We start from the raw sequence: 72,089 nt of genomic DNA, 5'->3' as shown, positions 1-72,089 counted from the left end.
TCGCTTGGGGTATGTCTCTATCAGTTTTGCACATCGAGAGACTGACATTTTTTCCCATTCCTCCTTGCAAAACAGCTCGAGCTCAGTGAGGTTGGATGGAGAGCATTTGTGAACAGCAGTTTTCAGTTCTTTCCACAGATTCTCGATTGGATTCAGGTCTGGACTTTGACTTGGCCATTCTAACACCTGGATATGTTTATTTTTGAACCATTCCATTGTAGATTTTGCTTTATGTTTTGGATCATTGTCTTGTTGGAAGACAAATCTCCGTCCCAGTCTCAGGTCTTTTGCAGACTCCATCAGGTTTTCTTCCAGAATGGTCCTGTATTTGGCTCCATCCATCTTCCCATCAATTTTAACCATCTTCCCTGTCCCTGCTGAAGAAAAGCAGGCCCAAACCATGATGCTGCCACCACCATGTTTGACAGTGGGGATGGTGTGTTCAGCTGTGTTGCTTTTACGCCAAACATAACGTTTTGCATCGTTGCCAAAACGTTCAATTTTGGTTTCATCTGACCAGAACACCTTCTTCCACATGTTTGGTGTGTCTCCCAGGTGGCTTGTGGAAAACTTTAAACAACACTTTTTATGGATATCTTTAAGAAATGGCTTTCTTCTTGCCACTCTTCCATAAAGGCCAGATTTGTGCAATATACGACTGATTGTTGTCCTATGGACAGTCTCCCACCTCAGCTGTAGATCTCTGCAGTTCATCCAGAGTGATCATGGGCCTCTTGGCTGCATCTCTGATCAGTCTTCTCCTTGTATGAGCTGAAAGTTTAGAGGGACGGCCGGTCATGGTAGATTTGCAGTGGTCTGATACTCCTTCCATTTCAATATTATCGCTTGCACAGTGCTCCTTGGGATGTTTAAAGCTTGGGAAATCTTTTTGTATCCAAATCCGGCTTTAAACTTCTTCACAACTGTATCTCGGACCTGCCTGGTGTGTTCCTTGTTCTTCATGATGCTCTCTGCGCTTTTAACGGACCTCTGAGACTATCACAGTGCAGGTGCATTTATACGGAGACTTGATTACACACAGGTGGATTGTATTTATCATCATTAGTCATTTAGGTCAACATTGGATCATTCAGAGATCCTCACTGAACTTCTGGAGAGAGTTTGCTGCACTGAAAGTAAAGGGGCTGAATAATTTTGCACGCCCAATTTTTCAGTTTTTGATTTGTTAAAAAAGTTTGAAATATTTGAGTGGTCTTCAGGGACCTCCACCCCCTCTATATTATATGTAAACTTACTGGAATCCTTGTGCTGCTGAATACGTTCATTACACTTTTTTATTTAATGGACCCCTTGCCATTACACCAGGGACCCCTAGGGGTCCACCTACCCTGTTTGAAAACCTGGTGTATAGTATGATATTTGTTATTTTGTTTAGTAGTTTAGTACATGACAGTCCACTTACTAATTATTATTATAATTTTTTTTAAATTGCATACTTTGTGTGACATATTTGTCCATAGCTGTTGTTTGAAGAGTTGAGACACTGACTGAACAATAACTAAGTATTTCTGAAGGATATTTTGGTTGATTTGTTTGGGCTTTTCATTGAAGTAGTTATCTTGCTTTTAGAACTGTACTTACTCTGAGCGTGTTGTTCATGTAAAGATGTTGTAATAGACTCAAACCAGTGGCACATATTTAATGACTATATAAATGAATCAGAAAAAGTTCAATAAAAAGGTCAGTTCAGTGCGTAGACCAACTTTGTGATGGTTCTCAATGGAGATTCTTTGAGATGAGATCTCACCATGTTCATTGTATTTATGAAACCTGCACCCATACAGTGTACAGTACCATTACCACCTACTGGCCTTGCTTGGTATTGCTGGTTGTAAATACAAATACCTGTATACATACTGGACTGGTAAGGAACACTGCTATAACTATTATTAGTAGTAGTATTATAATGATTTGAACAAGTTGGGACAACCCTTCATTTAACTACTGTACCTATCAATTATCCAGTAGTAGTGATTATGGTTCCTCAATATACATTTAACATATTACAACGTAGGCTATGTGTTACAGCACTACTTTTGGTGTCCCCCTCAGGAATTGCTCTTGAGAATATTTCATGTAATTGTCCCCTCCAAAGTTGATATCAGATTTTCGCCCCTGTTCAATGGTCGAGGCAAAACTTTACCAAAGCAACGAGGGAGAAGTAAAGTTGAGGACACTGTTACCACAGTCAAAACAGCAGAGTGTGAGGGAATTGAAAAAGCCCCTTGCGAAACACGTCCTGTGTACGCCCTCTCCACTTTTTGCAAGTGACATCCCCCAGCCATTATTTTTAGGCAGTGCCCGACAGTATTATAAAACATTTTTGTTGCAAAAACACCACAGTGATTCAGTCCCTGAGTATGAGCATTTCTACTCTGAGTTCTACCCTGTAATGGAGGTGTCAGTCCAAAGCAAGGAGGAGCTGGTGTCCATCTTTTCTTGCGGCCGTTCAGCCAACAAGAATCTCCAGTTCCTAGAGGCCTACGATAATTTATTCTCATCTGTCTCATCTGCGGACTGAGATGAGGAAGATAACCAAGTCCCCAGTCCGATCCGGGTGTTCACACAGTTTAACCGTAAGTCAAGTGAGACCGAAGGTGCCATAGTGGATCCGGACATATGTGAGGACTTTTTCACAGATTAGGGTCTGAGTGAGAACTTCTTCTGGAAAAAAACGATTTCTCCCTTAGGAAAGTCTGGCTTAGGGGCTCCACCGGAAAAAGGCAGAGATCGGACTCCTGGTCTCTGGTTCCTGTGGACCAGATCAAGCGGTCATTTCTCAGAACCATCAGACTTATATACACGCTGGGCATCCATGACAAGCCTTTTCCTGATCAACTGCTGTACAACCTACAGGGCAGGATCTTCAAATAACTAGCAGAGCAGAGGAAGATATATCAGGATCTGCAGATGGCTGTTGCTAATCCCCTGTACGGCCATTTTCTTAATTATTATCTCGTACACATTATCATGCACATTCACCGTTGAGAGTCTTCGAGTAGGCTATTTACATTTTTTAAAGGCATAACCCAACTGGGAAAACTGAAATATTTTCTTGACATCATGGCCAAGTTGTATACTGTTTTTTCCCCCCTCGATCATGAGACATCTTTAACTGGTTGCAATCTGGTTTCCTTATGTCAACCAGAAAACCAGGTAAAAATCTGAAATTATGTCTTCATGAAGTACCATGCCAACAAAATCTTAATTAAGCAATGATCCATTACTCACTATCGTGATCTTAGTTGACACCCTAAGTCCAGCTGTCCATGAACACTGACTAGACACACATAGTAGTGCTAAGCCAAATACCAAAGGAATGACTGTACGTGATAACCCATCTTCACTAACAGTGGGTTACTCATGTTTGCCTTCGAGGGCAAGTATATGCCTTTGAATAGGCCCACATTGGTGGACAAAAGAGCACCACTCCATCCAGCAAGCAGCTCTAAGAAGGAACAGTGACTTTGTCCATACATGTGATAAGCAACGTGTCTTTAACAAGCTAGTCAACAATGATTCAGATAGGCCTGAAGGTGAAGTTCAGAACCAAATATCTCAATAAGCAAAAAACATCCACAAACTGTCTTTGGGAGTCGACTACAGCCAAAGTAAGTGGAAAAGTCATGCTAGGTTGTGTATGGAGTGGAACATCGCTTAAAGCCTCACAGAAATACTTGGGTGCCACAGAGCTGTCTCAGTGTCACAATGTAGATTGTTTGGAATCAGCCCAGGTATGTAACCACAGTAGCTGGAACCTGATCTGGGCACAGTGTGAAAGAACAGGAAGTCCCCTACCTAATGTAATGAGAACTGCTCTGTCTGCAGCTGTTATGGGAGGGGAGGTCAATGATAATCCCACTAATCTCCCCCTGGACATGTTCCCTGTGTGAAGGTGTATTATAAGCCCATTTTCTCTGTGCCCTGTGGGGACAATTGTACTCCTAAAACAGCTGAACAATGCCATATCCCCAATGATCTTTTTAATATTGGAGGAAAAGAGCATACAAAACATTCTCAGACCAGTTTCACCAGTGTTTACCATTTCATAGGTCCTCTCGATGTATCTATATTCTTATATTTACGTATCCACCATAGCTGCTGGAACCGCGCTGACGGTGTGAAAAATATATAGTCAAGCCGGCACAGTACGGTTCCTGTTGGCACGATAATGTGAAAAGTAGCGAATGTTCAAACTTGAAGGGATACATTTCTTTTGACTGTTTACACAGTAACTTACAGTCTCCTCTGTAGGATTAGATGCCTCCCTTTTACCCCTCAGTCAGTCAGACGTGTTGACGTCAGCTGACCCACAAGCTGGAGATGCCTGTAAGGCTGGTATGTACTGTACATTTGAGGAAATGATAGAGACCCGTTGTTTAAAGGCAATGTTATTAATACATTTTTAAGATTATTATTATGTTCTAGCCTAGTGTGTGTAATATGTTTGTGAACAGCCTATTTGTTCATCTTAGTTTATTATATGATTACATTATATAATATGTCTCAAATAAGAAGAAGATGTCATTCAATAAGAAGAAGATATCATTGGCATTGGCTCATGTGATATTTTTTACCACACAATGTTACACAGTTTTCCTGGCCAACATAAATGCACTTTCTGCCATCCGATACCTGCAGAGGAGAGGCAGGGAAAAAGCAACTTGAGAGAAGCCGTTACGTCAAACACCCTCCGTTTGATACAAAGACAGTGAGTCAGCCTGCACAGCTATGACAGTGAATCAGCCTGCACAGCTATGACAGTGAGTCAGCCTGCACAGCTACGACAGTGAGTCAGCCTGCACAGCTACGACAGTGAGTCAGCCTGCACAGCTACGACAGTGAGTCAACCTGCACAGCTACGACAGTGAGTCAACCTGCACTGCTACGACAGTGAGTCAGCCTGCACAGCTACGACAGTGAGTCAACCTGCACAGCTACGACAGTGAGTCAACCTGCACAGCTACGACAGTGAGTCAACCTGCACAGCTACGACAGTGAGTCAGCCTGCACAGCTACGACAGTGAGTCAACCTGCACAGCTACGACAGTGAGTCAACCTGCACAGCTACGACAGTGAGTCAACCTGCACAGCTACGACAGTGAGTCAACCTGCACAGCTACGACAGTGAGTCAACCTGCACAGCTACGACAGTGAGTCAACCTGCACTGCTACGGCAGTGAGTCAACCTGCACAGCTACGACACTCCAAACCTGCTTTTTCCATGGAAATGCTGACAAGGGATACTGAATACTGTATGTTTCGGACCCTCTTACATCATGTATCTGACATTTACCCCCCAGGGTGAAATCTGTGGTGTCCTCTTGTAAAAATGTAAAGGACCAAAATCAATGTTTTGCTGTAACTGAAATGTTTGCACTATGAGGTATGAATATGATCATCTTGAAGTTAGAAATTCATTTTATGGTCCATTGCATTGAAATGGTTGAGCTAGTGTGTACGATAAAAGTATTTCTGTGTGTATGTCATTTGATTAGTGTTTTGAGGTCAGTTGATGTCATTTGGCTACAAACTTAATTTTTTATAGATAATTATAGCCCGTAACAAGGGTTTAAATGACCAAATCCTTAGCCAAGAGACGTATGACTAGTTTTCATGCACATGTTTTCACTTGAGAAATGCTGCACCAAACATCATAATTAGATGTACATTTACGCATCTAAGACTTGCTCTGCAAAAAAAATCCAAATTAATGATTTCTTGATTTATGTGTTTGGACTATGATGTTGCGACAGTGGCTCAAGAGGGACAAACAACAATAATATTGCCGCTTTTTTCTAGCTTCGCCTAGCTGAGTTCTGCTAGGAGCAAAACAAACCTATGTATGCGGAATATTCTGAGGCAATATAATTGAGAATAATTTAGATGTTTGAATATTCAATCAACTTCATAGTATTTTTCTATATGAATTCATCAAATACCCTCTTGCAAAACAAATGTGTATAAAGCACTCATTCAAACCAGATTTCTGTGGCTAGGAGACTAGGACTGTGCCAGTGTATATTTTTACACATTATGAAGGCTGATTACCTCTATTACACGACGCTGTCATTGTATGGTTTATTCTGCGGATGTATTACGTTTCAAATATGTTTCTGAGTTGACGGCTGTTTGTCTAATGTATTCTGTCCGGTTTTATACACCAGGGGGCAATATAGTATCATGTATAAACTACTTCCAAAATAATATCAATACTACCAGATTATAAATCACTATGATGTTAAAACAACACTTAAAAATTGCAATCCCAAACAACACAAAGAACACCTTTAACTCCTACTCCTAAGTTTTAGTCACGTGCACAAGTACAGTGAAATGCCTTTCTTGCTTGCTCTTTCCCAACAATGCAGTACTACTATAATTATTTTTGTTAAGTCAAGTAGATCAAAAACACATGAGAAATCGAAAGAAGAAGAACACGAGAAAGTAAGTGAGGGTCAGTTCCAGGGTCAGTGCCAATACCTTATTTACAATGTGCAGGGATGCTGGAGTGGTAGGGTTAGATATTTACACTGAACAAAAATAAAAATGCAACATGCAACAATTTCAACAATTTCACTGATTTACAGTTCATAAGGAAATCAGTCCATTTAAATAAATTCATTAGGCCCATATCTATGGATTTCACATGACTGGGAATACAGATATGCATCTGTTGGTCACAGATAAAAATGTAGGGGGCGTGGATCAGAAAACCAGTCAGTCTCTGGTGTGACAGTTTGCCTCATCTCCTTCGCATTGAGTTGATCAGGCTGTTGATTGTGGCCTGTGGAATGTTGTCCCACTCCTCTTTAATGACTGTGCTAAGTTGCTGGATATTGACGGGAACTGGAACACGCTGTTGTACACGTCGATCCAGAGCATCCCAGTGGCCATCAAAGGTGAATATTTGGCCACTGAAGTCGATTACGACACCGAACTGCTGTCATCAAGACCCTGGTGAGGACAACGAGCACGCAGATGAGCTTCCCTGAGACCTTTTTTCTGACTGTTTGTGCAGAGACTTTCGGTTATGCAAGTGCAATTTCATCATCTGTCTGGGTGGCTAGTCTCAGACGATCCCACAGGTGAAGAAGCTGGATGTGGAGGTCCTGGGTTGGTGTGGTTACACATGGTCTGCGGTTGTGAGGCTGGTTGGACATATTGCCAAATTCTCTGAAACAATGCTCGAGGTGGCTTATGGTAGAGAAATTAACATTAAATTATCTGGCAACAGCTCTGGTGGACATTTCTGCAGTCAGCATGCCAATTGCATGCTCTCTCAGAACTTGAGACATCTGTGGCATTGTATTGTGTGACAAAATTGCACATTTTAGAGTGACCTTTTATTGTCCCCAGCGTAAGGTGCACCTGTGTAATGATCATACTGTTGAATCAGCTTCTTGATAAACCACACCTGTCAGGTGGATGGATTATATTAGCAAAGGAGAAATGCTCACTAACAGGAATGTAAACAAATTTGTGCACAAAATTTGAGAGAATTTCTGTGATCTTTTATTTCAGCTTATGGAACATGGGACCAACACTTTACATGTGGCATTTATATTTTTGTTCAGCATAGTTGATACAACTTACCATGTGTTACTTTGTTCACTGGTCTCCCTTACTAATTACAGTTTTTTATAATTGCTAGGACCCATTTCTCAATACTTAGGTCACTTTTTCAAAACTCTTCACACAGTTCTCCTAACCAACTTTCAGCTTGGCACAGCAGTTCATTTCACATCCAAAATGCACTAAAACTACCAAAACACTTCATACATGTCTCAAATCAACTCAAATTCCGCCATAACACTAGCAAAGGTCGTCACCCGACAAGCACACTTTGTCACTCAGAAAACAATCACCTAAACAACACTAACAACAGCATTACACAATGTTTTCTTTTGTAACATTTCTTTACAAAACAAGAATGACACCTCTCTACTGTTTAGAATTCCCTGCAGTATATGTTACAGGAATTAATCAGACATTATGCATTATGCTTCAATATGTTTTATGTCATTTTTTGGCATTGAGGGATTCCAAAATACAAGAATTTGTATATACACCATCTACCGATAGAGATACAGTAGCAATGCTAGTCAACCCTATCTGCTGCATTTGGCCACAGGTTCTCATTCAGATCACATCTTATGTCATCTTGGGCAATGCACATAGGAAAGAATCTCCAGGCATCCAGCATTCATTGCGTCCAGGAGGGACATTTGATCATGTGGATGATGGTCATAAACCTTCCACCTCCATGAGGAAAATAATTCCTCTATGGGGTTGAGGAATGGAGGGTAAGGTGGGAGGAAAAGTGACACCATCCTAGGATGGGCTGCAAACCACTCTGTGACTGCATTGGAGTGGTGAAATGCCACATTGTCCCATACAATAACAAACGTGGGCCGATTTCGCCTCTACTGCAACCCTTTCCTCACCTTCCATAGAGGTCACCCAGGAATGTAATGAGACGCTCGGCCCAATTAGCGGTTTGTGTAACAGCAATCCATCAGAGGATATTGCTACAGAGATTGTGATGTTGGCACCCCTCTGGCCCGGGACATCCACTGTGGCTCTTTTCCCAATCACATTCCTTCCTCGCTGCCAAATTTAGGCCAGGGTGAAACCAGCCTTATCCACAAAGATGATTATGTGGGGTGTTTGCCTGGCTTCAATCTCCATGACTCTCTAAAATAAATCCACAAGGCAACATAAGAGTTAGGCTATTACGGTAGTTTACATTATACCTAAACATGCCATTGTGTGCCTCTGCCCTGTTTTGCTCAAAACCAGTTCTGTATTTTATAGTCATCTTACATGGACATATTGGTTCCTGAGTTGCTTGACTCCATCATAGTTCCTCTCAAAGGGGACAGTGTACAACTGCTTCATCCTGACTTGATGTTGTTTCAGGATTCTAGAAATAGTTGTTATGCTTACATTGGGAATATTTCCAAATGTAATGTTGTCTGCCAACAATCTCTGTGAGTTTTATGTCATTGTTTCTGATGACCATATCAAGAATTGCAGTTTCCTGCACAGCAGTGAAAATCCTACCTCTCCCGCCTGTAGGAGGTAACCGTTGGGTCCTAAGCAGAAATACAAAAACAATTACACAAGTGTGGGGCTTTGCTCAATTTACTTCTGTAATGTGCAGTTCAGTCAGATGCCCTTGCAGAATGCACATCTTACCTGTTGTTTTGCGGGAAATTTCTCACAATAGATGCCACTGTTGAGTGTTGCAGATTAGGCTGCACTCTCAGACCAGCCTCTCTCCTTGATACACCATGATTTATTACATGATCAATTATAGTAGCCCTAATCTCATCTGGGACTACAGCTCTTGATCTTCCTCTCAGTCTTCTTCCACCACGCATATGTACCTCTCTCCATCTCCCAGCCACTCTTCTTCCTCTGTCAGCCACTTCTCTATCTCTGGCTGGGTCCATGTTTACATTACAGTACAGCATTATTCCTAAAATGTCCCATTTTGTATAGATGGTAATGTAATTGAAAGACTAACACCTGGGTAGGTGTTCAGCGACAATGGGAATCAGCTGTGGTTGGTCTAATTGTTTTGATAGTATTTCATTTTTTAGATTTGGAATATATTTCAATACGGTATTACTGTAGAAATGTAGTAAATTGCTGTCTTATTCAAGTTTGTATTATTTTATGTTTTGAATTCAAGTTTAACAGTTTTGAAAAGAGTATGTAAACATGTGCAAATTGGCCGTAGGTGCATAAGGTTTTGGTGGTGGTCGTGTCTGAGTGAGAAAAGAATTCAGGAAATTTGAAAGATGTAGTCATTGAATGCATTTTGTGCCAAAACAATGAAAAATTATCCACAGCTTAGCCCACATAGACTGCTGTTGTGCTCACTGTGTGAAGAGTTTTGAAAAAGAGACCTAAGTATTGAGAAATGGGTCCTAGCGATTGTTAAAAACTGTAAAACACAATCCATATAACCATACCCAACATTAAATGTCATACTGTCCGATTTGTGTGTGTTATGATCAATATTAGTTGAAAAGTTGAACATATTAATTCTGATGTTAAAGTCACTATCCTGACATTGTATTTCAGCCAAATTGCTGCCACCACAACTATTTCTATAACACTGTTCAGTGTATATGGGTAAGGTGACTAGGCATCAGAATGTATGATAAACAGTGTAGCAGCAGCGTATATGATGATTGTGTGTGTGTGTGTGTGTGTGTGTGTGTTGTGTGTGTGTGTGTGTGTGTGTGTGTGTGTGTGTGTGTGTGTGTGTGTGTGTGTGTGTGTGTGTGTGTGTGTGTGTGTGTGTGTAAAGTGTGTAAAGTGTGTAAAGTGTGTGTGTAAAGTGTGCATAGATGAGCACACCATAAAACGTGATTCCATTTCCAATACAATTAAGTTTTTCACCAGCAGACGGCGACGTTGGGCTATGAACGAGAACGAGAGAAAAGCGTCACAGATTTAAGGTCCTTGTTGAAATATCACGTCTACTGGAATGTGCTCTTTTTGCAAAATGTATTCATTTAATTTTATGAAAAAGAGCCTGACTAGTAAACATTTCTTGAAATGGCATTCCTCAGTACGGTTGAAAATATCAGATTTGAAGTCAATCTTCCTTATACATCTATCTGATCCATTGTCTTCTTTTCGTTCAAAGGAGCTTGTCTGTTGTACATAGGAACTCTACTATCATCGTAACCCGTATTCAAATGTAATTCTTTGACTTTTTATTAACAATTTTTATAAATGTTCATAAATGTTTAAAATGCTTTATTGATTATTATACATACTAGATAACATGCTAATGAATTGTAATGCTTAAACACATTTATAAATAGTTTTCTAATGCTTGTTCATGAAAGTGTTAACTATTTACATAAGGTCTTAGTTTGTTTCAGGTCATAACTATACTGAACAAAAATATAAACGCAACATGTGAAGTGCTGAAATAAAATATCCCAGAAATGTTACATACGCAGCTTATTTCTTTAAAATTTGGTGCACTAATGTGTTTACATCCCTGTCAGTGAGCATTCCCCTTTGATAAAATAATCCAGCCACCTGACAGGTGTGGCATATCAAGAAGCTGATTAAACAGCATGATCATTACACAGGTGCACCTCATGCTGGGGGCAATAAAAGGCCACTCTAAAATGTGCAGTTTTGTCACACAACACACCACAGATGTCTGATGTTTTGAGGGAGTGTGCAAATGGCATGCTGACTGAATGACTCTCCACCATAACAGTTGCCAGATGTTCATTTCTCTACCATAAGCCACCTCCAGCATTGTTTTAGAGTTTGGCAGCACGTCCAACTAGCCTCACAACCGCAGACCACGTGTAACCACGCCAGCCCAGGACCTTCACATCTGGCTTCTTTACCTGCGGGATTGTCTGAGACCAGCCACCGGGCCAGCTGGTGAAACTGAGGAATATTTCTGTCTGTAATAAAGCCCTTTTGTGGGCAAAAACTAATTCCGATTGGCTGGGCCTGGCTCCCCAGTGGGTGGGCTTATGCTCTCCCAGGCCCACCCATGGCTGCGCCCCTGCCCAGTCATGTAAAATAAATAGATTAGGGCCTAATGAATTTATTTAAATTGACTGATTTCCTTATATGATCTGTAACTCTGTAAAATTGTTGCATGTTGCGTTTATATTTTTGTTCAGTTTACTTACTACTAAACATCACTAAAAATAACAAAAGTATAAATAAAATATTATCAGTCCAAGTTGATATTCAAAGCATTTGGCAAGAATAAGAGAAATGTAATGTACTTTTTATTGTAAATAAAAAATAACACCTCAAACAAAGTAGAAGAAACAAGCCACACAAAGATGAGCAACATTTGGCAGAGGTAGCAGCACAATGCAGAAAGTCCTTTTAAGCCCTCAAAGTTTGCTTTGTGATTTCAGAACATTGAATAAATAATGCAGATGTTGCTATTTTTAGCTTTGTGGAATGCTTTTTACAGCTTACAACCAAAGACAAGTCGTCTGAGGATAGAATATAATAATTATATAATATACGAATCAAAAAGTTAACACAATAAAAAAGCATGGAAACAGGACGGTTTTCAAGAAAATGTTCATAAATAGTACAAAAACACACAAAATGTAAAATATGAAGCCCAATGCAGTGCACAGTAGCCTACACACAGTAAGGGAAAAATACAATTTCAAGCGTACCGGGTTAAAAACTATGTACATTTTGCACTTTCATTAATGCTACAATATCAGGCTGTTTCCTACCTTTTCATACTGTTGTGTGGGAAAGTGATTTTGCTGAATCATGTTTATCTGCGTTAACATACAGTACAGTAGTGCAGCTTAAATACAAATACCGTACTCTTATCACACCCACATAAAGCATTCTTCTGACAACTGAATATCTAACAAATACATTGTTCATGAGGTTTGTGGATGATATGGTGTGAGTCTCAGATGGCACCCTATTCCCAATACAGAGCATGACTTTTAAACAGAGCCCAGTGCACTAAATAGGGAATAGGGTGCCATTTAGGACACAAGCATGATATGCAGTAGTGAGCTTCCACAGTGTTTTTTTTATGGCTCTCTGATGGGGATCTGTTGTTTGCACACGTCCAGACTAGCGCCAGTCCATTGTTTGGTTTTATAACCATCTTTGCTGGTTGGTAGCCATGGCACCCAGGCCTCTGGCCCCGAAGTCTAATCCCGTCCGGTGTGGTGAAATTCCAGACATGGGCTGAATCATCCCAGTATTGCAGTCGTACTCCCAAATGTTATCATAGTCCATTTGCTGGTCATCTGGCTCAGATGGTTCAAGGTACGAGTTGTGATCTGTGGGGGCAAGAGAAACGATTCCCAGGCTTTTAGTTTGATAGCAGTAGAAGAAGAAGAATAGAAGGCCTCGCCCAGATTGGGAAACAGTTTTGGGACCAGGTCCAATGTATATAACTCTCTCATGGTGTGAACTGCCTTCTTCGGCTTAACATACAATCGTACTGTGCTGAAAAACCAGTACTGTGGCATGCCTTAACAACATCACCCACGTTTGTCCTCTGTTTTCTCCTGGGAATTGTGCAAAGACACAGAGCTTGAAATGATCACCGGGAATGTCCTAATATCCAATTACATTGTGGGTTATATTTGGAGATAACCTCTTAAAACGCATCCTGTTTTTATATTAGATAAAAGGGCCCATAGATATGAGCTAGAGAGAGCAGCCCTTGCCCAGTTGTGTGCTGTCAATCACAGTTGGTAGTAACCCTGTCTGGAACAGTGTTCTCTTACACTGGATCCCCCCCCCCATGAGACACCTGCACACATGGCATTTAAAGCTGGCCTAAGCTCCATTTCATTGGCACACCTGTGCATTTCCTGCACTTTTCTCTCTGCAGAGATAGCCTGTCTGACTGCATGCTGACAGTGACAAACACGCCCAGTCCAATAGTCTACCGTTCTGTACTATACTGGCCTATACTGTATGTGTAAATATGCCCTGTTTTTCTTGGAAGTGGTAAAAATACAGTCCCCCTATGAATAGGCTTCTGTGTCATTGAGGATTTTGAAGCAAATTGTTACCAACTAAGGCTGATTTTAGTGGGATTTAAGTGTGTGATTGACGATGTGACAATATCATAGAGAGGTTTGAAATGGTGAGCATTCCTTTTTCTTGTCAGAAAGAAATGCTAAATACATAGTAAGCTAAAGGTAACCAACTTACTTGCTGTTTCAGTTTTAAAACATAGCATAACATAGTATTATTTTCTGGTCCTAACAGTACAAGGTGAAGAATGTTGTTCCATTGTGAGTGCAGTGTACAAGTTTACATGAGCACGCTTGACATTCTTACCTGGTGAGAAACCATATAGCATCTGGGTGGTGTTCATAGCAGGCATCACGGGGAAGACCCTCTGTCAAAAGATGAGGACACAAAGTTGCTTTGAATTTTTCAAGAACAACAAATAGTACTTTAGGGGGGATTATTATAGAGTACAACAAATGGAGATTATACCCACAGTATTCAAAAATAAATATGATTGATCCATAATGCATTAACTATGGCCGGAATTTAAACCTTACAGCGCTGTCGACAGTGTGCCTTTTAAAGGCAATGTTCCTGTGTTTGTGGAGATCGCATTCAAGGTAAGGGCTGTGGATGTCGGCTTAATTCGAGAGCTTGGGAATACAAGGTTATATCTGCACAAAGATGATCCTGAGATAATTGGCTTTAAAGTTCCGAACCCTCATTGGTTTGAATGGTGTCAGCATTTTTTATCTTGCATTATTTTTATTTAACAACATGAATTGGGATATTTAGAGCACTACATACTGTAGGTAGAGAACATTGAACAGAACAAGGCTATGTCAATAACTATAATTTTGACAAAAACTAAGATAGAACCTTATAGTCCCAAGCTCTCATTAGAAATTACCTTTGAATGTCAAGCGCTACAATGTTCCAATACAGTATGGATTGAATCCCAGCCACATGCTTACCATACATACAAGGTCAAATAAATATTGCATTTACAACTCCACACTTTAAGTTGCATTGGCCGGTATATATAAAGTGTCTCAGAGTAGGAGGGATCTAGGACCAGCAGTAACACTTTGTGATTGTGAGTCATTGAGTTTCAGTTTCTCACCTCCTCTTGCACTGCTTTGGGTGCAGGCAGCAGCCTCAGTCTGGAGACGGCCTTAGCTCTCTGGTCTGGCCCCTGAGGGCCCTCCATCTCCAGCCCCTGGCCCTGGATGAGTACGAGACTCCTCCGGCAGCGCTTGCCCAGGGGAGGGGTGCGCAGCTGGAAGGAGGAGGGTAGGAGATGAGGGTCCTGCTGCTGCTGTGGTGGTCCTCTCACACACTGCTGTTGAGGGTCAGAGAAAAAGAACATTAGAAAGCCATAAGGTCAAATTGGTAGTAGCAATAGAGGTAGAATTATAGTAGTAAAGTACTTTTGTGAGAAATGTTAAAAGGGTCACATAGATTTGATTGATTGAAAGGAATTGAATTGAACATGGAAAATGTTTTGAAATGAAATGTCCCAACTTACACTACGAGCACTTATTAATTGGATGAAGTATCTGTCCAATGACAGTCATGCATATAAAGCCACTGAAAAGAAATGGACCTCAAACCTGCCAATGTGTCAATGCTGAGACTAGAGTCCAGACACACAACTGAAATTCCCGGGTATGCTTGTGGTGTAAACTGAGACGCTTGAATCCAGTATCATGACCCACTTACCGCTGGCTGCTGCCTGAGCCGGCTCTCCTCCTCCTGGGCATAGATGTCGGGGGTGCAGGGCTCGTCATACAGGGGCGACAGGGGCTGCCGGGGGGCGCACATGTCCGAGTGCCGTTGGGGGGCAGAAAGCGACGCGTACTTCAGGGACGTCTGTGGAGTGCTCCAGCTGTTGGACTGATCACACAGGGATTTCCAGCGCGGTTATCATTATTATTCCGTCGCTCACAGTCTTTGCTCTCAGCACAGGACATGAATGGACATTCTCTTTTCTAGCGCTCTCACGCTCGGGGACTAGCAGACGCTAATCATTTAAGCCACACTTAGTGCTGGGATTTAGGGTAGGGTTACCAAGCGGAGAGACGGGGCTAATCTCAGACATGATCTACAGAGGGGTTGGAGGGTGTAGTCTGCTAGCGTGACAACTGTCCGAGTTTGTGTGCATTATGTGACTCCTGGAGTGTATGCCGCTAGCCTGCTACACTTATCTGTCTTTAGTGACTTTAGAGGGGCGGCGTAAAATAGGCTGCTCTCCCTGAGTGCTGTCTGATTTAGTTTAGGAACCCAATGACAGCCGAAGGTTACGGAAAGTTGTTTCCTGTCCAGCATTTATAGGGTAATATCTTCCCTAAGACATATCTACTGAATTAAGCTGGATAGGTACTGTAACATATCGTTTTACACCGCTGGCAACTATCCTTCTACTCCTTTAACTGACAGCCCTGTTGTTTTGTGGTAGACTGTTTCGGTTCTTGCACACATGATGAACAGCAAAGCATAATCAAGTTAGCGAGTACCTTGACGAGAGGGGCCTTCTCCAGATACTGTTGGGTGCTGGCGCGGTCACAGTGCAGGCCTGAGTAGGGCATGTTGTACACCGGCCCCTCAGGGGTGAGGTAGGAGCAGCGCTGCGGGGAGGAGTAGCGCTGCGACAAAGGTCGGAGGTCGCGCTCGGGCCTGGTGTGGGATGACACGCTGTTGCTGCGGCTTCCCAGTCGAGCCATCTCAGTGGACGTGGGCCGACTGGAACTGTACTGTAAGGACACACAGACAGAGGGCAAAGGTCAAGATGGTCAGTAACATCAAAACTAACAGGGGTGATACGAATTAACACAAAAGGGATGTGCCGGACCCGGACTCAGACTAAGTCTCGTTCAGGGCTTAATTTGGATCCGGGAAATTGGCCCAAAGAGTTCAAACAAATCTGTAATCTGGCGAACCTGTTATGATGCTATTGTTCCTATACCCGCCCTAAAAAGTAAAGTTGTATTCCTGCTTTGCTTGAATAGCACCCAAAGTCTAGCTGATGTTATTCGCTGCCAAAGTGTAAGCAAGGAAAGTTGAAGATTTCAAATCATCTTAATTTGTACCGGGGAGGTGCAGTTCAGTAGCTAAAAGTAGGCTACACACACCAAGAACAACATGTTTTCTGGGCAGAGAGCTTTTCCCTCTATAAGCTAATTGGATGAGCGACCAGTCTGCAGTGTCCTTCGTTATTTAGGGAGTCCGATCAAGGTCTTGATAGCGTACAAGACCTTGATCGGACTCCCTAAATCTGTTGATTCTTGAGGTCTCTCTGTTCTCAGGTAACCTGTTGTTGCTAAGGCAGCGAGTAAGTGCCCCTCATTTCTTATGGTCAAATGTGTCTTTATGGTGTTATATCGGAGGGAAAAAACAAATATGTTTTGATCTCATTTTCGGGAGGCTTCAGGACTTCAGCGTTGGCTTGGGTTGTAACAGGAGAGGCACGGTCTAGACCTTGGTTAATAATTAACCTTTGGAAACGAAAAGTGCTCCTACTGCTCTGCCCAACTCCACCAAAACAAACAAGCTCTTTCATGATAGAGTCCTGTGGACATCAGATACATGCTTTATACCAGCTACGTAAATACCCCCACCACAGAGCAGAGCCTTACAACACCACATGCGGTGGTGTAAAAGTACATACATTAACTTTACATGGGCATACCAGTAGTACACACTCAAATTCACTCTAGTTTCTTAGTAGAAAGCAGACCTCGGTCAAGTACTTTCGAACACTGTTTTTGAGGTGTACTTCATTGAGCTTGGAGTTTGCAATTTCATGTTAATTTAATAGTCTTATTTTGCTAATTGTGGGCTGTTGTCTGTAATTGTTGCCTAATATCTCTCTAGGAGCTGATCCGTCGTCAGGATTGTGGAATAAATCGAATGTCAAGGTAAGATTTGAATGGAGAAAGCTGATCCAAGATCAGCGCTTGCCTTTTTTTTTTATCCTTTCAGTATTGACACATGTTCCAATGATGCACTTGTGAACGCTCTCTTTACGTGGTGTTCTGGGAAGCACATGACAATTCTGGCCGTTATAGGAACAATGCATCGTTAAAACACTCGTAAGTTCCATCGCTATCAGGAAACCAGGCCCTGGACAACCTAAACCAATCGCAGCTTGAGTATCTGAATGTATTTGACCTATGTATTTGATCCAGGTCTGGTAGAAAGTGTTTAAATGCACACTTACACACAGGGGTTCTGTGTACCCTGGGGACAGAGGGTTGTCCTCGTGTCTGGGGGGGAACTGGAGGTGGTGGGTTCCAGACCCTGAACCCCGTCCACTGTGGGACTGGCCCAGCCTCAGAGACTCACTCCGACCATGGCTGTTCCGACCCTGGCTGTTCCGACCCTGGCTGTTCCGACCCTGGCTCTGGCTGTTCACACTCCACCTGTCAAACTCTGGAGCCTAGTTAGAACAATACAGCACGACGTGTTAACAAATGAAACCAACCAAACGGACAGTCGAACACAGTTCCAATTGAGGTGGAATATAGTTTGAGTTGCACATTAATGGATCATAAATAAGACAACGTGCTTGCACCAAACCAAAACAAGGTAACTTAGAATGGGTACATTAATGCAATATTCATAGCCTTGATATGGCAATAGCCTCCAATATAATGCTGTCTCACCTCTCTCGGCGTGGGGGTGTAGATGATGTCATAAACGGGGGGCGGGGGACTGAGCACGGGGACATCAGAGGCTTTGAAGCACTGGATCCAGTCGCAGAACTCCCTCTTATCAAGACAGGACACCACGATAGGGTTTATCAGCTTGCCTGGGAAAGCAGAGCCAGTTCATGGATTCAGTCACTCATTGGAGTGTGCATGAGGCAATTTGCACTTAAGTGAACTTAATTTGCAATTTAGATTTAAAAATTAGTGTAGCTCAGCGGTCAAGTTACCTTCGATCATGAAGGTGTTGGGCTTGACGTCCTGGCAGGGTGTGGTCACAGTGATCATGTTGAGTGGAAGTTTCCCCTGTGATCACACACACACACACACTGTTACACACACTTCTGACACACAGACAGGTCAGAGGGAGACAATTGCAAACATGACAAAGTATGTCCTTGAGTGTAATCAAGCTGTCATAGGCTATGAGTCACTCATACGAGCTAGAGGTGAGACTAGGGTCAGAGCAGTACATCTACTGTATGCTAAATATCTATACTGCAGCTAAGAGTAAGCCTGAGTACCAGTCTGTTTATGATTTCATGCCAACTCCTTGTCATGACAAGGATTTGACATGATGCCACAAACAGATCTGGGACCAGGCTAGCTAAGAGTCTATCCATGGTTCAGCGGGACGTTTTAAAATTACCTTGTAGAACAGGCCGTGGCACTCTTCTGATAGGATGATCAGAGTGGTGGGGTACATCACCAGTAGTCTGTCACTATGCTCCTATAGTGGACACAATAGCAACAATCAACTCTCACTGCATTCAATAGCTAATTCAATGTTCAGTGTGTTCAGCCATGGTGCGGATGTTTGTCTCTCAGGTTGATACAGAGAGACTCATCCATGCTTTCATTACAAGCAGGCTTGACTACTGTAATGCTCTCCTGTCTGGTCTACCCACGAAAGCCATTGGTCAACTGCAAAACATACAGAATGCTGCAGCATGGGTACTGAACAAGACCAGACAGAAAGCACACAATTGTGCACCCCAATACATGAGGCATGCTTTTAAGTTATGTGCCCAGTAGGTCCCTCAGGTCCACTGGCCTTTTAACTATCCCAAAACTTAAAGTTATTATGCCCCCAGCCTCTGGAATAGCCTGCCAAAGAACCTGAGGGGGCCGAAACTGTGGACATACTTAAAAGAGATCTTACAACACAACTTTTTAGCTTTGCTTTTCCTTAGGGTGCTTTTTAGTAATTCAGTTTATGCTATTCTTCAGTTTTTTATCCTCTTATGTTTGTTGTGTAGTAAATATTTCAGTTTTTATGTTAATCGTTTATTATTCGTTTTTTCCTGTGAAGCACATTGCTTTGCATTCCATGTCTGAAATGTGCTGTGTAAATAAACCTTGATTTGATTTGATTTAGATTGTATCTTGTGTTCAGTGTAAGATGAAGTGTCATGTCTTAGAGCTAATGTGTGTTCACGTCAGATGCAGTGTTGCTGTTACACAGTTCTACTGGGCTTTCTGTGTCAAATATTAAAGGCCCTTACAATGAAACAGTAGCTAAATGCAAGTGGGCTGTTATCTCCCCGACCGTGTGTGAGTGCGTGTGCTTGCATGTGTGCGTGGCTGACAGACAGCTGTGAGGTGAGACGTTACAGCTGTGAGGTGAGTCAAGTTGTTGCTTGAGCCAAGCAACTGCCTTTCACACACCCAGTTTACGAGCCTTCAACTAGCCAACCGCTATTTCCCACCAAACATTCATTTGCAGATTTACCCTCGGGCTACATGAGTCATGTTTTTTGATAGGATTAAGCCTAGTCAGCAATGGGCAGCATGTACTTCTTTGGTTGCTGTCCTGTTTGGCTAGCAGAGTAACATGTTTTGTAGGAGTCTCAGTAATTGTAGTAGACTCCTATAATGCCCATACCCTTCCACAAGGTATAGAGTCACAGCAACACCGCCCACTCCTTGTGTGTGTGTGTGTGTGTGTGTGTGTGTGTGTGTGTGTGTGTGTGTGTGTGTGTGTGTGTGTGTGTGTGTGTGTGTGTTTAATTATACTTGTGGAGACCAGAAGTCTCCAAAAGAATAGTAAACAAACAAAACATTTAGTTTAGGGTTTTTTTTCGTTACAAGGTCAAATGCTATTTTTAGGGGGTTTAGGGGTAAAGTTAGAATTTGTGTTAGAATTAGGTTTAGGCTTAGGAGCTAGGGTTAGGGTTAGGTTTTCAGGGTAAGGGTTTGGGAAAATAGGATTTTGAATGGGACTGAATTGTGTGTCCCCACAATGTTAGTTATATAATACTGTGTGTGTGAGACAGTGAGCTCTGCGGTAAAAGCTATTGATTGATTATGTTATTTTTACTCATTCTCAGATCCCTGCTGTCAGTCTGATAATGGGTTGGAGTCATAACTGTCTACTGGACAATTCTACTGGACAAATCGTCTAGTTTCACAAAACGACTTAGCAACAGTCAAGACCATGAACACACTATCTTATTCATCTATCTTAATATGCTTTCTTTGTTTATGAGCAAGTGTATTGTGCGCATTCAGGGTTCTTTGTTTTGGTGATATTTCGATACTCATGTCAAACTTCCAGAGAAGATGGCCAAATGTTATCATTTTTTACTGACACGTCATGTTTTAGTGGCTATAATGTTTCAGTGGCAGGTTATAACATTTCAGTGACTAGTTATAATGTTTCAGTAACATGACAGGTTATAACATTTCAGTGACTGGTTATAATGTTTCAGTAACATGACAGGTTATAGCATTTCAGTGAGGTGGGTGTTGTACCTGGCATGGGAGGTGCTGAAGGTGGACTTTGGTCACATAGGTGATGGGCCCCAGACTCTCACGCTGAGAACCCTCCCACTCATAGATGGGCTCTTTACTGATAGAGTTCCTCAGCTCCTCTCTCCCCTCCGTGCTCTCCTCTACTTTCTGCTAGAAACAGGTAGACATGTTTACATTAGCGAGGCATGGAAATAATCAACTTTACCACACCAGTTATGAAGGATAAACATTAAACACATAGCAGAACTTCTCCATCGTATGAGCTATTATTGCCATAACTTTGGGGCTTTTCCTCATTTAATAGTGGCACAGTCATACATAAATAATATCGTATACAACTGTATAATGAAACAAATTGTTCCTACACCAACTGTTACTATTGCAGGTGGTACAGAAGCAACACGGCATTCATTATTTTTTGCTTTTGTTGTCATTCTCAGAACATTGCATTGCTGAACTGTGCCCTGATACTTGTATTTCATCACCTATTTAATGTATGTGATCAGCCTTTTCCACACATGTGGGTGTAGCCATACTATGACCCAGTGCAGATGTGAGTCTAGTGATGTGGTCGTGGTGCGGTCACAGTCATGACCGCTCCCTGGAATCCTGATGCCCTCAAGGAGAGACAGCCATGACTCAACACATCCTGCTCATGGACAACTTTTTAACATCAGGATCATCCCAGGGTGTAGCTCCTACGTTGGCCTACTCAACTGGTTTTCTTTCCTTCAATTCCATCTGACCTGCCATACAAATGAAACAGTATTATTTGATTACCTTAACCCTGGTGTAGGTCTCGAGAGGTGCAATGGGGGTGCCCCCGTTGATCTCGATGTGTTCTTTGAGCAGGCCAAACCACAGGTCCATCTCCTCCTGGTTGGAACAGTAGACAATGATGGGGTTCAGGCTGACACCTGCAGGGGTCAAAGATCATGGGGTCAGAGGTGTCAAGCACTACCCTATTGATTTACAGACAGAAAGCTCTACGTTAATGCCAATGGCAGCTTGTTGTCGCCGGTAAATCATGCTTTTGGGTTTCCCGCTATTTCAGAAAGAAACTATGTAAAAAAATATATATATATAAATAAGTAGAGCTCCCTGTCATGTTAATTACACATTCTGTCAAACTTCCACAAAATATCCACTGTAGCGTCAAAACAGGTTCGGTTACGTGTGAAACCACTGACTTACAGTGCATTCGGAAAGTATTCAGACCCCTTGACTTTTTCCACATTTTGTTACGTTACAGCCTTATTCTAAAATGAATGAAATTGTTATTTTTTTTTCTCATAAATTTACACACAATACCCCATAATGTAAAGCAAATCAATGGTTTTCAGAATTGTTTGCAAATTTATAAAAAATAATTTAACGGCGATATCACAGAACGATGGAGGCCACTGTGTTCTTCGGGACCTTCAATGCTGCAGAAATCTTTTGGTACCCTTCCCCAATTCCTTCGACCTCATGGCTTGGCTTTTGCTCTGACTTGCACTGTCAACTGTGGGACCTTATATAGACAGATGTGTGCCTTTCCAAATCATGTCCAATCAATTGAATTTATCACAGGTTGACTCCCATCAAGTTGTAGAAACATCTCAAGGATGATCAATGGAAACAGGATGCAGCGGAGATAAATTTCAAGTCTCATAGCAAAGGGTCTGAATACTTATATAAATAAGGTACTTCTGTTTCATTTGCCAACATTTCTAAAAAACGATTTTCACTTTGTCGTTATGGGGTATGTGTGTACATTGATGAGGGAAAAATTATTGAATTAATATTAGAATAAGGCTGTAACGTAACAAAATGTGGGAAATGTCAAGGGGTCTGAATACTCTCCGAATGCACTATACATGTAAACCATTACAGGAGAACGTGTGTGACCTGCGCCAGTATTCATAAAGCATCTCAGAGCACGACTGCTGATCTAGGATCAGGTCCCCCATGTCCATGTGATCTTATTCATTATGATCTAAAAGGTAAAACTGGTCCTAAATCACCACTTCTACTTTGAGATGCTTGACACATATGGCCCCTGCTCTCTTTAGCCTCCTAACAGCTCACCTAGTGGAGAAGTAAGCCCACCTTCCTCCGGACTGCCTTACTTCCCAAGAGGAATGTAGCCTACAGAACCTGATGTTAATAGAGCTGGAATCTCCCTTTATCAGCCCTACACATACCAAAGATAACAGGCGAGATAGCCTCTTTCATTCCATTCCCACGCCTTCATCATTGTTAGCAGGGCAGGCCCCAGGCATAAGTGACATAAGCGATTGCTTAGGAACTGCTCTCAACTTACTTTGGAGAGTTGGAATAGTAGAATACACAAAGTGCAAGTTCAAAATGTGTTTGTGCATTAGCTGTTTTTCTCATTATGACAGTTACTGACAATCACTCAATATCATTAACATGGCATAAATCATGGCACAATCTTTAGAATATCAAAACTGAAAAAATATTTAAAACTGCACAGATTTCTCTCCACCCTATGGCAAAATGGGAATAATTGCAGGAAATGTGTTATAAAAGTGCTAAATGTTCTCTCTGCCCCATGGCAAAAAGTGTAGAACTGCTGGATATTTACTTTAAAACTGAAAAAATTTCTCTCAGACGTCAAGAGGAAGCCACTAAAAAGTGTTTCCCCCTTCCACCAAATCTTGCCTTGGGCCCCCAAAAGGTTAGGGCTGGCCTTGATCGTCAGGAACGCTTGCCTTGGGCCCCCAAAAGGTTAGGGCTGGCCTTGATTGTCAGGAACGCTTGCCTTGGGCCCCCAAAAGGTTAGGGCTGGCCTTGATCGTCAGGAACGCTTGCCTTGGGCCCCCAAAAGGTTAGGGCTGGCCTTGATTGTCAGGAACGCTTGCCTTGGGCCCCCAAAAGGTTAGGGCTGGCCTTGATCGTCAGGAACGCTTGCCTTGCCAGCTGACTGTTCCCTTATCGGCAGCCTTGCTGGTCTTATTTGTAGATTTTCTTTCTATTCATTCCAGCTTTCATTTTTGCCCTTGATCATGACACTCCCTCGATTGAGGCATTTTTTCACAGGTCAAGCGAGGATGGAGAAAGCCTGACCGAGGGTATGACAGGTTATTTCTGGGGCCTAGCCCTATTGTTCTGACCCGTGGCTGATGTCATTAAGTGTTATTAACTGACTCATAGGAGTGCGAGAGTCCGGACTACGGGTAGCGCTGTCGACTCCGGACTTCTGAGCCCATTGTGTCCAGCTCCCACTTCCTTCCCGTCGCCACACATTCCTGGCTGTGTTGCCCACTCATATGTCTCACCCCCCCCCTCTCATTTCAAATGTATCTGTATCAGAATACAAAAATATGATGAATACACAGACTTACTCAAGATATGACTGTTGCGACCTGACCCTAACTAAACCTTTGTAGGAACTTCCCGGGACTTTCTAGGGCAGTATTCGGGAGTGTACGTGCACCTATCCATCATGCTAAGTCAACTCCTGTTGTTACGGCTTACAGGAAAGCTGATTCATCAGTGTAGCAATGAGAAAGATGTGAAAGATTTTCATTCCGAGATATCGCTGCTGAGCACAATCTCTCACTTGACTCAGAGTTTCGTCATGCTAACTCTACATGTGTTTCCAGTCAAGTGCACTGCAGCCTCCCTCTAGGTAAATAAAGGCTCTCTCAGAACAGGGAAAACATCTGAAACACAATATTTTATTAAATCAGTTTGTTCCAAGAAGTATATCTGAATGTGAAGTATGTTTTGGCCATGCATAACAAAGAAAACATTTAGGGAATTATAAAGAAATACAAATAAAGAGATAATTCTCCATGACTTGAGCTGACTTCATGTGTCTACAAAAAGTATCATATTAGTGTCATGTTGAATTCAGAGAAACAACGATTATTATCGAACACATTTCAATCCCAAACCATAACAACTCTAGCCCAGTTGCCAGGTATGTCTGTGCTTTAGCCAACTCTGTTGACCTTCATTGTCATACCATAGAAACTACAATAGAGGAGCTGACTAAGGCACATCCGATATGGCAACCATGCTCAAATTAAGCTTACAACTCTTTTTGGTCATCATTATCAAAGACACAGTGAAGTTGATAATGAAGTCCTTGAACATTTGGAGATCAGGGCAAAGCCTCTCAGAGAAGGAGTGCTGATCTAGGATCAGTTTTGCCTTTAAGATAATAATTAATAAGATTACATGGACAGATCCTAGATCAGCACTCCTACTTTGATATGTTTGTGGATACAGGCCCAGATCCTAAGAGGCCAAACTAGTAGGCGTTAATTAGGGTGCCCCTGGAATGTGTTATAGATTATATGTCTTCACGGGGCTGAGAGCGGGCCCTGGCGTTTCTGCCTCGACAGCTGAGAGAGTTCAGGGGCACCTGTCGTATACCAAGTGGGGCTTTCAAGAGAGGCTTGGCCCCCTGACCGAGAGCAGAGAGGGGCAACTCTAGTTAGTTTTGGTGGTTGAGGGGAGGTGAAAGGGGTCATGGCACTTTTGAATCACCGGAACGTCGGAACATAGGAAACGCCCCTCAGTTGAAAATAGCATGTGATGTTCGGCTTGGGATCGTGAAAGTGAATGTGGGCTCTGTCTGTCTTTGCTGAGAGAGAAACTACTTGAGCACCGTGTGCTTTACGTCATGTTTTTGCACACGTCATCCATTGACAGCCATACAAGATTTCCGTGACAGTCGAGTCACGTGCACACATCTCATGTAACTTTGAGACTGGTTGAAAGTAAACAGGCATTTAGACACTACAATATTGGTGTTTTTATGCAAATGTGAACCAACATTCCTATATTTTTGTCTCAATTGTTGAGAATAAAACCTTGCCTAGCACACCACTGAGTTACAGAGTAGCTTGAAGCTTGCCTGTGAATCCTAAACAACTATAAACAGCCTACAAGACGATCCAATGGAAACTCAACACAGACTGATTGTCTATAGTCAATAGAAAAGATAAAACAGACGATTCCAACATCTCAGCGCTCCATACTGTCTCAGTTCTGGATACCACTAGCACATGAAGTTCATCGTTTTTTACTTTCAAGTTAAAGGTCAACTCACCGTTGATCTGTAATGCAAATTCCTGGGGTTGGCTGTAGTTACCGTTTTGCTGCAGGTTGCAGATGGTGAGCTCTTTCAGAGGAAGAGTCCCCTGCACAGCACAAAACACAAGTCAAATCTTAGTGGTTCAATCATTCCATTTCATCATACAGTATCATTGTCGGGACCATAGAAATATACTATATAGAAAGGATGGGGTACACTGTGTTTCAAGCGTACTGTACATCATAACTTAATTTTCTTTGCCAAATTTTATATTTTTTCCCATTCTCTGTAAACTTAAGGAACAATAACATTTTCAAACCTATATGAATTGAAATCAGTCACTCCCCTTTATGTACTCTGAACATTATATGACTCTAGGACCGAGAAAATGTTTTCAAAATAGCTTCTGAAGTTTGGTGATTTTATGATCATAATTTGTTTCAGTTTTGGAGATACACGGTTTTCATCCAATAGTCACGATATCGTAGTCCGGTCTTGTGTTTTCCTTTTGTAAAAGATTTCAATCTAATTACATTTCTAATTTCCGCAAATATCACTATTAGTTTGGCTTGAAACTAAAGCTAGTCAGGTACATTTATGATTGTATCAGGCCTTATATTTGTCATCATTTACTCAATGACTAATATCCAATATCCAGCAGCTTCCCATCCTGTCACTGAGTCTGGTGCGAGTCTAGAGCTAACAAAACATAGACACTGTACCACAGTGATTCATGACTGCTCATACTTTGCGAGACAGGTTTAGGAGACAGAATCATACACACTATGTTTACCAACACACAAGCCGTTGGCAAGGAACGTATGTCTAGAGGCATGTCATTTAGCGGATGCTCTTATACAGCGGGACTTGCACTCGCTGCACTGAAACTACTGAGTCATAGTAAACATTTCCTCACCATTTCAGTGATTTGCGATCATCACTTTGAAAAACAGTTGGTTAGAAAGCCTCACCTGGTAGGTGAGTCCAGTGGTGTTGTTGGAGACGAAATGAAGGTGTGTCTGGAAAAGGTCCAGGTAGCAGTCATGCACATCCTGGAGAGAGAGAGAGATCATAGCCGATATCGTCAAACCAATCTGGAACTTGAAGCGAGAACAGTATAACACCAGAACACCAGAATCCCAGAATGTCTAATAACACCAACTGGAATATCACGTCATGACTATATGTCCATTGCGGTGGTCCTGAGGGGCAACATAGTCTTTGTTTCTACCCAGACCTCTGCACATTTTTTTCTTAAACCAGTGCAATTTATGTGTCCTAAACGGCACCCCATTCCTTATAAATTACAAAAAAAAATTGTTTGTTGTTTTTCTTGTTGAATTTGACCCCTTTTTCTCCCCAATTTCATGGTATCCAATTGTTAGTAGCTACCACCTTGTCTCATCGCTACAACTCCCGTACAGGCTCGGGAGAGACAAAGGTTTTAAGTCATGCGTCCTCCGATACACAACCCAACCAAGCCGCACTGCTTCTTAACACAGTGCGCATCCAACCCGGAAGCCAGCCCGCACCAATGTGTCGGAGGAAACACCGTGCACCTGGCAACCTTGGTTAGCGTGCACTGCGCCCGGCCCGCCACAGGAGTCGCTGGTGCGCGATGATACAAGGATATCCCTAGATATCCCTGTGCGTCGCCCCACGGACCTCCTGGTCGCTGCCGGTTATGACAGAGCCTGGGCGCAAACCCAGAGGCCCCCAAATTACACTACTTTTGACCAGAGCCTAACATCCTGTTGACAACATGTTTCTAACGGGTTGGTCTTATTCTTAATGATCCTATAATGCTGTCAACATTGGTTCATTTTACACCTATAGGAAGTGGTGTGCTGGGACTTGGATTATAAGAACTTGTGTTATTATGAGGACTTGTTTTATTATGAGGACTTGTTTTATTGTGAGGACTTGTGTTATTATGAGGACTTGTTTTATTATGAGGACTTGTTTTATTATGAGGACTTGTGTTATTATGAGGGCTTGTGTTATTATGAGGACTTGTTTTATTATGAGGACTTGTGGGATTATAAGGACTTTTGTTATTATGAGGACTTGTTTTATTATGAGGACTTGTGTTATTATAAGGACTTGTGTTATTATGAGGGCTTTTGGGATTTCCCAAAGAGCCACTTGTGATTTACAATCACTTCCTGACATTTGACAAGCCTAGCCCTCAACTGTTTTAGGGTTCACCTCTTTTTTAACAAAACAGTGAAGAAATACTTCCTGGCTTTACGTTCGACATTGTATTGAGTTACCAAACAATGTGTTCTTTCTCCTATGACCTCATCCAACACTCCACTCTTTCAACCTTTTTTTCTCTCCCTCTTCTTGACAGCATGGTTGCATCTGTGACAGATTCCCACGGTTGGGCGCCTGTTTTTCCATATACCTGTTCTGAGATCAGCCCTGAGTTTGTCTCAGGGAGGTGTTTCCCCTCAGCATGTTCAAACACAGGTCCCCTAAGCTGAACCCTGTTTTGATTCATCACTGCCGGTCACCGCGTCAATGTTAGCTAAGCGTTAGCAAAGCGCTTCACACTGCCACAGAGCATAGGCTACATCCTGTCCCCTCCACCTGTTTGTTTGGTTCACCTCCCGTCGGGGTGACTAACACGCTGTTTCACTATGGGGCTGAGGCTTGTTTAAATACCTCATTTATCACAGTGACTGTGTGGAGATATGTTTATTGTACTTTATCATTGTTTCTGTTTCATCAATGTAGTTAGTTAAATACACTATATATACAAAGGTATGTGGACACCCCTTCAAATTAGTGAATTTTGCCATTTCAGCTACACCCGTTGCTGACAGGTGTATACAATTGAGCACACCGCCATGCAATCTCCATAGACAAACATTGGCAGCAGAATGGCCTTACTGAAGAGCTCAGTGACTTTCAACATGGCACCGTCATAGGATGCTATCTTTCCAATAAGTGTCAGTTTGTTAAATTTTCTGCCCTGCTAGAGCTGCTAGAACTGTTATTGTGATGTGGAAACATCTAGGAGCAACAACAGCTCAGGCACGAAGTGGTAGGCCACACAAGCTGACGGAGCGGGACCGCCGAGTGCTAAAGCGCGTAGCACGTAAAAATAGTCTGTCCTTGGTTGCACCACTCACTACCGAGTTCCAAAATGCCTCTGGAAGAAACGTCAGCACAATAACTGTTGGTCGGGAGCTTCATGAAATGGGTTTCCATGGCCGAGCAGCCACACACAAGCCTAAGATCACCATGCAAAATGCCAATTATCGGCTGGACTGGTGCAAAGATCACCGCCATTGAACTCTTGAGCAGTGGAAACGTGTCCTTTGGAGTGATGAATCACGCTTCACCATCTGGCAGTCCAACGGACGAATCCGGGTTTGGCAAATGCCAGGAGAACGCTACCTGCCCGAATGCATAGTGCCAACTGTAAAGTTTGATGAGGAGGAAAAATGGTCTAGGTTGTTTTTCATGGTTCTGGCTAGTTCCCTTAGTTCCAGTGAAGGGTAATATTAATGCTACTGCATACATTGACATTCTAGACCATTCTGTTCTTCCAACTTTGTGGAAACAGTTTGGGGAAGGCTTTTTCCTGTTTCAGCATGACAATGCCCCTGTGCATAAAGTGAGGTCCATACAGAAATGGTTTGTCAAGATCGGTGTGGAAGAACTTGACTGGCCTGCACAGAGCCCTGACCTCAACGCCATCGAACACATTTGGTATGAATTGGAACGCCTACTCTGAGCCAGCCCTAATCGCCCAACATCAGTGCCTGACCTCACTAATGCTCTTGTGGTTGAATGGAAGGAAGTCCCAGCAGCAATGTTCCAACATCTAGTGGAAAGCCTTCCCAGAAGAGTGGAGGCTGTTAGAGCAGCAAAGTCGGGACCAACTCTATATTCATATGCATGATTTTGGATTGAAATGTTCAACGAGCAGGTGTTCACATACTTTTGGCCATGCAGTGTATATAAAGTGATATGTGTGTGTGTGTGTGTGTGTGTGTGTGTGTGTGTGTGTGTGTGTGTGTGTGTGTGTGTGTGTGTGTGTGTGTGTGTGTGTGTCTGTGTCTGTGTGTGTGTGTGTGTGTCTGTGTGTGTATGTCTGTGTGTACATGTCTGTGTGTGCATGTCTGTGTGTGCATGTCTGTGTGTGCATGTCTGTGTGTGCATGTCTGTGTGTGTATGTCTGTGTGTATGTCTGTGTATGTCTGTGTGTGTATGTCTGTGTGTATGTCTGTGTATGTCTGTGTGTGTATGTCTGTGTGTGTGTGTGTGTGTGTGTGTGTGTGTGTGTGTGTGTGTGTGTGTGTGTGTGTGTGTGTGTGTGTGTGTGTGTGTGTGTGTGTGTGTGTGTGTGTGTGTGTGTGTGTAGGTGTGTAGGTGTGGGTAGTGTAGGTGTGTGTGTAGGTGTGTGTAGGTGTGCGTAGTGTAGGTGTGTGTGTAAGTGTGCGTAGGTGTGTGTAGGTGTGTGTGTAGGTGTGTGTAGGTGTGTGTAGGTGTGTGTGTGTAGGTGTAGGTGTGTCTCACCTGGCAGTGGAGAAAGCGGAAACGGACTTTAGAATGGTGGACCATTCTGCCGTAGTTCTTGACATTGATGCTGCTCTTCTTCCAGCCGTGGACCGGGTCATAAGGGAACGGAGGGTCCCACTTAACGTTCTCGATCGTCTGCAGGTCTTTATGGGTCATTTCCTGCAACCGACAATCACGTCAATGAACATTAGACCGCTGTACACAACAAAATAACGTAGCCCTTTCCTGTAGTCTCAATGACCAAAAGCGCCCTCTTTGGCCCCATGGGTGGAATGTTATTCAGATTTTTTATATTTACATCATTAATAAAGTGTTTTCTATGTCAAACAGTTTAGTTATATTTTAGTCTTCTGTGATGTATATAAAGTGTCATATTGTGATGCAAACTCAACATGTAATACATTTTAACTCTACATCTGACATGGTACAGGTGTCTCCTCATTCAAAAGCCCTTAACCATGTGTGTGAGGTGTGTACTTTTGTTTCAAAGTAGACTTGTTTAAGACGACCAAGAATCACTCTGTGTGACCTTGATTTAGCCCACTGCAGTAAAAGGTGAAATACGTTTGGTTGTTAAGACAAGACTAACATAGAGGTAATGTGTTTTCTTAAAGGGTTATTTGGTTGTCCCTGTAGGAGAACACTTTTCTGGTTCCAAAGGTACAGGGACAGATGTGTAGCTCATTTTATATAGATATATACTGTATACAGGTACACATAGTAAGTGTGTTGTCTGATATGGTGAGATGAGACAATATGACATGAAATATGTCTACGGTAGAGAGAGAGATGCATATTTTCAGCAGTCCTTACCTTCCTCGGGGTGACAGTGCAGAGGATATTGATGATGCTGTTGGACTTCTCCTGTCCTTCTTGGGGATAATTTTTACGGAACAAGCGGCTGCTGCTCGGGATGGAGAGGGAGGGAGGAGAGTGAGGGGAGGGAGGAGAGTGAGGGGAGGGGAGGAGAGTGAGGGGAGGGGAGGGAGGAGAGTGAGGGGAGGGAGGAGAGTGAGGGGAGGGAGGAGAGTGAGGGGAGGGAGGAGAGTGAGGGGAGGGGAGGGAGGAGAGTGAGGGGAGGAGAGTGAGGAGAGTGAGGGGAGGGAGGAGAGTGAGGAGAGTGAGGGGAGGGGAGAAGCATGTGTTAGAACTTGTTTACCATACAGGCCTGTAGCCTATCTGCTGGCTGTGCTACCAGTTGGGTTCCCAATGGCAGATAAAAACAATGAGTTCAAGACAAATGTGTTTCTTTCTGAAGAGTTCTCTTGTCTGGTTTTTGTTTTGAAAGAGTGTGTGGGGTGTAAAAAAAACTGCTTGGTGTCACATTGTAAATCTGGGCTTTTTTTCTCTGGTTTCTCCAAGTGGTCAAGTTCCCATTCCAACACAACCTTTGCTCTTTTTTTTCTTGACAGCTTAATGACGTCGAAACGTGGTTTGTGTCTCACCGTGTCATCTCAATTGACCAGGAACCCCCTTGTCAGTTCCGTTCGATATCACCAATTTAAATGAGCAGAACAATCGGGGCTTGTGTCTGAGATAGGCAGGGCATGAATAGATGAATCAGGCTTCAATGTCTTCCTTTGTCACGACTGACCCCTATCTGTCATCATTAGTGTCCCATCTTTATAATGAAGCTTTTCCGGTGCATTGATAACAGAGGGAGTCAACTTTTACAATCTCCCTGAGTCCAATCTGAATGTAGTTAGCATAACAACAAAGATATTGTTGGCACTATGTGGGAATCAACTTCGGATCAGTATCTGATAACTGACTAACATGACTGGCAAGCATCAATCATCAAATAAAGAGATCACCATTTTGCAGGGTCTTGTTCTTTGAGTTCTGAACAGAACCATATGTTGTGTACACTGACTATCTGACGCAGTCCAGAAATGTAAATTCAAAGAGGAATGCAGATAATAGACAGGTAGCTGCGAACCTAGCATTCTTTGTGTCACTGGATTGGCATTCACATTCACTCGCTTGGCTCTGTAGGGAATACCTGAACTGAACCTGGCCTGTTTCCCTAACACACAGGCAGCAGGACATAGAGGAAGTGAGAACACTGATGTTATTGTTCCAAGTTGAAAAATCAATTCACCTGTGTATTGTGTGTGAGAGAGAGAGCCCACTCACTCTGAAATGTTGATTTACTTGTAGAGTATATTGTTCCAAACAATGACTTAAAATGAACAACATCAAAAAGGGTCGTTTTTGAGATGTTCATATGAAATATATGAATGTGAAAATGTGTATTTCAGAATCTCGACATTCTCCATATTTTAGAGCACACTGCATGGAGTATAATGACACCAAGATGTTGTCTGTATCACGTCCGATTCCCAGATCACAGGGTCTTTACAGGAGGCATACATACAGTAGATCTAAAATGGACACACTGATCATGATGAAAAGTAAATCATGGTTTGGGATACAAATGTAAAAAGCATGTCAAACATCCTTCTCCCAATGAAGTTTCTATGTGAGAACTGCCAGAACAATCTGAGATACCAAAAATGTGTTCCGCTGTGGGGAATCGCCCATAAGAAAAAGCATTTCTCTGAGGGTCAGAAGGTCTTGACTTATTTATACTGATAGTTCATTAAAGTAGCATAAGAAAGTCTTGATTTATTTATACTGATAGTTCATTAAAGTAGCATAAGAAAGTCTTGATTTATTTATACTGATAGTTCATTAAAGTAGCATAAGCTTACAGCACCGCTAATCAATTCTTGAGCAGCCGTCCAACCATTACAAGATAATTCTTTCATGACCAGGATATTGACACTTCATGTTCTGGCAGTGTTCCTATTCAAATCGAACCAGTCTATTCTATTCTAATGGGGCTTAGATCCTGATAAGAGGAAGCAACCATATTATCTGACAACCGACATATCAGCTTAGATGCAAATTAAGAGGCAAATGGTAACTGCAGTACACACATACAGTTTAAAACACCGTTGTAATTATGGTTCACACAGTCAAAAAGGTATCACTGCTCATGTGCTCTCATGTACCTTTGTGATCCTGACTCTGACCCCATTAACCTCACAACCTCCATTTAAACCACACAGCTCCAACACTGTGAAATACCAGGATTCCCTACCAGCTGAAACAGCCAGTCTAAAACAACACACCACAACAAATGAGCCAGACACGTATGACATTTAGGCTCCGTCTTGAACAAACACCAGAAGTACAGTGAAAAGACAAAGTTTAGTGTGAGGGATTGTTATTCCTTCCTTACCTGTTCCTGCGTATGAAACTCTTGCTGGAGAACCTGAAGTTGTGTTGAGGAACACATGACATGCTGCTCCCCATGTTGCTCTACTGTTGTTGGGGCTGTAACCTCCTCTGTAGACGTCCTGGATTGTATTCCCTGTGTGATGGTGAATGTGTAATCCAAAGCAGACTGTATGGTGGTGTGCTCCTTGCTGAAGTCAGGCAGATACTGAGGGAGAAGTGGGCAGGGCTGAGTGCTGTATAGACAGACTGGTGTGTGTGAGGGAGTGAGAGCGTGTGTGTGCAGGGGGAGGGGCTTTGAGTTGTGACAGGGTGTGTGTGTGTGTGTGTGTGTGTGTGTGTGTGTGTGTGTGTGTGTGTGTGTGTGTGTGTGTGTTCGTGGGGTGAGGGATTTCACACCATGCCTGGGATCCATCCCTCTGTTAAAGCCATTCCACAACAAAGACGGGGCCCAGCGAAATGTGCCATTTCACACTTTTCACCAGCCAAATGGCCTCTTCTCAATGTTTGAAGGCCATCATGAGAAGATACAGGTCACTTTGAGTGATGGTGGTTGATGGTGGTGTCAGACTGGGGCATGTCTGAGCATGAAATTGCCTGTGGCCCAAAGGAGTGTTTATTATGGCCCCACATACTTTGAGCACAACAAATTCATTCTGAAATGTATGTAATGTTAATTTATTTTACCTTTATTTAACCACGCAAGTCAGTTAAGAACAAATTCATATTTACAATGACGGCCTACCCCGATCAAACCCTAACCCGGACGACGCTAGGCCCAAAAACGGCATACAACACTCCTTCTGTGGCCTCCAACTGCTCTTAAATACTAGTAAAACGAAATACATGCACTTCAACCGATCACTGCCCGCAACCTGCCCGCCCGACGAGCATCAGTACTCTTGATGGTTCCGTGTTATAATATGTGGACAACTATAAATACCTAGGTGTCTGGCTAGATGGTAAACTCTTCTTCCAGACTCACATTAAGCATTTCCAATCCAAAGTTAAATCTAGAATCGCCGTCCTATTTCGCAACAAAGCCTCCTTCACTCATGCTGCCAAACATACCCTCCAACACTTTACTCAGCAAATTGTGCCATAACAGTGCCATCCGATCGAACCCACAACCTTGAGGTTGCAAGCACCATGCTCTTCCAACTGAGCCACATGGGTCAACAAAGGAAAGAAACGTGTTAATAAAATCAGTGTTGAGAAAACTATATTTTTGAAAACATCACTTTAGACCCAAAATGAACTTAAATTAGTATATTACATGACATTTTACAAAATGAAGATTTCATACTTGTACAGCAGACCATGAGAATATTATGTAATTACTGTATTTGACCTATTTGTCTCTAATATGTGTACACTGTTGAAGCCTTTTATGATTGTTGCATATGAAATATAGTCCCACATTTAAATGAAATCCATCCTCACGATCCAATGCTGAAGCAGTTACCGGTCAGTGTGGGATAGGGGGATTCGACCGTTTCAGCAGGATGCCGTTTGGTATACACAAGCTCCTGTTTAACTAAAAGAACACATTAGACAAATGATATCCTGTTTGATTTATCAAAAGAACCAGCCAGGTGAATTTCATTGTCATTCACACTAATGTGGAACAGAGGAAAAGTGAAACAAAAGCGAAACAAAGTATCTGCTATATACTTCAGGACTAGGAGCGATGCAACTGTTTCCCGGATTTCATAAAAGCATAATTAGAGGTTATTATGAGTAGAGAGGGCACATCTTTGTCATACTGAAAAAACTAAAATTTTCCATTCAAAATTATACCCCAAAACAACATTTCTTAAATAGACGATGATTGTTTCTCGGGTCAATCACACAGTGAGTCACAAACTAATGATCGCCTGTGGGTCATCCCACATCCCAAGGCTTTAATTCCAGTTTCTGTCCATGACTGGGCTTTAAATGTCATGGCAATGGATTCACCCCAGGCACTAATCAGTCATCATCCTAGTTAAACACACTATTGGGAATCTCCACTCTTCAAGATGGCAATCTAAAGCCTGTCTGAAAAGCCACATTTACCATAACAAGGTTAGGTGCTACTCAAGCATGAATAATTTAATCAAGGGGGAATGTGGAGTATAGCTGTAATTTGATAGAGACAAGCAGCCATGGTATGTTTCAGATGTAACATTGAGTGAGAAAAAAAACTAGAGGCTGTCCATGACTTTTCTGATGTAGCCTAATTGTATTTATTCATTTTATTTTACCCTTATTTTACCAGGTAAGTTGACTGAGAACACATTCTCATTTTACAGGAAGGAGCTGAGGAATAATTACAGGGGAGAGTGGATGAATGAGCCAATTGTAATGATGTTGCATACAATGACTGATAGTCTCTATGCCAAGCCACATAAGTACCCTAACACATAGTGCCCCCTAGTCTCTTATTATTCCCTTATCTTAGTATGAATAAAAATACAAATGAAACTTGTCAAACATAAAATAACGTAAAAAGTATTTTCTAAAGTGCAATACAATTGATGAGGCAGTGGAGTTTGTAAAAGTGTTTCACCTACATTACAGCCTTTTATAGTTATCACTCCCCCGGAGCAAACAAGCCAACCACGAGTTGGCAGGTATATACCAAAATCTGAAGCGATTTATTGACTGTGTAGTCTAGTGTGTGTGACGGATGAGTGAGTCTATCATAGGATGTCATGGAAAAATAAATGTGCGCGCTTGTCAGCAACTGCACACCAAATGGTGACTCACCCATGCAGTCACCGCGCGCACTCCAGTCCAACGCGCATATCCCAGAAGGAAGCAGCGCTCCTTATGAAAACTGACAGTTCGGGAAAGTTCTCTGCGGTCACTCCGGTCTCTGTCGGGTTTCGATTGCATTTCTGCTGAAGTGCATAAACTGTCCTACACAAAGACGTGATACCGTGAAAAATAAAATAAAATCGCTAAGTGCCAAAAAGCAATCCAAACCCTGATAAACAGGCCTACATATTTTCTGTTCATGTAGGGCACTGGGCTCACCTAACAGCTACCCAATTATCATATCAAACTTCTAAAACTAAACGTAAATAGTAGTAAACAATCATTCAATTAGGTCAGTTTTGTGAAGATAAATGACCTACTTAATGTGATATCTTTCAAGATGACAGTTATTTATTTCATGCTTGCTGGATGGGGATTTTTCTTCTAGTGGGAACTAAATGAGATACCATCTCTTTATTCCCAACAAGGATGGATTTACACAACTTTGTCCTATGATTATGTGTCATAGCATGCTCAATGGGTAGAGGCAATAGGCTGCTTTGCCACAATTAACACCACACTGTAATAATAACAAGCCATTCAGGTCTTTTTGGCCATGTAGTGTACGATCCATATCAAATCTAATTGTATTGGTCACATACACATGATTAGCAGATGTTATAGCGGGTGTAGCGAAATGCTTGTGTAGGCCTATAGCGGTAGTAAACATATGAAATAATCTACTTTTGGCACTCAGGTATACTGAGATTATTAAGATATGTGTTCACATAACCTTCTAGTCCGCCAACTGAAGATGTCTCCCAATATGTGGTCTGAGTTGAACTTTGGGCCTACCCAGGAAGCCACCCGCCTGTGTTTATCCACTCAGTGGGTGACAGCAGGGGTGCTAAAGTCACACCAAGGCCCTTTTAAAATGGAGTCTGGGTAAGACTGGGTAAGCCCCCCCCCCCCCCATCATCATCAGGTGTCAAAGAGAGAACGATTCGGGCCAAAGTTCTCCCACACAGGAGAACAATAAAGGAATCTTAATTGGACTGTCTTTGAAGAGAAGATCAATCAACTTAGGATCGTATGAATCTATGAAGATGTCATAAGATATTCCAAAGGTTCCATGGCTCACTTCATATATGGTCCTTAAAAAGGTTCTAAAACAAAAACATGAACAAAGGGGGGTGGGCTCAAGGAAGGGGTGTGATGTATCCGTGTATGTATCAAGGCAGGTAATACTGCATTTTGGATTATCCACATACAACACGTAGCAAATGTATTTTATTTTTTTCCCCATTGGGTACCACTGACATACATAGATTTCCACAGAGCAAGAATGTGAATCACAAAGTTTTGTTGTGACAAGTCTAATGGACATTCACGCACACATTTTCCCCTTTCAGTTCTGAACCTGTAATCAGGTTGCCACATCTTTTTTCAAGAATGATGACTCCATTCGTATTCCACACCTCAAATTACCTATATTACCACCAAGACCAAGTTCATAAACTAGTATGACAAGGACTTTAAATTAATTCCTATCAAACTGGTTTAACCCTCCTGAACCTAATCAGGATGCTGCATCGTTTTTCAGAGAACATCAAATAACCAATATTACCTAAGTAACATTTTCATAAACCAGTTAGACAAGGAGTTTACATTGATTTATTAGGATTTGTGATGTTTTCAGAAGTAAAAAGGCCCCCAAGCTTAGGCAACAGCCCCAAAAGCATATGGGTCCCACCCTTTCATGTTGTGGCACAGTTGACACTCCAACTTTTCCAGGGACGGTGGCTTCATCACCATAGCCAGATAAGGGCCGTTTGGCCATCGACACCAGTACAGGAATGTCAGTGGGTGACAGTCACAGAGGGACCAGGGAGGGGTGAAGGGGGTCAGGCTGTCTCTGATCCACTGTGTGACTGGCTACATAGCTTTGCCTGCGTTTATGGGCCCAGGCTGTAAACTCATTACCATCCACCTATCAGCACAGGGGACAGAAGGACTACAGGGCAACCATTCATTTATACCCCCCCAAAGACATCAATAGGCTTCCATTTGACTCTTTACAGCAGAGTGTTGTAGTGTACCAGTTCTTTCTGATGGCTCACAGTAAGCTTAATAAAAAAATGACCAACATAGTATGCACTTTTCATATCAGTGTGTGCATTTATATTCACATTGTGTATGTGTCTTAGTGTATTTGAGTGAGTGTGATCTGTGCATTTTATGTGACCGAGGTCATGAGGGGTAAAGTGAGAGTGCTCAGCTGTCCACTCAGATTAGTGTGAAAGGAAAGCATGCTGGGACGATACTAAATGGATACTGTAGTGGGCATAGCAACACACACATGCTGTTAGCAAAGCAACCTTCAACTGAACTAGCGCCCACTGAGCAAAATTGGTTCAAAGATGTCTTTTAACACCTTTTTAACAAAGAAGACATATTTTCAACATCGTGCTTAGTGGGTTGTGTGTTCAAAATATACTCCAAAGACAACACGGGTCCTCACACCGGAAAACATCTATTTATTTATTTTCTATACAGTGTATTGCTCCATTTTCACAATAGTGCAAAATTACTTTACAAGTGTCCTCATAAATATAACAAACATATTATAAATAAACAATGCATGTGACAATGTGTTAACTGAAAAAGCTAGTCACTTTGACATTGCACAAATGTTTTAATCCAAGAAATTGGGTAACTTCTGATTTACATTTGAATCAACAAAATGGAAGCCAAGGTCTTGTGTGGTTGAGTGCGGATTTCACTCATGGATTTCACTCATGGTACATAAGGAGTTCACACAAACCCAGAAGGCAAAATTTGCCATGGAATGTTATGAGTTATTTTTCTGGTTGTAAATGTGTTTTCTGGTTGTATGGTCAGATACCAGATTACAACGAGTTAAAGATGTCCTTTTCTAGTTGCTAAAAATACATCTAATCAGTATAAAACCTGACCATGATGTCACAAAAAATATCAGTGCAACCACTTTTGCCCTTTGGGAACAAGACACTTCACCATTTCAGGAAATAATCTGTATTAGACAAACAGAGCTTTGTTTTCTAAGGGGGTCTTTCTACAACTAACCGATATTGGGTTGTTCCGGAAAAAACAAAACTAGAAAATCAAAATCCTTCTAAAAAAATAAATTTAAAAAGGGAGAAAAAAATTACTTCTCAGAAGTTTGACATCTTATCACACTGTGCTACATATTTATTGAACCTAGTTAACCATGACTGAGTCAAGAACTCAAATTAGGACCCATTGTAGTCTATTGTAACCTTGGCTGACACAGCTCTTTCACCTCAGGCAAAGAGTCAGTATCAACTTTGTAAAAATAGGTTCATTATTTTAACGACTCCACCTTTTAACTTCCAAAGAAGTTACGTGTTTCAGAGTATCATTCGAGCTTAGAGTTATATTACATGTTGTCACACGTTTATACACATCTGTATCCCTGGTACATTTGTATCCTTTTCAACAATACATGGATGAGGTATGGGTGAAAGTACAAACTGAAGTAAGACAAAATGACAGCACCATAGGTGTTCTACATTGACATGACCGTCGTTAGTGTCAAGTGTTCAGATTGGTGGCATTTGTGTTAAGCTTCTAACTTGAACTTTACGCACTTAAGCCATTTCAAAGCTGCCAGAAGCGTGATACCACTGTGTGTGTTTATGAATGATAATGATCTATACAGCACATTAGGCTATTCTAATTAGCTAGCAAGCTTGCATACACAACAGCCTTCCACACAACAGTATTGGACATCAGTTGCCCTAATTTTTATTTTACCTTTATTTTACTAGGCAAGTCAGTTAAGAAGAAATTCTTATTTTCAATGACGGCCTAGGAACGGCCCGTTCAGGGGCAGAACGACAGATTTGTACCTTGTCAGCTCGGGGATTTGAACTTCCGGTTATTAGTCCAACGCTCTAACCACTAGGCTACCCTGCCGCCCTCATTAACTATTAATTACATTGGTGGTGTCATGCACGTGGCAGTGACAAGGCAATAAAAAAAACACAAAAAATATACTCACATTTACAGTCAAGGTACCAACACACAAAATAATATCCACAAGGACCTGTAAATGCATCAGCTCATTTCTCTCATGGTTACATGAACCACTGCATGAAAAAAATAAACCTTTATCTTTTAACTGTTTTCCAATTCAAATAATAAAGAGATATTTCAGTTGACCGGGGTCCCGTATGTGTTAAGCGTCTCGGAGTAGGAGTGCTGATCTAGAATCAGTGTAGCCTTTTAAATCATTCAGAATAAGAGGGATGACCTGATCTGGGATCAGAATTCCTACTCTGAGATACTTTATGAATACGGCCCTGATATTGTCTTCAGTTTAAGACATCCTTATCAATCCTCTCTTCACTCTGATACACTCAACTCTCAAGCACAAACTGAATGACTAACAGTGTCACATTTTGACATTTTCGATGACACACTTCCATCCATGATATGCACAAAGTTAACGCAACAAAATAAAAACAATACGTCTCTCTTGAGTTGTAGCAGTGGTCCATTTGCTTTTCATAAAGCATCTTTGAAATTGTCTGAATATATTAGCTATAGATTGTTTTACATTTAATAAATAAGAAATAGAATTCAACGTAATTGTTTTTTTTTATATAAAAAAAGGGATTTAAACAAATCTACAGTTTTGAGTAACGGTAGATCTAGTATCAATAGATCTATTTTTCAGTGTGACGTTTCCCCTAGGTACAGATCTAGGATCAGCTTCCCCTTCCCCAATCCTAACCTTAACCATTAGTGGGGAAAATGCTAAACTGACCCAAGATCAGTGTCTAGGGGTAACTTCACCCTCCTCCCCACGTGCGTCTGTGGGGTTGGACGGTAAACAACATTGGCCGTTACTGCCACCTAGTGTGACACATTCAGCAGCACTATACATTTTTATTCCTGCCGGCCAGGACACGATAAGCATGCATGGCAGAACCAGTCTATAGCTACATTCCTTAGTTAAAATAATTAATTTCAATATCCATATATATATTATTGCAAAAATGGTGACATTTACAGTACACATGATACACAAAGTGACTGTCTTCAGAGACAGTGTTTCAAGCATTGGATTGCAAAGGGAAAGAGGAATAAAGGGAGGATGTTTTTTAGTTTTTTAAATCTTTATCCAAGGAAAACTCTACCGTGTTCTTCAAGAGACTAGGAGCTGGTATCTTTACGGTAATACAGCGAGACCTCAGGAAACGAGACCGCAAAAGATCCACCAGCAACCTCTGTGTTTCTCTCTCTCTCCCCATCCTTCGCTCTTCCAACCTCATCACCTCTTCTCTGTTTAACTGCACCCCCTCCCTTCCCTCCCTCCCCCCCTTCACACAGAGCAGTTACGTCTCTTGCTTGGGCCTGGCTGTGCGGGGGCGGCGGTGACCGAGGCGGGGGCTGAGGTCAGCCGGAACCTAGCCCCGTGTCAAAGGCTGGTGGAGGACACGGAGAGCGTGGGCGACGAGGGCGGCGGGAAGTTGAGCAGCTCCAGGACGGCCACGCCCACGCTGCTGCGTCGCGTGAACATGCAGGAGGCCGCCACCCACTTGTTGCTGCGCGGGTTGTACTTCTCAATGGAGTTGAGGCTGGAGCTGCCGTCGTTGCCGCCCACTGCGTACAGCCAGCCGTCCATGGCCACAAGGTCATGGGTACTTCTGGGAAAGGGGTGCAGCATAACATGCAGACTCAGTAAGGCAGGTCAAATTCAGGTAGGTCCCTCCCTGTTTCAGCATGTTTGCTTCCGTTTGGTTGTGGTGAATACGACCTTGCTGTGACTAGATGGGGCCTGTTTTTAGATGAATATGAGCCACACTGCTGATTACAACAATGGTTTATTTATGGACTGGAGCATCCATTGTCATCATGTTTCCCTGGTCAATTCATTTCCTGTTGACTCCGTCTATTTCCCTGTGTGTGTGTGTGTGTGATCTTGTGTGTGTGATTGTCTTCATGTTTGTGTGTGTGTGTGTGTGTATGTGCATGTTTGACTCCAATTTAAATCTCCCAATCCTGGTCTCTAAGGCCCACTGCATGTGCAGGGTCCAGAAACCCTAATCATTAGGTGAGTAACAGCTGTAATGAACACCTCATCACACTCTGAGACTACTTTCAAATACTCTTGTATAACAGAATGGCATCAAGTATTGTGTACAACATAACACCTTAAAAGCACTTGTGTGGGATACATTCTAAATGCATTCACAGCCTTCATGTACATATAAAGGCACCTATGAGGAGCGAGAGAAGGCTCCTATATATGCACTGGTAATGAAGGTATAGCCACAGGTGGTTGGTAGCGATTGTGACGTGGCTGGCGGTGCCCACCTGCGGATGTTCATGGGCGCCACGCCCTCCCAGGCATTGGTTTTGGGGTTGAACCGCTCCACTGAGTTCAGGCAGCTGGTGCCGTCATTTCCCCCGGCTACGTAGAGCATGCCCTCCAGCACGGCCACCCCGGCACTGCTGCGTCGGCTCAGCATGTTGGCGATGGCTGTCCACGCGTTGCTCTGTTCCGACCAATCATAGAGGGTTGTTAGGAGTCACATGGTCAGTTGAGGGACTCATCAGTGTTGGTTCTACTTTTTGATCTGGGCAGAAGTTCAGCTTTATGGGCCGGTTTTAACCTGATAAAGCATATTAACGGACTGAAAATATAGCCTGGTGGGACCAGCCTAATCGCTACGTTCCCCATTGTATTTAATAGGATGGTGAACACAGTGATCAAGTTGGTTCTACCAGGCTACTGAAAATCATGCTCAGTTGAGATTCTTCTATAGGCTTAATCTGTGTCCAGGAAACATGTTCATATTGATAGAGATCTCATTCTTTGTTTCGGTTTTAGTTTTTTACCTGTGGTTCATATTTCTCCACTGTAGCTAGGTGTGAGGAACTGTCATACCCTCCTACTGCATACAGACTACCATCTAGAGATAGGGAGAGAAAGAGTGAGAGAGATGGTAGAGTGACAGAGAGAGGGAGAGAGAAAACAGAGAAAAGCGAGAGGGAGAGAGAGATGGTAGAGTGACAGAGAGAGGGAGAGAGAAAAGAGAGAGAGAGAGAGATGGTAGAGTGACAGAGGGAGAGAGAAAAGAAAGAAAAGCGAGAGAGGGAGAGAGAGATGGTAGAGTGACAGAGAGAGGGAGAAAACAGAGAAAAGCGAGAGGGAGAGAGAGATGGTAGAGTGACAGAGAGGGAGAGAGAACAGAATAAAAAAATAAAAAGAGACAGAGAGCCACGTGATGACAAGCTCCAAATGCCAGATTACAGCTCGCAAATGTTTGATGGGGCCCATAATAACCAGGAACCCAGTAGGAAAATCACTCTGTGCTCAATAGATGACATAATCACACCAAGGTGAACATCACATGCTCACCCAGAGTGGCCACACGGACATATCTCCTTCGGGTGCTCATGGCAGCGATGGAGGTCCAGGTACTGGTCAGAGGGTCGTATCGCTCTGCACTGTTGGGGTGGAGGGGACACTCATTACATACATGGATGGAGTACAACAATCTCAGTATTTGTATATGTGAGTGAACATCTGTTGAGACAACCAGTATCGGATTAATTCACTGACAGAGAAGGAAGGAAGTCTCCCTGTAGACAGCGGGCTAGAGGTACATTCATATTTGTAACACTTTATGGAGGTACACATGTTAACGTTGTAACACTTATGAAGGTGTCCCTAAGTTATTATGGAGGAGTCCAAGTCCTCAGAGTGGGTAGATAGTACAGTAGATAGAAGAAGTTCCAAGTCAAAAGGCACGGGGCTAGATTTGAACCCAATCCCGACCCTGGCATATGTGTTCCCGGGGTCAGCAGCACTAACCGCTACAGGCTAGTGAGCAGCGACAGAAGTGGACCTGTTGAGGCAGGAAGCTCCGTCGTAACCGCCGGCCGCGTACAGGAGGCCGTGCAACACCGCCACACCCAGACAGCTCCGCCGCGTCCCCATGGAAACCTCGGGTTGCCAGGAGTTGGTGACCGGGTCGTAGGACTCCACAGTCGCTAGATCGGAGGTACCGTCATACCTGAGCGAGAGAGAGGCCAGTGAGTGGGCTTAGGGGTTGTGTACCAGACACTGGTGGCAGAGTCCATCCTCCTATGGTTTGTCTAGGATGGGTCCAAAATGGCAACCTATTCCCTATATAGTGCACCATTTTCCCCATAAGGTTCAGGTCAAAAACAGTGCACTATATTGGGAATAGGGTGCCATTTTGACGTATCCTAGGCCTAGAAGGATGGGCTCTGACACTAGTGGTGTCTGGTACCTCTTCAGATTTCGTTCTTTAATCTCATTAAGCGATTCTTCACAACTGTATTTTGTTAACAGTTCAAAAATACAATAAACTTTCTTGAAATAAAATGGATTTTAAATAAGGTATGATCTGTTTATTTATTTGTCATAGCTTATTTCCATCAGGAGCACCTGGATGAGACTGACATTCCAGACAGTGATAGTAGTCTGAATACTACTTTGTTCTACCTTTCACTTGATGTACAAAAGCAAAGGGTATTAGTTTTGTTTCCCTCTCTCGGATAGAGGGGACGTGCTTTGGCATTGAAAGTCACAATTTGAATAATTACACTTTTTAAGGGCAACACTCATGTTAGTCCTGCTGCCACAGGCAACTGTTTATCTTATCATACAAAATAATATATTTCAATGTGTTCGGTTAAATAAGATTACAACAAGTTATCTCCCCTAATCCTAGTCTCACTTTTAAGACAGTCATATTAACCTAACTGAGCTAGCTAGCTAGCAAAACTACCACTAGCATACCAGTGTTAAACAGTCCTATTTCAGATAGCTAGCACGACATTGGTTAAGACTTATTACCCACATCCAGACTATCTAGGGGTCAAAGGTTGGTCAGATGAGTTCATCTCTTACCCTCCCACTGCGTACAGCTTGTTTCCTATGGCCGCCACGCCCACCCGTGCCCGCCGGGTGGACATAGAGGCCACCATGTGCCAGCGATCTGTCCGCGTGTCGTAGGCCTCGCAGTCACCGTGGATGGCAAACAGACTGCCCCCACCTGGGCACAACACACGCAGACAACAACCACATAATCATCATGGCTAACAACATGCACAACCAGTGCTGAGGATGGTCCCATTTCAATTATAATACGAACAAATATTCTACAGATGGTAGTCGCGAGCTGTAATATTCCAAACTCATTTTGGATAATTGCCAAATCACATCTATTTAAAATGTTATGTGTTTTGAATGTTACACAGTATCTGTGAACCGGTTAGCCTTTAACCAAGGGCCAAATTCAGGATCCCTGTTTAAACAATGGAACTCTATAGGTAGAAAGTACTTCATAAAGCATGTGTACGCGCGTGTGTGTATGTACCCTGGTGGGTAACGTCTGGGGCACACTGACCAACGGCGAAGAGCACGGGGCTGGCGCCCTCGCAGCGACGGGGCCGGGTGCGGCTGTTGCTCAGCACGCCTCTCTGCTCGGGCATCAGGTGGTACTTGAGGGCTTCGATGAGCAGGTCCTTGCACTCCGAGTGGTGACGCACCAACTGCTCCGTGTCCACGTTGCTCATGAGGAAATCCCTCCGCAGTAGGGGCAGGCGTACACACTTCATCAGCTAGAGAGGGGAATGGGAGGTGGGTGGTGGGAATGAAACCCACAATCCTGACATTGTAAGTGTCATGCTATACACACTGAGCTACACAGGTGCATATTTGATCTTACCCAGGGAACGTGCTGCCTGCGCCCGTCAATGTCGTGTTTGACCCAGCTCAGCACGGCCCGGTATACCTCCTCTTCCGACGGCACGTTCAGGTTGTCACTGGAGATCAGGTCCAATACCTTCACACAGAGAGGAGGGAGAGAAGGAAGGGGGAGAGAAAGGAGGAGGAGAGAGAAGGGGTGTGGGGGAGAGAGTGGGTAGGCATAGAGAGAAGTAGAGAAAAAGAGGGCAAGAGAGAGTATAATTTTACCCAAGAGTTACAAACACAGCAGTCTCTACACCTCTTGACATTTGCTAGCAATTCTCTTACATCAATGAAAGAAGCTAGTCCCCCACAAAGGGGTTCATCCCACGTGGGATGAGTCACAAAAGTTGTCACAACAAGAAATTATAACATGAATTCATTCCTATTTATCTGGAATTAATGTTAATTTTGGAACATCTTGAAAAGGTCAGCTTTACTGAAATGTCCAATAAAAATGAAACAATGAGCCGAGGTAAATGTGTGTGTGGGATCAATTTTCATGAAGAAAATGGTTTAGAATCGTATTTCCATTAGCACCACAAAGACATTGTGTATGCTTGCTATCCCCAGCCCGCTAGCTGTCTGAATCGCCGTGACTCCAACCAGCCTCACTACTCACTGGACCCTTATGATCACTCGGCTACGCATGCCTCTCCTTAATGTCAATATGCCTTGTCCATTGCTGTTCTGGTTAGTGTTTATTGGCTTATTTCACTGTAGAGCCTCTAGCCCTGCTCAACATGCCTTAGCTAATCCTTCCGTTCCACCTCCCACACATGCGATGACATCACCTTGTTTAAATTATGTTTCTAGAGACTATCTCTCTCATCATCACTCAATGCCTAAGCCTACCTCCACTGTATCCAACCATAACTTTGTCTGTACATTATGCCATGAATCTATTCTATCGCGCCCAGAAACCTGCTCCTTTTACACTCTGTTCCGGACGTACTAGACCTGTTCTTATAGCCTTTAGCCGTACCCTAATCCTACTCCTCCTCCTTTGTTCCTCTGGTGATGTAGAGGTTAATCCAGGCCCTGCAGTGCCTAGCTCCACTCCTATTCCCCAGGTGCTCTCATTTGTAGACTTCTGTAACCGTAAAAGCCTTGGTTTCATGCATGTTAACATTAGAAGCATCCTCCCTAAGTTTGTTTTATTCACTGCTTTAGCACACTCTGCAAACCCGGATTTCCTAGCCGTGTCTGAATCCTGGCTTAGGAAGACCTCCAAAAACCCTGACATTTCTTTCCCTAACTATAACATTTTCCAACAATATAGAACTGCCAAAGGGGGCGGTGTTGCAATCTACTGCAGCGATAGCCTGCAGAGTTCTGTCTTACTATCCAGGTCTGTACACAAACAATTCGAGCTTCTACTTTTAAAAATCCACCTTTCTCATTGTTATCGCTTGCTATAGACCAACCTATGCCCCCAGCTGTGCTCTGGACACTTTATTTGAATTGATTGCCCCCCGTCTTTCTTCAGAGCTCGTGCTGCTAGGTGACCTAAACTTGGACATGCTTAACACCCCGGCCATCCTACAATCTAAGCTTGATGCCCTCAATCTCACACAAATTATCAATGAACCTACCAGGTACAACCCTAAAGCTGTAAACACAGGCACCCTCAGATATCATCCTAACCAACTTGCCCTCCAAATACACCTCTGCTGTTTTTAACCAAGATCTCAGCGATCACTGCCTCATTGCCTGCATCCGCAATGGGTCTGCGGTCAAACGACCACACCTCATCACTGTCAAATGCTCCCTAAAACACTTCAGTAAGCAGGCCTTTCTAATCGACCTGGCCCGGGAATCCTGGAAGGATATTGACCTCATCCCGTCAGTAGAGGATGCCTGGTTATTCTCCAAAAGTGCTTTCCTCACCATCCTAAATAAGCATGCCCCACCCCACAATTGGAATCAGGAACAGATATAGCCCTTGGTTCTCTCCAGACTCCAGCCCTTGACCAGCACAAAAAAACTCCTGTGGCGTTCTGCATTAGCATCGAATAGCCCCCGTGATATGCAACTTTTCAGGGAAGTCAGGAACCAATATACACAGGCAGTTAGGAAAGCAAAGGCTAGCTTTTTTTAAGCAGACATTTGCATCCTGTAACACAAAATCAAAAAGGTTCTGGGACACTGTAAAGTCCATGGAGAATAAAAGCACCTCCTCCCAGCTTCCCACTGCACTGAGGCTAGGAAACACTGTCACCACCAATAAATCCACTATAACTGAGAATTTCAATAAGCATTTTTCATTGGCTGGCCATGCTTTCCACCTGGCTACCCCTACCCCAGTCAACTGCCACAGCAACTAGCCCAAGCCTCCCCCATTTCTCCTTCACCCAAATCCAGATAGCTGATGTTCTGAAAGAGCTGCAAAATTTGGACCCCTACAAATCAGCCGGGCTAGACAATCTGGAGCCGCTCTTTCTAAAATGATCTACCGAAATTGTTTCAACCCCTATTACTAGCCTGTTCAAACTCTCTTTCGTATCGTCTGAGATTCCCAAAGATTGGAAAGCAGCCGAGGTCATCCCCCTCTTCAAAGGGGGAGACATTCTAGACCCAAACTGCTACAGACCTATATCTATCCTACCCTGTCTTTCTAAGGTCTTCAAAAGCCAAGTTAACAAACAGATCACCGACCATTTTGAATCCCACCATACCTTCTCCGCTATGCAATCTGGTTTCAGAGCTGGTCATGGGTGCACCTCAGCCACGCTCAAGGTCCTAAACGATATCATAACTGCCATCGATAAGAGACAATACTGTGCAGCCGTATTCATCGACCTGGCCAAGGCTTTTGACTCTGTCAATCACCACATTCTTATCGGCAGACTCAACAGCCTTGGTTTCTCAAATGATTGCCTTGCCTGGTTTACCAACTACTTACCTGATAGAGTTCAGCGTGTCAAATCGGAGGGCCTGTTGTCCGGACCTCTGGCAGTCTCTATGGGGGTGCCACAGAGTTCAATTCTCAGGCCGACTGTCTTCTCTGTTTACATCAATGATATTGCTCTTGCTGCTGGTGATTCTCTGATCCACCTCGACGCAGACGACACCATTCTGTATACTTCTGGCCCTTCTTTGGACACTGTGTAAACTAACCTCCAGACGAGCTTCAATGCCATACAACACTCCTTCTGTGGCCTCCAACTGCTATTGAATGCATGTAAAACTAAATGCATGCTCTTCAACCGATCGCTGCCCGCCTGACTAGCATCACTACTCTGGACGGTTCTAATACCTAGGTGTCAGACTAGACCGTAAACTCTCCTTCCAGACTCATATTAAGCGTCTCCAATCCAAATTTAAATCTAGAATCGGCTTCCTATTTCCCAACAAAGCATCCTTCACTCATGCTGCCAAACATACCCTCGTAAAACTGACCATCCTACCGATCCCACCGACTTCGGCGATGTCATTTACAAAATAGCCTCCAACACTCTACTCAACAAATTGGATGTTTATCACAGTGCCATCCGTTTTGTCAACAAAGCCCCATATACTACCTTCCACTGCGACCTGTACGCTCGCGTTGGCTGGCCCTCGCTTCATACTCATCGCCAAACCCACTGGCTCCAGGTCATCTTTGCTAGGTAAATCCCCGCCTTATCTCAGCTCACTGGTTACCATAGCAGCACCCACCCGTAGCACGCGCTCCAGCAGGTATATCTCACTGGTCACCCCCAAAGCCAATTCCTACTTGGCAGCCTTTCCTTCCAGTTCTCTGCTTCCAATGACTGGAACGAACTGCAAAGATCACTGAAGCTGGAGACACATATCTCCCTCACTAGCTTTAAGCACCAGCTGTCAGAGCAGCTTACAGATCACTGGACCTGTACATAGCCCATCTGTAAACAGCCCATCCAACTACCTCATCCCCATACTGTATTTATTTATTTATCTTGCTCCTTTGCACATTCATCTTCTGCACATCTACCATTCCAGTGTTTAATTGCTATATTGTAATTACTTCGCCACCACGGTCTATTTATTGCCATACCTCCCTTATCTTACCTCATATGCACTCACTGTATATAGACTTTTTATACTGTATTATTAACCGTTTGTTTATTCCATGTGTAACTCTGTGTTGTTGTTTGTGTTGCACTGCTTTGCTTTATCTTGGCCAGGTCGCAGTTGTAAATGAGAACTTGTTCTCAACTAGCCTACCTGGTTAAATAAAGGTGAAAAAAATGTTTTAAAAATTCACATATGCGGTGTGTACCCTTTTAACTGAAGCTAAATGGGTAAGGGCGTGTCCTGATATATTACAGCGTGCCTATGTAGTGCGTGGGTGTAGTGTGTGTGCCTCTTTTAGGGCGGTGTGTGTGTGTGTGCGCACTGCAGAGAGGGTGGCACAGCTCCTAGTCAGGCAGGGCAGGGCTGGAGTTGCCAGCTGCTGCTGAGATCAATAGAATAGCAGCAGCTTCAGATGAACAGCATAAGCTAATCCACATGAACTAGAGAGCCATACAGCACAGAGCCAGCACAGTACAGAGCTAGCACAGTACAGAGGCAGCACAGTACAGAGCCAGCACAGTACAGAGCCAACACAGTACAGAGCCAACACAGTACAGAGCCAGCACAGGACAGAGCCAGCACAGTACAGAGCCAGCACAGTACAGAGCAGCACAGAGCCAGCACAGTACAGAGCAGCACAGAGCCAGCACAGTACAGAGCCAGCACAGAGCCAGCACAGTACAGAGCCAGCACAGTACAGAGCCAGCACAGTACAGAGCCAGCACAGGACAGAGCTAGCACAGGACAGAGCAGCACAGTACAGAGCCAGCACAGTACAGAGCCAGTACAGTACAGAGCCAGCACAGGACAGAGCTAGCACAGTACAGAGCCAGCACAGTACAGAGCCAGCACCTCAGTACAGAGCCAGCACCTCAGTACAGAGCAGCACAGTACAGAGCAGCACAGTACAGAGCAGCACAGTACAGAGCAGCACAGTACAGAGCAGCACAGAGCCAGCACAGTACAGAGCCAGCACAGTACAGAGCAGCACAGTACAGAGCCAGCACAGCACAGTAGAGAGCCAGCACAGTAGAGAGCCAGCACAGTACAGAGCCAGCACAGTACAGAGCAGCACAGTACAGAGCCAGACAGACAATGTGTCTGTGTCTGACATGTAAAGTGTACCAGTACAAGCGTGTTTGAGAGAGCCAGAAAGAACAGATACGAAATGTATATTTAAAAACATGAATAAACCAAATATCTGTGTATGTGAGCAATGACACTGTGTAGTAAGTAGATGACCATAAGGTCTAGTCAAAACTCCAGTTGCCAGTGTTCGTGTCTAAAACGGGAAAATGTGGGGGCGCTTTTCATGGCTCGGTGAGCTCAAAAACACTTAGAGCAGGTAAATAAATCCTGCCCCTGTGCAGATCTGTGACTGGCACACGACCGCTGCAGAAAGAGAAAGGAAGAAAAAGAGAGGCAGAAAGTAGAGAGCGACACAAAGAGAGAGAGAGAAAGAGAGAGACAAAGGAATACAAAGAGAAAGCAAAAGAGAGAGCAGAGTCACAGCTGGCAGCCCTACAGCTCCGTTTCGGATGTCACTAAGCCTACTCATTCTACTCTTGGCTAATGGATAGTGCCCAATTCATTTCAATCTGGCGGGTAAAATTGAGATGGAAGAGAATTAAAGAGCAATCAAATTGTGTAGTGTTTCAGTCAGGAGGAAAATCCTAACAGCTGGTGCTGTCACAGCTGTCACATAGCTGAACCTGTCCCGTCTCTGATATTGTCTCGAAACGTATGTTCACCAACACAACTAGGCACGCTGCTAACCCCAACTCAGACCCTAACAGAGACTACTGACTCCTACCCCTCAACTCTGACCACAGGATGAAATGAGCGTTCACATCTGTCCACATGCTAGGTCGCTACTTCCCCATTCGCTTTTCATGGACGCGGGGTCCTGTAGATCTTTCCGTCTCTTGGCAGCACATACACCATGGCCGTGTTCTAGGCTTCAAGACGCATGCCGGATCTTACAACGCCTCGATGTGTGTTTAACGTATCAGCTAAACATTACGATTCCGTGCCAGGACCCCGAAAAATGTTGGATATCTTATATTGTTCTGGCAATTCTCACATAGAAACTTAATTGGGAGGAAGGATGTTTGACATGCTTTTGACATTTGTATCACAAACCATTTTTGGGGAAAATTCATGACGAAGAGTTCATTTGAGGACCTCTTCAGACCTCTACATGCCTCCTGTAAGACCTTATGATCCGGGAATCGTACGCGATACATGCAACATCTTGGTGTCATTAAGCTCTAACAAATCGGGTTATGTCTAGATTCTGAAAACAAAAATGTACCCTTTTTGATTTAGCTTATTTTTAGACATATTAGTTTGGAACAATATGTGTCTCACCACCTGGATAAGGTCTTATGTAGCAACATTTGAAATAGTTTTTTTTTTACATTGGTAAAAAGTAAAGACTGGTATATCATACAATGTGTTTTTTAGGATCTTTTTTTTTTGAAAATGGTCAAACTTAGTTTTGAAGCTATGACCCATTTTATATATACATAGAATTGACATTATAACCAAATCACAACAGAGGGAGTTCCCTTGTAATCCATTTCCCATTCATGTACTTGTACAGTATATTGCAACAAACTATACGTCTTAAAATGTACGAAATCAAAAAGGGTCCTTCTGAATTATTGATATATTTTATGTTAAATAAGAGGTTTGAGCACAGTATAGGGAGTGTAATGACACAAAGATGTTGTCCGTTATGCTTGAGCAAGGCACTTAACCCTAAATTGCGTTTGTAAATCGTTCTGGATAAGACAACTAAAATGTAAAGGTTCACGCATCATAGCGTCACTTTCATCATGATTTTCTCCAAAATAGTTTGTGATAGAACAAAAAAAAACTAGTCAAAGCTCCTTCCTCCCAATGACGTTTCTATGTGAGAATTGCCAGAACATTCGGATGGATACAAAACAATATTTTAGCTGTATCCTTTCGTGGAATTACCCACTAGAAATCTGATTCCCGACTGCGCAGTCGATGATGTGGCAAGCAACCATTGGTCGATGCAATGCAACATCTGCAATGTACTCAGTCTGGAACATGAACCATACTTGGCAGTGCTCTGCTTAATTACCACTTCCAGGTCATACCCCTAAACTAGTCCAGACGATGAACAAGTGACTGCTATGCTGAGCTGCTATGACAGAAAAACTAGATGGAGAGCATGATGAGTAAAACCACAAAAGACACTGATTGACAAGGAGCCGAGGATGGAGCGATGTCTTCGTTTAATGAGTGTTCAAAAGGCAACTACACACTCTCGTCTTTGCTGCTGGCTCTATGAAGGACCTTGAGGGGGTTGAGGGAAGGATAGAACATGACAAGATGTTCTCCTCTTTCTGCAGGAAAGAGAAGGACAGTCAGAGTGGGAGGAGACTAACGCATCCCAGTGCAGCTGAGCATCTTTGTCTTTACCAATAACTGTCAGACGAGTGGACAGCACCGTAGATCACCTTGATTGATTAAGAGGTGAAAAGGTTTATATTCCTAGTGTGCCTAGAGCTTGCAGGCTCCCAACATCAGCGCACAAGTCATAAACCAAGGTGCCACTAACTTTCAACAACTCCAATGCAAAACAATGACAAAAATAAGATCCCATCGCTGTCACGCCACGTCATTCTGTAAGGAAAGGCATATGACATGCTAGCTCAGTATTCTGTCTGGCCTCTACCTGTTTCAGCGGCAGCAGCATGAACTCCTCGGTCTTGGACACCTCCACGAAGTGCTGCAGGACGTACTTGTGCGCCGACTTGAGCAGGTCGCTGCAGGAGTGTGTGTCTGCGAAACCGCGGATGCCCAGGCAGTTAGAGGGGTCCAGCTGGCTGAGGAGGAACTTACAGCAGGCGTCTCTCACCCCGTTGAGCTGCAGCAGGCTGGCCGCTGGGAGTAAGGTCTAGAAGAAAAAGAGGACGATCGGGGGGAGCCATAGACGCCAGAGCGATGTAGCAAACTGCAGTTTTTGCACCCCCACTTTTTTTACCAGAAAAGTATCATGATCCATTAGGTAATTTCTCATGTTCAAATGATTAGTAATGTTTTGAGCTAGTCTGTATTAAAATACATCATTATTATATAATACATCAAAATGGAAGTAACAGATTCCATTTTGCACCCCCTCCCCTCATTGCCTCAAGATGAATGGTTTGGCCCACTTGAAAGCGATGCTTCACTTCCTTGCTCCACTGTTTTGGCTCAGTGCAGTTAGAAAGCACTCGCTGCACCACTGGTGTTAAAAAACTAACATTTGTATCATTGTTTCATGTCGGATGCACACAGGGTGTTGTTACATATCATTTGAGAGGCAGCACCACGAGCAAAGTTTGCCATTTCACGTTGCCTGTAAGAACCTTGATGAGCACGAGCATGTCTGATAAGGCTTTACTGTATCGCAGCCTCTGAGAGAACCTCAATTGCTGGAGTCCTCTCTCCTCGCCTCCTTCACAAAACACATTGGAGGAGAAGGTCAGAGGGGCGGGACCTCTGGCTTTCTCATCCAATGCGATTTGAGAAGGAGACGAGAGGACGTGAGGAGTTTACACTTGAGATTCTCCCACTGACTGAGTAGCCTTCCATCAGCCTACCACCTTGGCGGAAAACGGCGTGTCCGGTAGCTGGCGGGCTGTCAATGAGTAGCTGACAAGTAGATAGTGAGAAATAATCATTAGGCCTAATATTACATGATTAAATCTGTGGAATAACTTTTCTCCCCAAGCTGTTTACAGGTATTTAGCACCATTCGGCATTTTTGCCATCCATTTCCCCAAATAAATGGGTTTAAACCACATTGTTAGAATGTTGTTTTCATTCAGTTACAAAAGTAAACAGCCTGGCTGAGCCCCGTGAGAGTGCACCACGGCTGCTTCACGGTTACAATGTAGCCAAGCTGTGTTTACATGTGCCTGTGCGCAAATTGAAAAAGCACAGGACATTTGTACCTTGATGAAACAGCTCTGCTTTGCTTGGTTGGTAATATCGACCCAATAAGCTATTTCTACCCTTGTTGCATCAAATATGTATGCTGCTGAGACAGATTTGAAACATTTTCATGGTGACAGGAGCTAGGTGTCTATCCAATTGGCGATATATTTTCATGCAAATATTGTAAAATATGCATGAAGAAAACATGTGCATTCTTTCACCAGTGGTGTGTTTCCACCAAACGGACTTGTTGCAGATAAAAATCAGTGCGTTATGATGTAGAGGATACAAAATGTACTTTTTTTGCTTAAGTTTAAATGTACTGAATAAAAATCTAAAGTTCAATGTGTTTCCATTGTATTTTTTACTAAAACAGTTGGGTTAAATAGCAAATGTCCCTACTCTGGTCTTGGTACGTGTGCTCTAGCCAACAACTGGAAGATAGTCTACAGTGTGGGTAGGCTGTGTGGGTAGGCTGTGTGGGTAGGCTGTGTGGGTAGGCTGTGTGGGTAGGCTAATCTACATGAGATTATTACTGATAAAAGCGAGAACGTCAGTCAAGCATCGATCCTGTCACCAGAATATAACCCTCAATATTTATTGGAAAGGAGCATCAAACTCATCACCTTGCACTTTCACCACCCTGTGAAGTTCAGAATAACTTATTTCATCTGTAACCTAATAAACTGCATGGTTTCCTAAATCATAGTGGAAGGACCACACACCATATCATCATGTGAATCCAGGTTTACTTCGATATGATGGTTATTATATCAATATTTGCGTATAAATGAGTTTCCACCACCATTTCTCACAGAATACATTTTACCGACACAAAAAGATCCCACCTTGTCAGACAAACAAATTATCTTTAGGCATTTATAAACTTGTACCAAACCTTCCGGTTTCCATCAGCTGTCCTGATATTTTTATATGGTATACCTTTATTCGCATAAAACAACAGGGCCAAAAAGGCAGAACGGAAAAGTCATGTGCTTGCTGAGACTACACTTTGGTATTCCTTGTTATTCCATTGTACTCCCACTTTTACATAAAGTCTAGTTCCCATGGGTGGAGCGATATAAAACGTGAAGATGAGTATAGGATGATATGAAGATTAGTATAGGATGATATGGGGTATGAAGATTAGTATAGGATGATATGGGGTATGAAGATTAGTATAGGATGATATGGGGTATGAAGATTAGTATAGGATGATATGGGGTATGAAGATCAGTATAGGATGATATGGGGTATGAAGATCAGTATAGGATGATATGGGGTATGAAGATCAGTATAGGATGATATGGGGTATGAAGATCAGTATAGGATGATATTATGAAGATCAGTATAGGATGATATTATGAAGATCAGTATAGGATGATATGGGGTATGAAGATCAGTATAGGATGATATGGGGTAGGATGTAAATGGTTTGTGGCGTGATGCTAAAGGATGTGACAATATATTAGAGATTAGGAACAGAAATACTTTGACGAAGTAATGTAATCATCAGTATCAGTGTGTTTTCATGGAATAATTTTACGGTTTTTACTTTATGTTACTAAATGTATTAGTTCCAGAGAGGTACGTATACAAAGCTATTAAAACAAGAGCCAAATACTTCTCAAACCCGTTCAGATTTCATGCTCTCCACGAACATCAGAGTACAGAACTCTCACGTTATTACTTTGACAGCGGTCAGAGAAGTTTACAAACTTTGAGAGTGTTCGAGACCACCATGTAGAATAATGATGGTACATTCCCTACATACTGACTACTTTTGAATATATAGTGCACTACAAATGTAGTTTTATCTCAATCTCTTCATTCAAAGACTCAATAATTAACATTCTTACTGACAGTTGTGGCTGCTTTGCGTGATGTATTGTTGTCTCTACCTTCTTTACCTTTGTACTGTTGTCTGTGCCCAATAATGTTTGTACCATGTTGTGCTGCTACCATGTTGTTGTCATGTGTTGCTGCCTTGCTATGTTGTTGTCTTTAGGTCCCCCTTTATGTAGTGTTGTGTCTCTTGTCGTGATGTGTGTTATGTTCTATTATTTTTTATTGTTTTATTTTTTAATCTCCAGCCCCCGTCCCCGCAGGAGGTCTTTTGCCTTTTGGTAGGCCGTCATTGTAAATAAGAATTTGTCCTTAACTGACTTGCCTAGTTAAATAAAGGTTAAATACAAGTAAATAAATAAAAGTAGGGAATAAGGTGCTATTTGAGACGCAGTAGTCTTTTTTTCTTACCTGCACGTTGCCCTCCCCCACCACGATTTCTGCTGTGTAGGCATACTGAACCAGCTGTTCCAACGCCTGGGGGTCAATGTCATGCAGGGTCACGTGGGTCTGGCGACTCTCCGACATCTCATCTGCATGACCACAGACAGACAACAGAGTTTTCCAGTTTTCCAGTCTGTGCCTGTGTCCGTGCGGACAAATCATATGCGAAACCAATTCAACATGTCAAGTGAGAGAAATCAAATCAGATTTCAAGTGCAATTAACACTCCATTTGTGTGTGTGTGTGTAATGTGGTATATACTCTATTGCAGGGTTCCCCAACTGGCAGCCCATGGGCAGGGGGGGACATAAAAGACTGCAATAACACCAGCAACTCAACTCAAAGTGATTCATTTTTTAAATATGTTTCAAAGTATTCCCACACATAACAGCTAGCTTTGAAATTATTATGTTTTAGTCAAATGTTATATCTGTTTGGGCTTCTTGGGCTCAATTTGCATTTTAAAAATGTTTTGTATCTAAGTTCCGGCCCCATGACCATTGTTTCAAGAACAAAAATCGACCTGCGGCTTAATCTAGTTGATGATCCCTGCTCTATTGCCATAGACATGAAGCACGTACCTCCCATTACACACAAATTCTCATAGGACAGACACTGCATAGCACTATGAAATTGTTCAGCATTTGTAGCTGTCTGCGTCTGAGTGATTAATTGTTTTGACTGTCAGACAATCTTTGTGTAATTCCGATTCCTGGAACTATGAGGCGCTTGCGTTAAGCCAAACACAGCGAAGAAGCACATTTTAGCATGGAAGGTAGTCCATTTGTTCCAACAGGTCAAAAGAACCAGCACACACGCACAACAGCGTTTTGGATATATTGATTAGATTGTTGGCTGTACAGGGCATTCGGAAAGAATTCAGAACCCTTGATTCAAGCTCTATCAGGTTGGATGTGGAGCGTCGTTGCACAGTTATTTTCAGGTCACTCTAGAGATGTTCGATCGGGTTCAAGTCCGGGCTGGGCAACTCAAGGACATTCAGAAACTTGTCCCGAAGCCACTCCTGTGTTGTCTTGGCTTTGCGCTTAGGGTTGTTGTCCTGTTGGAAGGTGAACCTTCTGAGGTCCTGAGTGCTCTGGAGCAGGCTTTCATCAAGGAGCTCTCTGTAATTTGCTCTGTTCATCTTACCCTTGATCCTGATTAGTATTTCTTCCGCTGAAAAACATCCCCACAGTATGATGCTGCCACCCCCATGCTTCACCGTAGGGATGGTGCCAGGTTTCCTCCAGAAGTGACGCTTGGCATTCAGGCCAGAGTTCAGTCTTGGCGTCATCAGACCTGACAATCTGGTTTCTCATGGTCTGAGTCCTTTAGGTGCCTTTTGGCAAACTCCAAGCGAGCTGTTGTGTCCTTTTTACTGAGGAGTCGCTTCCGTCTGGCCACTCTACCATAAAGGCCTGATTGGTGGAGTGCTGCACAGATGGTTTTCCTTCTGGAAGGTTCTCCCATCTCCACAGAGGACCTCTGGAGCTCTGCCAGAGTGACCATCGGGTTCTTTGTCACCTCCAAGACCAAGGACATTCTCCCCAGATTGCTCAATTTGGCCAGGCAGCCAGCTCTAGGAAGAGTCTTGGTGGTTCCAAACTTCTTCCATTTAAGAATGTTCTTGGGGACCTTCAATGCTGCAGAATTTTTTTGGTACCCTTCCCCAGATCTGCGCCTCAACACAATCCTGTCTCGGAGCTCTACGGACAATTATTTCGACCTCACGGCTTAGTTTTTACTCTGACATGCACTGTCAACTGTGGGACCTTATTTTCACCTTTATTTAACCAGGTAGGCAAGTTGAGAACAAGTTCTCATTTACAATTGCGACCTGGCCAAGATAAAGCAAAGCAGTTCGACACATACAACGACACAGAGTTACACATGGAGTAAAACAAACATACAGTCAATAATACAGTATAAACAAGTCTATATACGATGTGCGCAAATGAGGTGAGATAAGGGAGGTAAAGGCAAAAAAAGGCCATGGTGGCAAAGTAAATACAATATAGAAAGTAAAACACTGGAATGGTAGATTTGCAATGGAAGAATGTGCAAAGTAGAAATAAAAATAATGGGGTGCAAAGGAGCAAAATAAATAAATAAATTAAATACAGTAGGGAAAGAGGTAGTTGTTTGGGCTAAATTATAGGTGGGCTATGTACAGGTGCAGTAATCTGTGAGCTGCTCTGACAGTTGGTGCTTAAAGCTAGTGAGGGAGATAAGTGTTTCCAGTTTCAGAGATTTTTGTAGTTCGTTCCAGTCATTGGCAGCAGAGAACTGGAAGGAGAGGCGGCCAAAGAAATAATTGGTTTTGGGGGTTTTGGGGGTGACTAGAGAGAGATACCTGCTGGAGCGTGTGCTACAGGTGGGAGATGCTATGGTGACCAGCGAGCTGAGATAAGGGGGGACTTTACCTAGCAGGGTCTTGTAGATGACATGGGGCCAGTGGGTTTGGCGACGAGTATGAAGCGAGGGCCAGCCAACGAGAGCATACAGGTCGCAATGGTGGGTAGTATATGGGGCTTTGGTGACAAAACGGATTGCACTGTGATAGACTGCATCCAATTTGTTGAGTAGGGTATTGGAGGCTATTTTGTAAATTACATCGTATAGACAGGTGTGTGAGGAATGGAAACAGGATGCAGTTGAGCTAAATTTCGAGTCTCATAGCAAAGGGTCTGAATACTTATGCAAAGAAAATAAATTAATAAATTTGCTAAAATAAAAATAAAAACTTTTCGCTTTGTCGTTATGGGGTATTGTGTGTATTTTGATGTTTTTTATTTTGTATTTAATCCATTTTAGAATAAGGCTGTAACGTATAAAAACGTGGAAAAGGGGAAGGGGTCTGAATACTTTCCGAAGGCACTGTATCAGCAGACTTAAATAGGCCTAGGTTTAGAGCATGGTCAGTTGAAAATGAGTCTAGTGGTGAGTCTTAAAGCCTCATACCCTCACAAGGCTCTAGTCTGAGCTGCAGGAGGGAGGAGGAAAACTGGGACACACCTCACCTGGTGATCTATGACCCCAACAGGAAAGAACGCACACAGACAACAGGGAGGAAGGAAGGAAGTCATCACTGATGAGGAAGGAAGCAAACAAATGAGGTGTTGCTCACAAGTTGAGGTGCCACTGCCACTCACACACATTGAGCAAAATGTAGCGCAGTTCAATGTCTGAGCATAAAAGCAACAAAAAAATAATCCCCACAAACCCCTCACACCACTTTGTTCATGGTAAAGAGGGGGAGACGGTGCCTCAAAGTGAGTGACTAACACTAGTAGTGAACACTTGTGAGGGCGTGGAGAAACAGAAGAGCAGTCTCAGTAGCCGTGGGTGCGGACTCGGAGGAGGGATACTTACTTGTAAACATGGCGTGGAAGTAGGGACTGCAGGATGCCAGCACCACCTTGTGTGCCTTAATCTCCTTGTTGGAGACGTGCAGCACGATGTCGCAGAGCAAGCTGCGCTGGCGCATCCTATTCATGGACACGAACGAGTCGTGGTAGTGGCGCTTGGAGTTGTGCGAGATGCTGTGGCCGTCACGGTTCAGCAGCTGCATGCCCCCCTCCATCATGGTGCCCTGCTCCGCTGCAGCCGGCTCCTGCCTGGGCCTCACTCTGGGAGACTGCAACACAAGGGGATCAACAAATTCTAAGAATTTTACCCAGATTCCCAGGTTTTCTAGAAATCCCAGAATGAATTTTGCAGCCCTAGGTTCATTCCTATTAAATTGACCCAATTCGATAAATCTCTGTTTTGTCATATGTGACTGTTTGTGTCGTCAAAACAACTCTTACATCACCACTGCTGTAATAGGCATGACAGGTGTCATAACAGTCATAGTAGCTGATGTGAAAGATATGACAACTGACTGTACAATCATGACAGCCAGGTATACCAAAATGTAGGTTAGCTAGGCCAGCATGGTTAGTTTGTATAGCACTCTACTTTGCATTAAGACTGTCCGTCAATGTCATTGAAGATGTTGATGTAGGCTAGGTCCTAATCATGTATGTCAAATCAAAAGTACAATACAGGTCAAGTTAGTTTGACTAGGACTGATGGTTTGGTTAGCTAAACTTGCAAGTCTGTGTGTTTGGTTACCAAAGCATCTACTGTCGCCATCTAGTGAACTTGTTATTTATGGATGAACACATTTATAGTGGGACATGTGTTAAATTATAGCCATAGTCAACTTGTGGCTCTATGCGTTCTCTGGAAAATAACTCTGTGGAAGTTCATTATTTTCCATAGAACGCATAGCCTCTTGTTGATTATCCCTCATGTAATCTTATTCAATGTTATCCTTGCTTATAAGGCAAGCTTGATATATTATGTATTGTAATAGAATAAGGTCTTAGCTCATTGTCAGCTGCAGCTCCTGGCAGGGTGTGTGGGGTAAAGAAGGATGCGCACAGGCGCGCACACACACACACACACACTTCCTTTCCTTTGAACTCTATCATCCAGTGAGTTCTCACGTTAAGAACACACTTTAAAAATGGTGCATAAGCATCTAGATGCCCTATACTGTACTCTGTAGAATCGTGTTATAATGAATATTTACATTCCTCTCAACTGTGCGTGTCATGCCACATCTACAGCAGGCCTTCTAAAAGTTTTATGAAGGCTTCATGAATAGGCCCACCATGATATGTACTGCCATTTTAGCCTGAACAGCTGTTGACTCTTAGTATATCACTTGTAAATGCCTCGTCAGCTTTATTCAGCTAACCAGCCCGGTCTAACCCCGTCATAACCCAAAATATAAGGTTGTTTTACTGTAATGGGTGTAATGGTGGATGGATGTCTGAAGACATTGCACCAAGGTTCTGTAAAATTATTCTGCTGGAAATTATATTGTTGTCAATATAGCCTACCTTTCTAATAGGCTGGATGTTTGTTGATTGAAGGCTGTGTGTACACACATGCCATAAGTTTGTGCATTCTGGGGGTGTAACCAGTCTGAAAGATAACCACTGTTAAAACGGTTAAACCTATCAGTCCTGTGACCCCAGAAAAAGATTTGGCTTTTCATTATCTGACTTTCATTTATATGTAAAGCCCTTATACTTCGCCTCACAAGTGTTTTACCATGTTCTTTTCAGGACAACCAGGGTTACAAGCAGAACACAAAACTATTTGACAAAAACAGTACAATCATGAGTTTTGTTGACAAATGTCAATTTAAAAATAAGGTCCACCAAAGCAAAAAACAGATAAAGATGAATTTATATGAATTCTGTAAGTACATAAATTGTTTGCTCACTAAGAGCAACATCCAACTAGTCAGTGACAACTGTGTGGAGTTTGTGAAAGCAACTATGTGAGCTTATTACAGTACTGTAGACACTATGTCCTGGGATTTCCTATCTTCTTCGTAAAAGCTTGTGAGCTCTGTGAGAGTCTCAGCTTTTAATACAGATTTTAATAGTTTGTAGTTCAAACCATTCGGACTCTACAGCCATGTTTGTAAAAAGACCAGGCCCTGGGCCCCTTCGGGATCCACCCTGAACATATTTTTGGCAAACTGGACTGCTGTGACTGTATGCTTGTTCTGGGACCCTACTGGCAGTAACATCTTGACAGTAAAGCATTTCACCTGGCCAAGGTTGTACTTCAGTGTGTGTGAGAGGGTGGGGTACTACGATAACAGTGGAGTTATGTTACAACTGGATAACGGTAACACTATCTTACGTTGGTTCTGTGGTAACAGAGTAAGTTTCATGCCGTGATAACCTAGACCTAGCTTACACTTTAGGAATCCACTGTCCACTTCTATGAGGCCTATGCCATAGATTATATAGACTCAATGGAGACTTTGTAGTATGTATCAGTGTGAGATGACTTTTTGCTCCTTCAACAAATTCACTTTTTAAACTGATAGAGAAGCATCTTAAAATGTCACCACTACTGCATAACAGGACTTGTTTCTTTCTCTTTCTCTCTCTCACACACACACACCACACCCACCCCCACACACACACACGTTCTAATGCCCTGGGCAAATAGCTAGCATTGGGCTATTTTGCACATTGATAATTTCCAAATGTTGACATGACATTCATTCAAGTTCATATTTTCAACAGATACAAGGTTGCCAGCACCAATGAATAAGAATGCATTGTTGTCACTGCAGCGATGGGTCATTAACTGACACACTGACTATTATCCGTAGCCATGCCACCGTCAGTGTCACTGAGGGGACACACAAACCTATTCACACACACATAACGATACCTTTCCTTTTTCTGACTCACTAGGTATTTCTTTATGACTGCCAGACGTACTGCTTCAATTTCTGCAGACCATTTCTCTGCTTTGTTTGTTTATCAGCATGCATTTGGTCATTTCACCTTCCTCCTTGAGGTTGTTTCTATTCATTTCTATTCCTAAAGATGTGGCATTGCAACCCCAACCCCAACACCATCTATTTTGAATAACCGTATCATCAGCAAGAAAAGCCTTTGGCAGAAAATACAAATGACCAGTGGTAAACGTTGCAGTTTTGTGGAACCAGGGAAGAACTGACGACGTGACGGTGGTAGGCCTGATCACCGACAACGAGACAGCCTATAGGGAGGTCAGAGACCTGGTAGTGCGGTGCCAGGACAACAACCTCTCCCTCAACATCAGCATGACAAAGGAGCTGATCATGGAATACAGGAAATGGGAGAGCCGAGCACGCCCCCATTCACATCAGTGAAGTGGGTCGAGAGCTTTAAGTTCCTCAGTGTCCACATCACTAAGGATCTATCATGGTCAACACACACCAACACAGTCGTGAAGAAGACACGACAATTCCTCTTTCCCCCCCCAGGAGGCTGAAAAGATTTGGCATGGTCCCTCAGATCCTCAAACAACTCTACAGCTGCACCATTGAGAGCCTCTTGCATCACTGTTTGGTATGGCAACTGCTTGGCAGCCGACAGCAAAGGCACTACAGAGGGTAGTGCGAGTGGCCCAGTACATCACTGGGGAAGAGCTCCCTGCCATCCAGGACCTCTATAACAGGCAGTGTCAGAAGAAGGCCATAAAAATTGTCAAAGACTCCAGCTACCGCACAGCAAGAGGTACCGAAGCACCAAGTCTGGAACCAACCGGAACATGAAAAGCTTCTACCCCCAGGCTATAAGACTGCTAAATAGTTCATAAAATATTTAACCAAATAGCTAGCTGGACTATCTGCATTGACCCTTTACGCACAAACTTTTTTGACTCATTAAATACACTGCTGCTACTGTTTATCATCTATCCTGTTGCCTATGCACTCAATTACCCTGCACATCAACTCGGTACTGGTACACATAATAATAAATATATATAATATATAGGCAAGTTTTCGCTACTCATTGTGTATTTATAATTATGTGTTGTTACTTTTCTATTACTTCTCTATTTTCTCTTACTCTGCATTGTTGGGAAGGGCCCGTAAGCAAGCATTTCACTGTTAGTCTACACCTGTTGTTTACCAAGAACATTTTATTTGAACGACTGATCCCTCTCAATGAAGTCACGGAAGTTCAAGGCCGACCGCGGTACTGCAGGCATTGTTAGCAGAAAACAGGTTCCCCCATTATAGTGAATGGAAAAATGGCGATAATCGTGGTCAATCTTCATGTCAATATATATTTTTTAGACAATCATAGTACCAATAATTGCTTCTAATAGACCCGAAAGACATATGTCTTTGAACCAATATGGCCAAAAGTATCTGGACACCTGCTCGTCGAACATCTCATTTCAAAATCATGGTCATTAATATGGAGTTGGACCCCCCTTTGCTGCTATAGCAGTCTCCACTCGTCTGGGAAGGCTTTCCACTAGATGTTATAACATTGCTGCGGGGTCTTGCTTCCATTCAGCCACAAGCTGACATTGTGCTTCCAGAGGCAGTTTGGAACTCGGTAGTGAGTGTTGCAACCGAGGACAGACAATTTTTACACGCTTCAGCACTCGACGGTCCCGTTCTGTAAGATTGTGTGGCCTACCACGTCACGGCTAAGCTGTTGTTGCTTCTAGATGTTTCCACTTCACAATAACAGCACTTACAGTTGACCAGGGCAGCTCTAGCAGGGCAGAAATTTGATGAACTGACTTTTTGGAAAGGTGGCATCCTATGACGGTGCCACGTTGAAAGTCCCTGATCTCGTCAGCATGAGTCATTCTACTGCCAATGTTTGTCTATGGAGATTGCATAGCTGTGTACTCGATTTTATACACCTATCAACAATGGGTGTGGCTGAAATAGTCATGTAGAGTACTTAACAAGAGGGGGCAGCACTGAGCTAGCCTGCAACATCTTTTCCTGGAGTAGCTCAAACTCTCCATGAGACGCCAGCTTAACCGACTTAATTTGGCTTCAATTCACATAGGAATTAATGGCGTCACGTGAAGCATCCAATTTGATAATCGCTACGGTCTGTCTCGGTCCATATTTGTGTAAAGCATATGATATATGAAGAAAGCCTCCGTTCAATCCTATGCAGGGGTGTCGTGCTGCCGGAGCGCAGGCTCCTTCCCTTTTGACTCGAGAATACACTGAGCTTATAAAACTATTTCTGGAAAATGTATTCTGATACATTCTAAATAAATTGTATTTAATTATCACTTAAATTCAATGAAAAACTATAGAATGACAAATAAAAATGTATAGCAGCCTAGAGGTAGGTCAATTGGTGGTTTCTTCCCTGTCTTCTCTCTGGCAGTGGCAAGAATGAACTATTAGGCTACCTGTGTGCACTGCAGAGGCCAATAAGACTCTTGCCCACTTTGGCCAATCAGAACGATGGGAAAAAAGTAATTCACTGTGTGTCTGCCTCGAAGATGTTCATAAAACTCCATGGACCCTCTTGCACAGTGGAACCCTGAACAATATGTGACCACTTCTTAAGGCGACAACGTTTTGCTGAAGACTCCCAAACCAGAGTGGCCAAAGGGAGACACAAGGACCATTCTAGCTTGGAATGTCAGGGTAGACAATTGCAAATGTGAATTGGGCCAAGTTGGAGGTAATAATGCATTTAGGTTATAGTTTTTGAGAAGCATGAATACACCACACCAAACACTTGATTTTATGGCTGTGCAATTCTACATAGTAATGATTTATGTTCACTACTTGGTCAAATGACTTGATAGAATGTAATTGCATAGATTAAAATGCAATGAATTGATAGTTGCCTTCTCTTTATTTTATTCTGTAAAACGGTACGATACATTCGGAAAGTATTCAGACCCCTTGACTTTTCCCACATTTTGTTATGTTACAGCCTCATACTAAAATCGATTAAATAAAATGTTTTCCTCATCAATCCACACACAATACCTCAATAACAAAGCGAAAACAGGTTAATAATTGTGTGCACATTTATTAGAAATAAAAAACTAAAATACCTTATTGACATAAGTATTCAGAACCTTTGCTTTGAGACTTGAAATTGAGCTCAAGTGCATCCTGTTTCCATTGATCATCCTTGAGATGTTTCTACAACTTGATTAGAGGGAACCTGTGGTAAATTAAATTGATTGGACATGATTTGGAAAGGCACACATCTGTCTATATAAAGGTCCCACAAATGACAGTGCATGTCAGAGCAAAAACCAAGCCATGAGGTTAAAGGCATTGTCCGTAGAGCTCCGAGACAGGATTGTGTCGAGGCACAGATCTGGGGAAGGGTACCAAAAAATGTCTGCAGCATTGAAATACCCCAAGAACGCAGTAGCCTCCATCATTCTTAAAATGGAAGAAGTTTGGAATCACCAAGACTCTTCCCTGAGTTGGCCGCCCGGTCAAACTGAGCAATTGGGGAAGAAGGGCCTTGGTCAGGGAGGAGACAAAGAACCCGATGGTCACTCTGACAGAGCTCCAAAGTTCCTCTGTGGAGATGGGAGAAACTTCCAGAAGGACAACCATCTCTGCAGCACTACAACAATCAGGCATTTCTGGTAGAGCGGCCAGACAGAAGCCACTCCATAGTAAAAAGGAAAATGACAGCCAACTTGAGTTTGCCAAAAGGCACCTAAAGGACTCTCAGACCATAAGAAACAAGATTCTCTTGTATGATGAAACCAAGATTGAACTATTTGGCCTGAATACCAAGCTTCACGTCTGGAGGAAACCTGGCACCATCCCTACAGTGAAGCATGGTGGTGGCAGCATCATGCTATGGGGATGTTCTTCAGCGGCAGGGACTGTGAGACTAGTCAGGGTCGAGGGAAAGATGAACGGCACAAAGTACAGAGAGATCCTTGATGAAAACCTGCTCCAGAGCGCTCAGGACCTCAGGCTGGGTCAAAGGTTGACGTGAAATATTCCATTCAAACAATCATCTTTATTCAATGTTGATTAATTATTTCAATAATGAAACCATCGACTCAACATTCTCGACTATCGGGCCGAGAGCCTACCCTTCACAGACAATGGACAGTTTATATAGCTGATACCAGAATGCTTGGTTCCACCCATCCCATATAGATTGGGGGGCACCATAAGCCATTTTGGGTTCATCCTCTGGTCATCTGCCTCTGGTGTTGTCTCCCAGATCCCAGGACAATTAAGAATACAGAGGCCTTTGTTCTGTTCCTCCAGGCTTTCTCTATTTCGGTGAGACCCACCACATCTGATCTATGGAATGCCAGCTGTAGGTTTTATATCACCAAGCCATCACTTAATCAGTTGCCAGTCCAAGTTCCATAAAGACTCCTCTCAGTTAACTCAGAAAGGAGCGAGACAGTCCTAAGAACCTTAATCTATTAAATAAAACAACCATTTGGTGCATAAATATAACATCATATTGTATCCACAATGTAGAAAATAGTAAAAATAAAGAAAAACCTTTGAATGAGTAGGTGTGTCCAAACGTTTGACTGGTGCTGTATGTAAATGTGACATTTAAGTTTTTTTTTTTTTATAAACTTGCAAAAAATTATATAAACCTGTTTTGCTTTGTCATTATGGGCTAATGTGTGTAGATTGATGAGGGAAAAAAACGATTTAATACATTTTAGAATAAGGCTGTTACGTAACAAAATGTGGAAAAAGTCAAGGGGTCTGAATACTTTCTGAATGCAACATTTATTGTAACAATGTGTTCAAGCTAATCAAAACAAAGTGTATTTATAATACAGCATGTGCTATACAATGTAAGACCTACACGCAATAAAGCCTTCCTTGCAAATAGTGCAATGATATTAAGCTATAGCCTACAAATAGCTATACCATGTAGTCATAGGCTTATTACAAATGATTGTTGTTTGATCCTGAACTGGCCAAATGGAAGAGCTATCCTTCAGCACCACAAGTTGGTTCAACTTCTTTAATTGACATCATTGCACAATCCTGGCGCTGTACTTTCAGAACCTTTTAATTAAAATATCCCTTTAAAATTACATTTCATCAAGATCTGTTGCCTATGCCTATAATAGTCATACTCATCGCTTATTATTACAAATCGAAGATTGTCCCTTCTCACAACGGTGCTTGTTTAGTAAAGCTAGATCAAATAATCAATGTCGTGTTACATAACCAAATACAATACCAACATAGGGCTGTAACATTCCTGCTACACCAAAAGCACCTCCTTTTCTAATTAGATTTTAGAATGGTTTAGCTGAAACCGAATAGTCATTTCTTTCTCATGCACCAAAACTCCACAGATCGTGGCACTAGGCAGGATATGTGCTTTGATTGAAACAAAATACGAGAAAGGGTAATAGTTTAACACCATCTTCTCTCATTCACTCAGGAAACAGTAATTAAAGAATAACTAAATGCCTATTCCCATGAAAATGATTGAGATCAATAAAATAATCAGAATGGAGATACGTTTGGACGTTTCACAGGTAAAACATTAATAATTATCATTCATGATTGACAGTGATGATGGCCTATATTTTGAAATTAGGTAACCTATGCCTAACTCGATGTTTGAGAGTATTACACATATTTAGACAATAGCCTGTGTGTGGGCATAGGCAGACGTTGCAATTGGAGGATGCATTTTTTTATAATTATTAAATTGGCTAGATCTGTCGGTACACACTGAGTGATAAAAATATGAAGTCACTTTTTTTTTTTAAGTCACCCTCATCTAAAAAAAAAAAATAGCACCACACCAGTGATCCTCTATGACGTTCCTGACTGCATGAGCAACGACATCAAATTTAAGGTGGATCTGCAGCAGTGACGAGATCCTCATCGTTGCGGCGTGAATAAAATTAGACACTGACAGGAATAAATGATGTTTTTTTTGCTGTAATTGTGATATCGACAAAAAGGCGCTTATGACATTCATACATTATCATTAGCTATCTACTATGTGCAAGGTGCTATCTCTACACCACCTTAAATCGCTGGATCGTCTGGTCTGGCCACTCAATAACATTATCGCAAAACAGGGCACTCCAACTCTGTTCCTGGGGAGCTATCCTCCTGAATGGTTTCACTTAGGTGTAACTAACCTGATTCATCCATCTTATCAACCAGCTAATGATTAGGGTTGGAGTGAAAACCTACACTACAGGACGGTAGCACTCCAGCAACAGGGTTGGAGAGCCCTGTCCCAAAACATAACCTGCAGCAAATGATCATCCTCTCTCTAGACAGACAAATCGATATTGAAGTCATAACATCGAATCCTAACTATATTTAGCGGCTCTATTGAGATTACGTTCCCACAGAAAAAAGCTGTACTATAGCTAGAAATAAGTGACTGCGTCTGGTGTCCCACGAGATGAACATAAAGTGCAATTTTGAATTTCCAGAATGGCTATTTAGCTAGCGACAGTCTTCCATATGGTTAGCTAAACGTTTCCCTTTTCATCTGTGGCTAAAACATAACTGTCATTGAATTTGCTACTATAGCTAACTAACCGATAGCTAGCTAGCTATATGTTTACTACATAGCCACCGGCAGCCGTGACAAAATGACATGGCTCGGTGTCGGGATTTAGCTAGTTAAAGTTAGCTAGCTAGCTAGCTAGCTAGCTACTACACAGTAGAACTCAAGACTCACCAGCCGTCGTCTGTGTCGCAAGGACAGCACAAACGTATTTCTAGCTGTAACCTTTTCCAGTTTCTTGATATGTTATAGTCCAAGTTCAGAATGTAAGTTATTTGATTTATCAGTATTTTGAATTGCTAATCATCACGTCAACATTACATGATGTCGCATCAAAACAATGCTTGTATCGCTCGCTCCACACAAGTGACACTGACAAATACTTCGTTTCTCCTTCTTTCAGACTGTGCATTTTAAAACAGTTTTGATATCTTGCAAAAACACAAAGTGAACTAACACGTGTTTTGCTATTGCACATGATACCGATTGAAAAGCGAAATACAAAATCAATTTAGATGAACTACAGTCTCTGCTAAATCGACTGGATTTGCATAAACCTTCTCAAATTGAACGTCACCCATAATATCAATGCTTTAGATTGGTGAAGTTCGAGGTCGTCTTCGTTTGTAGTCACGGTTGTCGAATTATCAGTCTCACAATACCCATGTTCGAGAGGATCAAAACAGTAATGTATCGTGAGTAAATTGTGACTGACGGATCTGCAAATAATAATGAGTAGTTATTTAGGATGCAAGGTTCTTTATAGGTCATTTGGCTGCAGTGTTGAACAAGCCCACAGAATGGAAAAGCATTTAAAGGGGCAATCTGCATACATGTTTTGATTTAGAAATGTATTATACAATATGTACCCATTGATTCTTGAAGAATGTAACTTAGAAATGCCTCATGAGCTTAGATCAACTGTCTTAGATAAACTTGTTTTACTCCAATGTTTTATTTTAAAAAATCAATCTAAACAAACACTACATAGCCTCAAAACATGGTTGAAACTCTAATTTTGATATCCCGGATGGTCAGTCCTTGCAACCATAGCACTATCTATGAATTTAAGAGTGGTTACATTTCTCCAGCCCCATACCTCATCTTTTTACCAAAACAGGGGCGGGGACTCTGCTTTGTTATTGTTCCCCGTCAGTCAGTAACTCGATACAATATACTATGGAAAGTCAACGACTAATCATATTCACATGAAGAAAACTGAAATCACACCTATCAGGAAAAATGGATGCCAAGCCCACCCTCGGAAGCCCCTCTTTTCTGGCTATAATACCAGAGCTCGCATTCATTTCCTGAATTTTTCTCTCTTCAGCTTGGCAGAAGAAAGAACACGTCATGCAATTTACAAACTTTTCAAGCACACGAAGACTACTAGATTGGGCTCTGACTTAGGTGTCTGTTAGTGGGGAGACATACACGTCCCTATAGATGTTGCGAGTTTTGGGTCTTGGTATTGGTTTTTGTGTTTGCTAAAATCTAACTTCACTGAACAAAACTTTAACAAAAATATAAACGCAATATGTAAAGTGTTGGTCCCATGATTCATGAGCTGAAATAAAAGAGCCCAGAAA

The 72,089-nt window shown here is 42.7% G+C and overlaps 2 protein-coding genes across 5 annotated transcripts; both read right to left on the bottom strand.

The window, feature by feature from the left end:
* Window positions 1-11,797: 11,797 nt before the first annotated feature.
* LOC139367559 (pleckstrin homology domain-containing family N member 1-like) lies at window positions 11,798-34,038 on the bottom strand. 3 transcript variants are annotated; one of them, XM_071105810.1, is made up of 16 exons: window positions 33,833-34,038; window positions 31,399-31,489; window positions 30,583-30,744; window positions 27,024-27,104; window positions 26,068-26,158; window positions 21,780-21,916; window positions 21,000-21,146; window positions 18,895-18,975; window positions 18,476-18,551; window positions 18,204-18,349; window positions 17,759-17,977; window positions 16,056-16,292; window positions 15,262-15,435; window positions 14,663-14,881; window positions 13,867-13,927; window positions 11,798-12,851 (listed from the first exon to the last, which is right to left on the bottom strand). In XM_071105810.1, exons 1-16 carry the CDS (start codon window positions 33,904-33,906, stop codon window positions 12,664-12,666), a joined length of 2,184 nt encoding a protein of 727 aa, XP_070961911.1. In that variant the 5' UTR covers window positions 33,907-34,038; the 3' UTR covers window positions 11,798-12,663. The 3 variants fall into 3 exon arrangements, with proteins under 3 accessions (XP_070961911.1, XP_070961909.1, XP_070961912.1); XM_071105808.1 differs by having other exon boundaries at window positions 12,544-12,851; window positions 21,000-21,149; window positions 33,833-34,004; XM_071105811.1 differs by having other exon boundaries at window positions 12,544-12,851; window positions 14,663-14,878; window positions 21,000-21,149; window positions 33,833-34,004.
* Window positions 34,039-39,089: 5,051 nt separating this feature from the next.
* Window positions 39,090-70,913, bottom strand: LOC139368321 (kelch-like protein 17). 2 transcript variants are annotated; one of them, XM_071107076.1, is made up of 12 exons: window positions 70,675-70,913; window positions 61,022-61,286; window positions 57,617-57,738; window positions 54,114-54,335; window positions 46,344-46,460; window positions 45,993-46,236; window positions 45,524-45,668; window positions 44,493-44,660; window positions 44,003-44,091; window positions 43,480-43,553; window positions 42,955-43,136; window positions 39,090-42,284 (listed from the first exon to the last, which is right to left on the bottom strand). In XM_071107076.1, the coding sequence occupies exons 2-12, from the start codon at window positions 61,233-61,235 to the stop codon at window positions 42,056-42,058; spliced, it is 1,806 nt and encodes a 601-aa protein (XP_070963177.1). In that variant the 5' UTR covers window positions 61,236-61,286; window positions 70,675-70,913; the 3' UTR covers window positions 39,090-42,055. The 2 variants fall into 2 exon arrangements, with proteins under 2 accessions (XP_070963177.1, XP_070963178.1); XM_071107077.1 differs by having other exon boundaries at window positions 46,023-46,236.
* Between the last annotated feature and the right edge of the window lie 1,176 nt (window positions 70,914-72,089).

The sequence above is a fragment of the Oncorhynchus clarkii genome, chromosome 16, assembly GCF_045791955.1.
Source record: "Oncorhynchus clarkii lewisi isolate Uvic-CL-2024 chromosome 16, UVic_Ocla_1.0, whole genome shotgun sequence".
Classification (NCBI taxonomy): Eukaryota; Metazoa; Chordata; class Actinopteri; order Salmoniformes; family Salmonidae; genus Oncorhynchus; species Oncorhynchus clarkii.
This window is presented reverse-complemented; position numbering and strand designations above follow the sequence as displayed.

Coding starts and splice junctions, on each gene's coding strand:
- LOC139367559 (XM_071105808.1), bottom strand. CDS start 33,906: ATGGGGAGCAGCATGTCATGTGTTCCTCAACACAACTTCAGGTTCTCC. Junction 30,745..31,398: donor GCACTGTCACCCCGAGGAAG/GTAAGGACTGCT, acceptor TGTCGGTTGCAG/GAAATGACCCATAAAGACCT. Junction 17,978..18,203: donor ACACCCCCACGCCGAGAGAG/GTGAGACAGCAT, acceptor TGTTCTAACTAG/GCTCCAGAGTTTGACAGGTG.
- LOC139368321 (XM_071107076.1), bottom strand. CDS start 61,235: ATGATGGAGGGGGGCATGCAGCTGCTGAACCGTGACGGCCACAGCATC. Junction 44,661..45,523: donor AAGCTGTACGCAGTGGGAGG/GTAAGAGATGAA, acceptor TCTCTCGCTCAG/GTATGACGGTACCTCCGATC. Junction 42,285..42,954: donor GCGCCCATGAACATCCGCAG/GTGGGCACCGCC, acceptor CCCCTTTCCCAG/AAGTACCCATGACCTTGTGG.